Source organism: Sander lucioperca, chromosome 8 (assembly GCF_008315115.2).
Source record: "Sander lucioperca isolate FBNREF2018 chromosome 8, SLUC_FBN_1.2, whole genome shotgun sequence".
Classification (NCBI taxonomy): domain Eukaryota; kingdom Metazoa; phylum Chordata; class Actinopteri; order Perciformes; family Percidae; genus Sander; species Sander lucioperca.
In genome coordinates this window covers 26,357,177-26,408,750 of record NC_050180.1, presented here as the reverse complement: position 1 = coordinate 26,408,750, position 51,574 = coordinate 26,357,177, and the positions used below count along the sequence as shown (strand labels likewise).

Below are 51,574 nucleotides of genomic sequence, written 5' to 3'. Positions count from 1 at the left end.
CTTTTCCTCTTCATGCCTGTTTTTACTCTCTCTGCCTTGTCCTCTCTGCCTTGTCTTTCTTTCTCTTCCTCTCCTCCTTTTTCTGTTCTTCTCCTGCTCTTCTTTATGAAACAACGTGATGTCCTCTTCATTTAATTTGTCTTGGTTAACGTTATCCTCACCTAGCACCACTTAACAGCTAGCTGCTGCCTTCTGCTGTAGCGGCATGTTCAACGCTATGGACGTTGTTGTTCCTGTCTGTATCCCCAAATAGTAGCCATAAAAAAGTTTGTCATCTTTTGCAGCGTTTGGCAAATACTTATTGGCGTCTTTTCGCTTTTTTCTTTTATTTGAGCCGCTTGGGTAACTTTGTTTCATTTTCGCGTTTAGACTCGTCTTGCTTCATCTCTGTTTGTGTACTTCCCCAGTTCTCCTGTCACTATGTGTTTATCTTTCGCCGTGCTGTGTGCACTGTTACGGACTAGTCCATTTCATTGTGAAAGTTGGGGGTGTATTACGGTCTAGTCCATTTCACTGTGAAAGTAGGGGGTGTATTACAGACTACAGACTAGTCCATTTCATATGTGTAGGGACAGATAACCATGAACTGGACAATTTAACTACTACTTCAATGTTTCAATGTATTTCCTAAGAGTATTAATACAATTTACTGTGATTTTTGAAGCATTCATGAAGATAAGGGGATTTTTTATTTTTTTTTTAGGTTGGTTGGGGGCCCCCCTACTACAACCGCTGGTAGGGGGCCCCAAGCAGCCGCCTACCTATGCCTCTATGTTAAGTCCGCCACTGTTTCTCAAACAGTATTGTTGAAGCTGGAGCAGGCTGTTCTGATTAATAACAAGGTCCTGTTTATTTGTGATTGTCACCAGAGAGAATAAATTGATATCATCATAAAGAGATCCTGTGTCACGGTGGGATTAATACAATAAACACAACACAGAAGTCCACCAGTTAAACACACATTGTTCATTACATCCAGGCACCGTCATACACCACTGACTAAACCTGTTTGAGTCGTGACTCGCTCGGATCTTTCACCCGTGTCTTTAAATTAACTCATGAGTCGCGAGTCTCTATTATCATTAACTCGGATCAGTTGAGTCCTACTACAATTCAGTCTAAAATAATAACAGCGCCACACACAAACCTCTTGCAACATTAGCTACTACTAGTCCTAGCCATCTTAGCAGCCAAAGGCTTTATAACTTACAATTTCGTAGGCAACCACAACTCCACAAGTCAACTCAAGCGACTGAGTGAGCAGAGACAGTCCGAGACAGGTTATAGGAACTTCCCGACCCGCAGACTCAGGGCCGGAAACATTACAAGCTGGTAGACCATGGGACTCATGAGTCCTCGAGGCAGTCAGTCAGTCGTGCGAATCAGCCAGCTACATTGTCATCAGTGGATCTGTAGAGCGAGTGAAGTCTCTCCTTGAGTCAGGGTGAAAAGCAACTCCACAACAAAAGCCATCCTTTCACTTCTGAAATAACATACAATGTTCTGCACGTAGCCTAGGCCTACTGTAGGTTTGGTGTATAAATGTAGTATATTAAAATGCAATTAGGTCGAGAAGACAGTCCGAAACATTGCAAGCTTGCCTTGCAGAACATGGGACTCATGAGTCATCATGACTCATGAGTCATTGAGTGAGTCAGCCAGTCACACGAACCAGCCGACTACGTTGTCATGAGTGGATCTGTAGCAGACGAGCAAGTAAAGTCTCTCCTCAAGTCAGGGTGAAAAGCAAATCCACAACAAAGGCCATTCTTTCATTTCTGAAATAACATGCTTCTAGGTTATAGGTTTGGTGTATAGATGTAGCATATCAAAATTAGGTTGATCGATTAAAAAAAAAAAAAAAATGTATTCACTGCGGCATTTTTTCCGTTTTGCTTAGGCTACACTAAGTTAAGACAATAAATAGTCTGGCTCAAAATGCTTTCTTTCCTGTGACTAAATGGCTCTCCTGTGAGCAGCTGCATGAGGTGGCGAGTAGGACTGAGTTTTCTTGGTGATTTAGCAACACTGACTCAAGTGACTCAAGTGACTCGCACAACCCGGATCAGTTTAGTGAGTGACTCAGAATAACTCAAAGCCTTAAAAGGAATGGAGTTTGCCAGGCCTACCACTGACCATGACTTTAACACCCTGTTAAATATCAAGTCTCTACCTGCGTCATTGCATGAACTGTCAATCATGATTAAGACCACTCCCCTTTCTAAGGTATATAAGTGACTCTCTTTTCCCTCCAAACCAAACCACACCAGACAGAACAAAGATTATTGATGTGAGTATAATGGACGTTTTCACATTGCATTGTCATCATTATCATTGAAAGAAAGATTTGCCTAAAAAATGTATAAATGTTGTTTATGCTAGATTGCAGAGTTTATTCTGTTGAGTAAAGATAAAAATAAGTGCAGATTGTGGATGCATTAATGATGTAAATCAGGTTAAGTTTAACCTAATTTGTTATTATTGAGTGTGTAATGCTATTCAGATCTGTGACATTTTCTTTCAGTGACAGTCATCAGCTTGTTCTTCTCCTCTGTGTCAGCCAATCACCACCTCAGTGTAACGGGCGTGCATTGTCTTTAACAGTCTTATATCAGGCTCGATGCACGTCCATTAACCCTTGTATGTTCTGCGTTGTGTTCTATGTTGTGCTGAGTGAAGGAAGGACCCGGACCACGACCAGCTGCTGGTTGCTCTTTTAATGAAGGCAGAACAGTGGCTTTATCTGTACAAATCAACAGGAAAAACACATAAGGCTCTGTAACATGCAGTCTTCTCCACATAGCACACAGGTCTCAAGTTCCTCCTCTCAGCTAGTCTGGCGCGGACTGCACATACATACATGACTGATAAAACTTTTAGTATCAACAGCAAAAATACTTTTAAATAAAAATGTGAAAATGAATTAAATTAATTATAAAATTCCCCATGTATTTAACATGAATTTCTTTGACATGCTTAATACAAATCAGTGTAAACAATATGCCAGATGAATTATAATGAACATTATGCACATACCTGTACGAATCAACAGGAAAAACACATAAGGCTCTGTAACATGCAGTCTTCTCCACATAGCACACAGGTCTCAAGCTCCTGTTAGCAGATAAACATACAGAAAACCCTGTAGACTAGCATGTGGAAACATGTCTACTTTAAAGCTTGCAAAAAGTCTGTTTACAAGGTTTATATTCAATTGACACATTAACTCCATGTTCACAACCTAGAACTTAACATTTATACATGCATAAAACATGGTTTGCATTGTTCAAAAACCGAAATAAATGTTTAAAAATGACGGGCAAAATAATACATTACCTCCTCTCAGCTAGTCTGGCGCGGACTGAGAGAAGCACCTGAATGACGGCACAAGGCCTGCGACCTCTTAAAGTGACAGTACAGGTATTAACACCTTGGTCTGAATACACCATTCAGGCATAAATATAGGCAATAAAACACATCTTAAACTTATAGAAAACAATATTCATCAGGATTTGGTGAAATTTCAACCGTAAAAGTAATAATATAATTTCAGCCCCGTTACATTCACCCCTTCTGAAATTCACCAACATCCTGATAACGAAGTCTCAGGACTACAAGGAGCATACAATATGTCTACTACTGACACAATCTGGCACAAATGAAACAAAAGACCTAGTCCACAGTCAACTTAGAAGTTACCTCACATACAAGGTTCAGGGAAGAAAGAGGTTGATCAGGTCTCTGAATCCCCACAGCTCAATGCGACGCCTGATACGCCACACAACACTTGGCCCAAAAAAAAAACTTGTTCCACAGACATTTACACGTATCAATGCTCATAACTCTGTCCTAAAAAAAATAATATAACATATACTACAATAACATGACCAACATATATCAAGGCTTATCTCTGCAAAACAAAGAGAGATTGTGAATGGCCCCCAAACAAAATGTTTGAACCCCTCAAAAATGGTTTCTGAACCATGGATTCTATCAGTCTGTTCACTGATTTCACTACTCTCCCTGCACGCGTTCTAACATGACCATCAGCTGCAGTGTTTGTGTGCGGGTCAGTGTGAACCAAGGTGTCAGCATGTGGTGAGTGTGAAAAATCTGATCGTGGTGCAGGTGAGATGGATGGACAGTCAGCAATGGCAGCGACTGGACCGTGCACTGGACTAGATTGGTCCAGCTCTTCTGAATCAGCCGACTCAGAGTCAGGCGGGACTTCAGGTGACAAAACTGCAAGACTCTCACCATCTCGGGAATTTGACAGATTCTGTACACTGTCATCTTGAGTCAACAACACAGACACTGAGGCGGTATCATCACCAGAGTCACAGTCTTCCCGATCAGACTCCTCGCTGGTCAAAGACTGATCATTTGTATGGGCATCCTGGCTCTCATCCATCCCAGAGAGTGGCAAAAAGTTGACCTCCAACAAAAGATTCCTGTGCACAACTCTTGTGTGTCCCTCTGCATCCTGTATTTTGTAGACATGGATATTGGGATTTGCACCAGCAACTGTGTACACCCCATCCTCCCATTTGTCGGCCAACTTCCTCTTCCCTCGTTCTCCTTTATTCGCTACCAAAACACGATCTCCCACAGAGAGGTAGGTACCCTTGACACGTCTGTTATATTGCCGGGCCTGGTGCTGTTGCTCAGTGGAAGAATGTTTCTGGGCGATCTCCATAGCACTTTTGAGGCAGAAAAGCAGGGATTTGGCATATGAGTCATAGTCAACAACTCCTGGGTCGTTCAAAACCTGCTTAAACAGAATATCCACCGGCAATCTAGGTACGCGCCCAAACATCAAGAAGAAGGGCGCATAACCCGTAGTCTCATGAACGGTGGCGTTATAGGCAAACGTGAGGGTCTGGATTTGTTGTGGCCACTGGTGTTTTTCCTTAAGGGGAAGGGTACGGAGCATGCTGCCCAAAGTGCGATTGAATCGCTCTGTTCCTCCATTGCCCATGGGGTGGTAGGCTGTTGTGTGAGATTTTGCAACACCAGCCAGACGAAGGAGCTCTGCAATCAAATTGCTCTCGAAATTGGTGCCCTGATCGGAATGCATCCTCTCAGGGAAACCGTAAACACAGAACACATTGTCCCAGAGCTTTTTGGCAACTTGCTTTGCCGTCTGATTAGCACAAGGGAATGCATGGGCAAGTTTGGTGAAATGGTCAGTAACCACTAGGACATCCACAGAACGCTGCTTGCCGTCCTCTGCCGACCAAAAATCCATGCACACTAACTCCATCGGGGCAGAGCTCTTGATGCTTTCCAGGGGAGCACGAGCAGCAGGTTCCGGCGACTTCCCAAACACACATCTCTGACAGCATCTGACATGCGTCCTCACATCCCTCTCCATATCAGGCCAGTAAAATCGCTGCCTTGCCAGTGAGAGAGTACGGTCCTGACCTTGATGACCTGCCAGATCGTGAATGCCCAACAATGTCTTTTCCTTTAGACTCAGAGGCAACACATATTGAGATCTTTTCTGCTTGGACACGGGATCTCTCGTCACCCGATACAACATCCCGTCATGGACTTCCAACATGTCCCATTGCTTGAACAATCTGAGGACCTTCGAGTCAGCACCATGCCTTTCATGCCTAGATGGTCGCTTCCTGGCTGCAACGAAAGGCAACACCTTAGAGATGCTGGGGTCTTGCTCTTGACTCAACTGCAGCTCCTGAGCGGAGAATATGGGCGCAACATCCTGACCACTCGACAGCTGTCGGACGTGTTGTGCCAGACAAAGTGCCCTGGATTCCGCTGCATTAATCCAGTCACAGTGTGCCTGACAAAGAGCTCTGATCTCGGCGGAATCACACGCCACCTTGGATGTTGGATGGTCCTCTGATCTGTAGCTTTGAGACTGGCAGCTGACCCTGAAAGCATCCTGCACTGAATCCTCCTCTATCCCATCAGCTTCCAGAATCAGGGTGGGATATGGTTCCCTCAACAGTCTCTGACAAATGGGCTTTGCGAAAAGGTCGCGACTCAAGGCGTCAGCCACCACATTTCTTTTCCCGGGCAGGTGTTTGAGATCAAAGGAGTAAGACGCAAGCTTAGAGACCCAGCGGATTTCACATGCGTCAAGCTTCGGCTTTGTTAGCAGGTAAGTTAGTGGATTATTATCTGTCCAAACGGTGAAGCTACGGCCTTTTAGCCAGTGGCTGAACTTTTCACATACACTCCACTTCAAAGCCATGAACTCCAGTCTGTGAGCTGGATATTTCCGTTGTGACGCACTGAGGGTCTTGCTTGCAAAAGCAACTGGTCTGGCCTTGGACTCTCCTCGTGGCACTTGAGAGAGCACCGCACCAAGTCCGTCCAATGATGCATCAACTGACAGGATAAATGGCTCGTCAAAGTTTGGATGGGCCAGCACAACACATTCCAACAGCATGGTCTTTAACTGGTCAAAAGCGGTTCCACATTCCGCCGACCAGTCTGCAGGGGTAAGCTGACGATAGGCACCTAGAGGCTTCTTATCTTTAGCTGTCCGTCCCCGTCTCTTCTGACCAGCCGTAAGTGCGAACAAGGGCTTCGCAATGGAGGAACAGTTTGGGATGAAATGCTGGTAGTAAAATACCATGCCAAGGAATGATTTGATTCTCCGGAGAGAAGGCGTGCACTCATCGTCCTCCATGAGGTCTCGTACTGTCATCTTGGTGATAACCTCCACCTTGGCAGGATCAACGGCCACACCCTCACCAGTAATGACATGTCCAAGGAATCCGACTTGTTTTCGAAGCAGATGACACTTCTTCGGGGCCAGTTTCAAGTTGTTCTCTCGCAACCGCTGGAACACTGTGCGAAGTCTGGACAAGGCCTCATCCTCTGATGATGCAAAAACAAGAAGATCGTCAAGATAACACAGGAGTTTCGTAAAGTTCATGTCCCCAAAGATCCCAATCATCATCCTCATGAAGGACGCTGGACTGTTACACAGTCCCTGTGGCATGCGATTATATTCATGCAGTCCAAGGGGGGTTGTGAAAGCTGTCTACTTCTTGTCGTCTTCGTGCATTGGGATGTTGAAAAAGCCAGAAGTGAGGTCCATCGTGCTAAAGAGGCAATTTCCACCAAGAGCAGCCAGACAGTCAGACTGGTGCGGCAAGGGATGGGCGTCCTTCAAGGTTCGGGCATTCAGCCACCTGAAATCAGTGCAAATCCGCAACCCACCATCTTTCTTCCACACCATCACCAGTGGCGAAGCATACTCGCTTGAGGACTTCCTGATAATCCCCTTTTCCTCCATATCAGTGAGAACCTGCCTCAACTTCTGATAGTGGGCAGGAGGGACTCTCCTGTATGGCAAGCGAAAAGGGCGATCATCAGTGAGATGAATGCGGTGCGTGTATCCCTTGACTTCACCACAGTCCAATGAGTGCTTGGAGAAGATGTCTTGATATTCAATTAGTAGCTGTGTGAGCCTAGACTTACAGTCTTCACTGACCTGACATGTGTCTATGTCAACGTCACTTAAGCCCAACTCCAACAAGCTTTTAGCCAACTGATCAGCAAAATAGGCATTGGGCGAGGTGTCAGGTTGCTGCTGCAGTGTGTCATGTACTTGTTTCTCCGTATGAAATTGCTGTATCTCAATGTCAGGTTGTTTGCTGTCTGCATCTGGTTGTTTCTCTGAAGCCACATGTAGACCCTGAGAAGCAGCTAGATCCTCGATTGCCAAGCATGGAAACACATCAGCCAATTTGCAATTTCTCTTCAGTGTGATAGCTTTGTCAGATGGGTTCACAACTGTCATTGGCACCCATCTATCACCCCAGAGAGGTGTGACAAGACGGCCCACTAGAACACCTCGTGGCATGGCTTTGGAGTTGGTTGGCTCTAACAACGGTGCTTCCAGGTGACATCGGCACGCTAGCAGGGAGTCTACCCCAAACTAAGTGTTCATGCCTGGGTAGGAGTGTCACTGCTTGGGTGAGCTTGACAGTGCCTATTTTGTCAGGAACCTCACTTCCTCTCCAACGCTCGACATTGGTGAACATCGACAAGAACTGTTCAATATCGGGGTCAGACTGATGCTCAGGTCTGGATGCCATGTTCCAATAGTCATTATCACCCTTCAGAACATGAATCACGTGTTTGATGATATTTGAGCCCAAGATGAGATCATCATGCTGACCAGGCACAACCAAGGTAGGTACGACACAGCGAACACCGTAGAGCTGCATTTCCAAGTCATAAAAACCCTCAGGTCGAGTCTGCAGACCACCACAGCCAATCAAAACGATATTTTCTTCAGGGTGTTGCTTCTCAGGCAAAACACCAACAGAGCTGAGTTTCTCTACCGCATGTTCGCTGATGCTACATGCCATAGAGCCAGAGTCCAACATGCCTTTGAGCTGCACACTGTGATTGACAAGGACAGTAGCATAAAACAACTCACTGAAAGCTTCGATCTTCTGTGTGGCCTGAATTACTATTCGGGTCCCCTTAGGTGCTTCGGCGCAGCAGTCCTCATATAAACGAGCTGGGTCGTGTATATCAGAGAGGGATTCATCCACAATACCCACACCGCCCCTCCCAAGGTGTGGGTTTTCTAGTTTAACCGTTGGTTCTGTCCACCAGCGCTGTTGGCAGGTTGAAAGCGGCGCTGGTTGGTCTGATCAGGGCAGTCCCTCTTCCAGTGACCAGGCAAAAAGCACTTTAAACACCTGTTCTCTCGCCTGCATTGAGACAATGTGGAATGATCAGAAGCCCCACAAACCCTGCATACCTTTTGAGAAGAGCGAGGCACTGTGGCTTGAGCCCTGGGGTTAGCTGGCACTTGTGTATGCTGTGTAACCAATCGGTCTAACAAGTTCACCAAACTCCTCATGCAGACATTGTCAACACTCACAGTAGTCATGGGTACCGGAGATGGCACCGACGGTACAGTGGTGTTTAGGACTGGTGTATTATCAGCTATAGGCACATGACACTGGGAATGGACTTTGTGCTCTACTGTGCTCGGCTTAAGTGGCCTAACAGTGGCAGCTTGGGTTTTCCGTCCCTGCATGTGCTCATCAAGCCTCTCTTGGATCTCACTTGCCGACCATTTCTCCACAGACTTGAACTTGAAAACACTTGCCAAAGACTGGTCTGGGCAGTGCTTGATAAACATCATACTGACTTCATGGCCTGGGTCATCAATGCTTCGGCCTTGCCTTTTCAGATATTCATCTGCTACATCAACTGTTTTATTTAGCCTTATCCAATATTCCATAGCATCTTCACCTGGCATGGGCAATGTATTGTAAAAATCTGCCAAAGGCATGCTTGAGTATGTCAGTTCGCTAAAGTGTTGTTTCAGAATATCAAAAATCACATGGGGATTCGCAGTGTGGTTAAGAGATGTGTTGTTACGCAGCTTTATCCTCACCACATCCCCTGCTTTGCCCATAAGCTTTGCCAGGACTTCTTGTGAATGCTCATGGACTGGAATAGCTCGCTTCTTTAAGTACAGTGTCATAAGATTTTCCCACTCATGAACTGTGAATTTGTCTGAGCTATCACCCCTGAATATAGGAGGCTCTTTTGCATCTGACTGCATGACAACCTTGACGTTAGGCAATGTCATTTCTGAGGGTTGTACAGAAGTACTGCTGTTGTGTGTGCACCTGTCAGATTGCAGCTTAGCTGTAATGGACTCCCCTAGCTTCTCAGCTAACTGTGTAATGAGTGAGCCTAAGTCTGGATTCTGCTCAACTTGGCTTGGCATGGTATGATCTACATGACGTGTAGAGGTAAGCTGTGGGGTGTGTAATGCTGTGACACTAAGCCCTGGTGTCCTGGACTCTAAGGGTCGAAAGAACAAACCCCTCCCCACACCAAACTGGTCCTCGATAGAGTCACGCTCATCATTGTTACCTTCACCCTCAACAAAATATGTGTAACCCTCTGCCATATTTCAGTCACTCCATACACAGAAATATGAGAGAGAAAAAAAAAAAACAATAAAATTAAATCTCAATTGTTAAATAGGAAGAGCACCAAAAAAACAGATCTGGATAATCACATCAATCAGCAATCAATTTCTCAGTAAATCACTCTCTTAGGTGCTGTTATATTGATGAAGACAAAAAAAATAAACATCAGGTTTCAGTCCAAAGGAATACCTGACCACGGTAAAAGGTGAGTGAATGCAGCTTCCCACGGCAAACGAGCTGACGTCGTTCTTCAGACCAATCCTTGAAAGGTCACGGCACCATTGTAACGGGCGTGCATTGTCTTTAACAGTCTTATATCAGGCTCGATGCACGTCCATTAACCCTAGTATGTTCTGCGTTGTGTTCTATGTTGTGCTGAGTGAAGGAAGGACCCGGACCACGACCAGCTGCTGGTTGCTCTTTTAATGAAGGCAGAACAGTGGCTTTATCTGTACAAATCAACAGGAAAAACACATAAGGCTCTGTAACATGCAGTCTTCTCCACATAGCACACAGGTCTCAAGTTCCTCCTCTCAGCTAGTCTGGCGCGGACTGCACATACATACATGACTGATAAAACTTTTAGTATCAACAGCAAAAATACTTTTAAATAAAAATGTGAAAATGAATTAAATTAATTATAAAATTCCCCATGTATTTAACATGAATTTCTTTGACATGCTTAATACAAATCAGTGTAAACAATATGCCAGATGAATTATAATGAACATTATGCACATACCTGTACGAATCAACAGGAAAAACACATAAGGCTCTGTAACATGCAGTCTTCTCCACATAGCACACAGGTCTCAAGCTCCTGTTAGCAGATAAACATACAGAAAACCCTGTAGACTAGCATGTGGAAACATGTCTACTTTAAAGCTTGCAAAAAGTCTGTTTACAAGGTTTATATTCAATTGACACATTAACTCCATGTTCACAACCTAGAACTTAACATTTATACATGCATAAAACATGGTTTGCATTGTTCAAAAACCGAAATAAATGTTTAAAAATGACGGGCAAAATAATACATTACCTCCTCTCAGCTAGTCTGGCGCGGACTGAGAGAAGCACCTGAATGACGGCACAAGGCCTGCGACCTCTTAAAGTGACAGTACAGGTATTAATACCTTGGTCTGAATACACCATTCAGGCATAAATATAGGCAATAAAACACATCTTAAACTTATAGAAAACAATATTCATCAGGATTTGGTGAAATTTCAACCGTAAAAGTAATAATATAATTTCAGCCCCGTTACATCAGCAAAGGTAATCATATTTCAATTTATTATCAAAATTCCATCTATTTTTACTTCTAATAATAACTAATTCTGTCTTTATCGTGAAGACATTTTGGGGGGAGGGAATGAGTCCCAAGTGCAGGAGTTATAGTTCCTCAGGGTCTTTATCTCAAGGGAGGGGACAAAGTAGCAGGAGATTGGACAGAGAATCGGCGCAGCGGGGGCGGTATTACATTCACTTTACCGCACCATTGTGATAAAAAATGAGAGCTGAGCCAGAAGGCAAAGCAGTCATTCATTGTCTGCCATTTCCTTGTCTGCAATTTGTTGACTTTGTTTAACTTCTTTCCACAGATTGTGTCAGTCTTTCCGTTTGCTTTGTTGCTCTGTTTGTCCAGGGGACTGTTGACTGCATATGTTATTAGTAAATCAAGATGAGTTTAACCTAATTTGTTATTATTGGGTGTTTAATAGTATTCAGATCTATGACATTTTCTTTCAGTGACAGTCATCAGCTTGTTCTTCTCCTCTGTGTCAGCCAATCACCACCTCAGCAAAGGTAATCATATTTCAATTTATTATCACAATTTCATCTAATTTTACTTTCAATAATAACTAATCCTGTCTTTATCAAGAGGAGATTATATATTTTGATAAAACTTGGTGTATTTAATTATAGACATTTTAAATATTAGATAATCTATCAAATATTAAACCATATCTTCATTATATAATACACATATAACTAGAAGAATACTTTATTTTGATAAATGGCTCATTAATGATCAATTGCAAACATTCATTGTCTGACATTATTTCCTTGTATGCAGTATGATGACTTTGTTTAACTTCTTTCCACAGATGACATCAGTCTTTCCGTTTGCTTTGTTGCTCTGTTTGTCCAGCGGACTGTTGACTGCATATGTAAGTACACTCTTAAGAAATAAATCACTAAAATAACAGATAAAGTTCTGGAAGGTCACCCTGGACTTTGTCCTGTAATGAAAAAAGGAAATTTGGTGTGTAGCTACAGTAAAATACATTTTCTTTTATTATAAACAGTTTTTAAAAAACTGTTAACAATCTTCACTTCTGAGTAAATGTTGGCCCTGTTCAGCAGATGTTATTGCACATATAGATACAAATGCTCGTATGATGATACTAATTACTCATTAAAACTGCTGCTGGTAAGTCTCAGCTTTACATTTGTGTTAATAAAAGTTGCACTCGTAAATGTGCATTCAAAATTGTGAGCTGATAAAACCTGTGCAACAGGGACCATATTCATATAACATCTAAAGCTAAATGTAGCTCTTAATTGGCTAAGTTAGATGGTGATTAAACAGTAGAAAATCAGTCCAGTCTCCCCAACCATGAAGGTCATTGGCTGTCAAAGTATTGTGTAACTTATAATAATTTGACATTTTTGTGATCACAGTGTTGTGAAGAAAATAAAACGTCCTGCCCAGGTCAGAACAGTATCTCTGACTTGTTGGGTTGCTCTGATTGTAGTCTTGCATTGCCAGCTCTATCTCCACAGCGCTGCGGAGGAACAATCCCATAAATGAACAGTTGTTGATATAGACTAGACTGATTGTTTTTGACGTGTTTGTTCATACAGGGTCAAGCTTCCTGTCCTCCTGATTGGACTCAGTTTGGCTCTCGCTGTTTCGCTTTCTACAGCGAGACAAAGACCTGGATTGATGCAGAGGTACAGCAGTTCTTTCTATCATAACACATGTATTCTTAATACCATTGTACTCTAATACTTTACTGCAGTAAAACTACTAATACCACACTGTAAAAATACTCTGTTAGAGTAAAAGTCCTGCATTGAAAGTATGTCAGTATCACCAAGAAAATGTAGCTAGTTAAAGTATTAATACCAGTAACTAAGTAGCCTGCATTTACTTTTAGTGTAATATAGTATTACAGTGTGGTATTAGTAGTTTTACTGAAGGAAATGATCTGAATACTTCTTACACCACTGATTAAAAGTATAAAAATGTTACCTCTGACTGTAAAACTTCCCTGAGATCTGTTAAAGGAGAATTCCGGCCAATTTTTACGTTAATCTTGATCGCTGTAATTATGCGAATACTGACGATAGAAAAAAATTCAGCCGAATCGGTGCTAGCAAACATGAGTTGCTGAAGCTACGGCTACGAGCTTCCACTGAGCTAAAACTGCAGTTGTCGGGGCATGTTTTAGAGTGCCTTTGTGCCTTTTGAGACACAAAATGCAATTAAAATGTCAACATGAACAGGGCCATTACGTGACAACAAGATGCGTTTTCAACTCAGACATTGTTTAAATTCACCTACCCTGTCTCGATCCTGCTGGTAGCTTGCTCCGTTTTTAGCTCAGTGCTTGTAGACGTAGCTGCAACAACTCAAGTTTGCCAGCACTGATTCGGATCGGGTTTTTTTTTTTTTTTTTACATGAAAATTGCCCGGAATGCTCCTCTAACAGATCTCAGTATAATGTGATTATGTTTTTGTTTCTTTCTAAATGTTTTAAACTGATTATATTGTCTCCATTAGACCTTCTGCCAGACCGCTGGTGGGCATCTGGCTTCCATCCACTCAGATGAGGAAAATACATTCCTCAAAGACTATATCAACCAAGTGACTGGTACATACACACAGGCCTGGATTGGAGGCAGTGACGCAGTGCAGGTGAGACTTTTATCATCACACAGGAAGTGATGTCACTCGTCTCTCAGCCTGTTCTCATGAAGCATTCATACATATAGCTGGAAAAGTAAATCACTGTAATCCCTATGTATTCCACGTAGTTATTACTGTCAGCAGCAAATTGACTGCTCCTGTATGAGAGCGTGAAGATCCTCAGAGGGAGGAGGTCGGGGGGATGTTTGGCTCCTAAAAACACAGGACTTTCAAGAGGGGAGCAGAGTTCATGTCCTGGAAGAAGTTAAGAAGAAAACAAAAGACTTTCACCCAGTTAACAGGTGTTAATGTCCTGAAGAAGTTAAGTAGAAAACAAAAGACTTTCACCAGGAAACAGGTGTCCATGTCCTGAAGAAGTTAAGGAGAAAACACAAGACTTTTACCCAGGAAACAGGTGTTCATGTCCTGAAGAAGTTAAGGAGAAAACACAAGACTTTCACCCAGGAAACAGGTGTTCATGTCCTGGAGAAGTTAAGGAGAAAACACAAGACTTTCACGCAGGAAACAGGTGTCCATGTCCTGATGACGTTAAGGAGAAAACACAAGACTTTCACCCAGGAAAGAGGTGTCCATGTCCTGAAGAAGTTAAGGAGAAAACACAAGACTTTTTCTAATCTTAACTAGTCATTTTTGATTTTCTAAACTTTACTGTCGTCACTGCATGACGCTCACTTTTTGTCTGCTAAACAACTATAACTCTGAAATGACCGTCACTTCACGGTGATCTGTACCCGGCTCACAGTCACCTTTTCTCTGCTAAATTTAACTATAAAGACCGTTAAACTTAACTGTCATGTGACCGGTAGAAAACAAGGAGGATCCTCTTGTAGCCTGAATGAGTATTACAACAAAAAAAACTCTTGATTTCACTTTGACTTTAAAACAATCTTTCTCCACCAGGTGTTTACATGGATGTGGACTGATGGATCCAACTTTGACTACACAAGCTGGGCTGCGGGGGAGCCTGACGATGCCGGTGGAAAGGAGAAATGTCTTGAGATGAACTGGAATGGTAAAACAAAACATTTAAAACATCTTTTTGTATGTTGCACTTTTAAATATAAAAGTTAAATGGTTGGAAACTCTCTCTACAGATAACTGGAACGACTTGACTTGTAACAACCCACTTTCTTTCGTGTGCTCCAAGAACAGCGTGTAACTCTAAGGCGCCATCATGATGCCTCTACAGCTCATCTCTAATCTCTATCATTGATTCTCTTTCGGTTTCAGTTTGTTCGGCAGGCAGAAAAATATGAACAGCGCCCATTCATCTGATAAAATATTAACACACTAATTAGATTTCTCTCTGAGTTATTGTTCAGATGGATATAACTCGTGTGTACGCTAAATTCCCTTGAGCAGACGTTAGCTTAGCTTAGCATAAAGACTGGAAACAGGGGGAAACAGCTAGCTTAGCTTAACATAAAGACTGGAAACAGGGGAAAACAGCTAGCTTAGCTTAGCATAAAGACTGGAAACAGCTAGACTGACTCCGTCCAAAGGTAAACCTACCAGACATGAGTAGTGATGATCTTTTTATCCAAAATGTCCAGATAGAAAATAAAAGTGTATATTTTGTCTGACCTTTCTGTGATACAAGAGGAGAATGCAACTGTAATAACACTTCATAATAACTATTAATAATTCATATAGTCCACTGGTTTAATGAACTGGTTACTTTTTATTCTTAAAACTGATGTGTTGTATTCTTTATTCAGCTGATTTCCTTTATTATATAATCAACTAAGCATTCAAAAATAAAAGACATATTGTCACAAAAACAGTGTCCGATCCTGACTTATTGAATAGTATCAAATTATTATATTCTTGGCAGTATTTAATTCCGTTAATAGGTTAAAATACTACAGAAAATCCAAAATCCGAATGAACTCATTGATGAATAGATTAACTAATAAGATAACGTTTATTTTAAAGTGTAAGACCACATGAATGTCCTACGGGATAATAAAGTTTACTTTGAGTTTTTAAAGAATGTATGAGACACACAGCTTAATGCCTGATTAGATATATGTATGATCATCTTGCAACACCAGGGGCTGGAACTCAGAACCTTTGACAACGTTAGCAGGTGCTGATCTCAGGGAGCTATCATCTGATGACACAAATGGCCTCACAACATTTAGTAAACAAGGGGCAGGACTGCATGAAGATGCTGAATTTTAAACTTGTTAAAAATGAATCTCTTACTAGAAAATTGAGAGAATTTGTGTACTGTGTTTAGACAACATATAGATGCCTGTAATGTATTTTCACAAAGATCAATTAGTGACAAACTGATGTTTAAAGATGCTCTGTTTTGCATTGACTGCAATAGCGTAGATGAGGACACAATTCTCGCCACTGTCGCACCAAATGCTTGCTCGTGGGAAATTTAAATTGATTGGTCTTTGTAAATTATAATGTAATCTAGACCTACTCTATCTGTAAAGTGTACTGAGGTAACTATCACTTTTTAAAAAATTACCCTTCTCAGATAACATTCATTTTTTAAAGATAACATTCTGAAATGTTGCACACTAAATCAGAATCAGAAAGGGTTTTATTGCCAAGTACGATTTTTAACACATACAAGGAATTTGTTTTGGTGTTGGTGCACGTCACACATTCTCTAGATTAAATCTACAGTCACCTCAGAATTTTGTGTTTTTTTCATGAACATCAAAGATTTAGTTTCTAAGAAGTTGCAGTATTTGTTTACACTACTGTATGCAGTAACACTTTTCAATGCACTGTGGGCTCATCTTTTTATATTTCTAAACTTCTAATGAACGTTTTCAACTGTTAACCATGAATATGACTGCTTGCAGTTACTGTAAGGTAACTTAACTCTTACGTACAATGAAAATATTTTCAGCAGATCTTCATCGCTGGCATAAAAGAATTGAATAAATAGAACATAGTTAAGTAAACAGAACACAGACAAAGGCAACTAGACCAATATGAATACATGCAAAATATCTACATAATATCTTAAATAGTAACACATGTTTAAAAACCTTTAAAACAGTGGTTAATGTAAGTCAGCAGCATGAAACGGATTGCACAACAGGCAGTGCCTACAGCTCTGGGGAAAGAAGCTGTTTTTCAGCTCATTTGTTTTATATTTTATAGCTCTGTCCCTTCTCTCAGAAGGGAGGGGTGAGAGCAGGCATTGTCCAGAGTGGGATGGGTCCTTTATTATACAGCTGACTTTGTTTTTCAGTCGGCCAGTGTAGATGTCCTGCAGATGGTGGTAGTGAGGTTCCGATGACCCGCTGTAGATGTCGCTGATCCTCCTTAGTGCAGCTTCCGTACTACATATAAACAGAAAATCCACCTCTTTTTGTATTCATGACATGTTGACATAATAATTATTATAATTAGATGTGCAAGGTTAGAGACCAATTCTAGCACTTGGTCAGATAGATGTGTGACACAAAACTGGCTCTCATGACACTATTATGACAGTGTAATGGATAGATTCTTAGACCTCAAGTAAAGTGATACCATTTTGATGTCATTAAGATATCATGAAGGATAAGATGTGTCTCAGGTGTCATTGCACACCAAATCATTGTCAAGACAATGGGAGTTCATGTTTTGCTGACATTACATTACATTTGCCACAAAAAGCTACTGCTGCAGTATTGTGCAATACAACCTTTACCCAGAAAGAAAATTGAATATTTTTTTGTTTTGTAACGTCATGAGCAAGGTCAACTAACACTCACACTCAGAAATTAAACAACAAAGCAGTTTAATACATCAACATTGACATGTACATCACAAGGCATTTTCGTCCACATCTGACAGTCAGCAGGAAAATAATAAAATGGAGATTTTGCAAGGAGATTCAGCAAAATTATATGAATAGATTTGATAAGTGAACACTGATTACTTCTGTACCTTTTTGATTTCATGCACCAGTCGACCGAAAATGCCGTCGTGATGCAGAATTCCCAACCAATAAAACCATTCAATCATCTTGAGGTGGATTTTGAGGGACTCCATTGTCCCATTTCCTCTGAACCGCCATATTTGTTTTTTGAAAGTCTGCCACGCCCTCTCAATATTGTGAGTGTGGGCTCCGTTATCTGTGTTTACAAAGTTCTGTTTATGACAGACACTAAAAATGGTACCACTTAAGTTCAAAGAATGTATTTGTATATACCTATTATTCATATATACCTATTTTAATTTAACTGTTTCTGTACAATGTTTTTTAAGTGAAAAACTGTTGATGTTAATTCATTAAACTGCTTTCTTGTTTAATTCCTGAGTGTGAGTGTTGAGCTTGGTCATCGTGTTACAAAACAAGCCTTAACAAAGATTTTTACATCACATGATAATGTGTTAGGAAGGTAATTTGGTGTGCAATGGCACTTCTTAAGACATGTCTTATCCTTCATGATATATTAATGACAAATCAAAATGGTACCACTTCACTTGAGGTCAAAATATGTATTCGTTACACTGTCATAATGGTGTCATGACAGCAAGTATTATCTGTGATGGTTATGGACATTTCAGTTTCCTGTTTTGGACATTTGTTACCTGTTTGTACATTTCTGTTGCCTTGTTTGTAAATTTTTGTATGTATATTTCTGTTGTGTATATTTCTGTTTAGTTATGTCCCTGTTTTTTTCTGTAGGTTCTGTTCCCCGTCTTGTAAATGTATTTTGTGTATTATGATCTGTGTATATTTTGTTGTGTATTTTTCGGTTTTGCACTTCCCTGTGTATGTTCTGCTTCCTGTTTTATTTTGATAGTCTGTTTTCTGTCTTGTCTTGTCTAGTTTTACTTTCTGTGTTTTCCCGCCTTTGTTGATTGTCCTGCTCCGCCCTGATGTGTTTCACCTGCTGTATCACCTGTTCCTCATTTGTTCATTACCTCATGTATTTAACCCCTGTGTTCCCTTTGTCTCTTGTTAGATCATTTTGTATCCATTTGTATCTCCTCCCGGTCAGTTCGTGTTTTTCCTGTGCCTGTCGCCTGTCTCTGCTCCCTGTATTCCCTGTTCTTGTTTTTGCACGTTGGACCTTTTTTGCCTGTTGACTTCAGGACTTCCTTTGTTGTTTGCTTCCCTCATTTTTTGTCCAATTAAACCTCTGAGTTAACCATCTCCTGCCTGCCTACCTCTCTCTCTGCATTTGGGTCCTTTTCCCCTGCTCACCATCCCATTATCCATGATATCTTAATGACAAATCAAAATGGTACCACTTTACTTGAGGTCTAAGAATCTATCCATTACACTGTCATAATAGTGTCATGACATCCCGTTTTGATTAATGTCAAGTTGTCATTACAAAGTCATCCCAAACAAATTTAATGCCAACTTGTCATGACCAAGACAACTTCTGGTAATGTCACTTTGATTAATGTCAACTTGTTTTAATCAAGACATCCCAAACACTGTCAACTTGTCATGACAAAAATGGAATGATGAACACAACTTAAGTTTCAGTTTCGTGAAAGTTTGGAAGAGAGCGCGGGTGTTGGAAGATAATATAGGATAATGTTGCTGTACTTATTTCTAAGTTCCTAGAATTTTGTGCGTGCAGCTACCAGTAAGTAATACTGATGTTTGTTCGTTTTACCTCATAATAATTGTTCAGATGGATATAACCAGAGATGGGAAGTAACGAAGTACAAATACTTACTGTACTCAAGTAGATTTTTCAGCTATTTTTACTTTACTATATTTTTTTGTGGCGACTTTTTACTTTTACTCCGTACATTTTAACATGAATATCGGTACTTTCTCCTCCTTACATTTTACAAAATTGGCTCGTTACTTTAGTTTTGTACAAGAGGTCGTCATGTCGGAGAATAGCACAGACACAGGCCTCACCGCGAGCGGGCGCGCGCGACACACGGAGCAAAAAGAAAAAGAGACTAGCTGTCCGGAGGATAATCAGTTGAGATCCTGTGTGTGTGTCCTTAAGAACTGTAAGTCGTATAACTTATGTTGTCAGTTCATTTAAGCCTGTTGTTGTATTGGTCTACAGTTCTTGCAAATTTAAAATAAGTTAGCAGGTGATCAGTCAACTGGCTTCATGACATCAAATAGACAATGTGCAGGACTGCTTCAAAATGTTGATGTTGAAACACTGTCACTAATTTCACTTTGTCTTGACTTTTATTAAGTCGAGCCAGGTCAATGGACTTGCAAAGCACATGCAGGATTGTAATATATATATATATATATATATATATATATATATATATATATATATATATACATAATAAAACTGTTAATGAAAAAAATTTATGAAATGCTAGCAAGTGATTAGAATGTCTTTGTCTAGACCAGTGGTTGAATGTTACTACTTCAGTTCAAATGTTGAGGTACTTGTACTTTACTTGAGTCTTTTCTTTTCATGCCACTTTTGCTTCTACTCCGCTACATTTCAGAGAGAAATATTGTACTTTTTACTCCACTACATTCATCTGTTACAGCTTTAGTTACTAGTTACTTTAGACATTAAGATTTCTGCCACAAAACACATGTAGTTTATAAAATCTGATGTTTAATTCTAAAGTAAACTAGCCAACAATATAACGGCTACAAGTCCAGCTGAGATGATTAGACCATTAAACACACAACTGGTTGAATCCTTTAAACTTTCTACAATGGGAGGATTCTTCTTTACTTTTAATACTTTAAGTAGATTTTCATGATGATACTTCCACTTTTAATAATAATAATAATAATAATAATAATAATAATAATACATTTAATTTATAATGCACTTTTCATCAAAGATCTCAAAGTGCAACAGGTTAAAAACAGAAAAAATAAAATAAAAAATAAGCAGTTTAAAATACAACAAAGAAAAGAAACAAAAAAGAAAAAATTCTAAAGGGGACCAAAAGCTTTGCTAAAAAGAAATGTCTTAAGACCTTTTTTAAAACAGTCAGTGGATTGAGGTGCCCTCAAGGTGTCAAGGAGGGCGTCCCACAGACAGAAGGCCCTATCTCCCATTGTCCTGAGTCTGGTTCTGGGTAAGTGGAGGAGGTTGGAGTGAGTGGAGCGGAGGGAGCGTGTTGTGTTTTGTGGGTTGATAAGTTCTTTGAGGTAGGGGGGGCCATGTCCATGGATGCATTGGTGTGTGAGGAGGGAAACCTTGTACTCAATCCTGGTGGAGACGGGAAGCCAGTGGAGTGAGTGGAGAATGGGGGTAATGTGCTCATGTTTCCGCACTCTCATCAGGATCCTAGCTGCAGAGTTTTGGATGTACTGAAGCCTCTGCAGACTCTTTCTAGGAATCCCAATGAGCAGTGCGTTACAGTAGTCCAGTCTGACTTTTACTTAAGTAACCTTTTTAATGCAAGACTTTTACTTGTAACAGATTATGTTTAAAGTGTGGTATTAGTACTTTTACTTAAGTAAAGTATCTGAATACTTCCGTCACAGAGTTCTAGACAACATATAGATGCCTGTAATTTATTTAATTAAGCCTACCCAGGTTGACTTAATAACATGACTTTATTAAACTGGTCTGATTGTTAATATGAACAGGTGTGTTAATGCAGACACACATTTAAAACATGCAGGGCAGTTGTCCACATCTTAATACCTGAATAGATATATGTTTGATCATCTTGTAACACCAGGAGCTCGAACTCAGAACCTTTGACACCGTTGGCAGGTGCTGATCTCAGGGAGCTATTATCTGGGTGATGACACAAATGGCCTCACAACATTTAGTAGACAAGGGGCAGGACTGCATGAAGATGTTACATTACATGTCATTTAGCTGACGCTTTCATGCAAAGCGACTTATAATTGCTAATATATCAGAGGTCGCACGCCTCTGGAGGAACTAGGGGTTAAGTGTCTTGCTCCGGGACACATTGGTTGATGTATCGCAGTGGGAATCGAACAGTGTCTCCCACACCAAAGGCATGTGTCACATCCACTGCGCCATCACCACCCCATGTTGAATTTAAACTGCTGTTAAAAATGTATCTCTTACTAGAAAATTGAGAGAATTTGTGTACTGTGTTTAGACAACATAGAGATGCCTGTAATGTATTTTCACAAAGATCAATTAGTGACAAACTGATGTTTAAAGATGCTCTATTTTGCATTGACTGCAATAGCTTGGACACGATTCATAATTCTTTTTAAAATTCACTTTTTTAAGATAACATTCTGAAATTGTGCACACAAAATCTGTAAAATCTATTCTATATTTCTAGTACTGGAACACATTTTTATCTGCAGCAATAAAGTGTCAACTCTCAGACAGCTTGAGGCAATTGAACTGTCCAATCAAAAGTATCAGAATAGCATCTAACTTTACTAAATGGCTGTGGCTGGAAATGGCAAAAGAAGACATGAAAAACATGCAATGCAACAACATTAATATTATTCAACATATGGCCTAGCCTTTTACAGAAAATATTCACGTCTAACTCCCAATGTAACCATGAACATTTTCACAGTTAAACTGTAATTTAATCAGACATTTTCTTTTGCAGTAACTGTAACACATTACATTTATCTTTATTAACTCCGTTACATGTAACTAGTTATTCCCCAACACTGTTTAAAAGCCAACAGACAGACGGTGATGTGTTAGCTCAGGGTCTCCAGCAGAGGGCAGACATCTTGTTTTATAGATCCAGCTGCTGAACCTCTGGATCTGATGATGTTTCTGCCTCTCAGTCAAGGGTGTAGGTTTGGTTTACACATTGATGGGCGGACACATTATTACTGGGGGGTCTGGGGTTCGTCGCTCATAAATTATTGTCTGTCAAATTCTTCATTTCCTGCATTCTGGAGAACTTTGATGCAACAATTTATGGTGCAAATGTCTTTATTTATGTGAGGGAAAGTATTTTTCTCTTTTATTGTTCAAAACCTTCATATATCGTGTTTCAGGATGTTTTTTTAGGAATCATCTCCATCTCAACAGCTAATCTGTTAGATAATGAGACCTTGTTAAAGCCAGAAGCTCCATTGTTTAAATCTACATTAATCTATCTTTATTTTTCACTTTCTGTTGTGTTCTTTAATTTCACACACTTCTATTTTGACGTACATGTTTCGCGCAATGGGTATTTTACCTCTTTTCGGGAGTGGGTTTTTCACATTTTTTGAGGGAGACAAATCTACGTCTTCTAAATATTGGGGAGGGGACATACCCCTGCTTCCCCCCTGAAATCTACACCTATGATCATCTCATTGGATCAACTCTGTCACACTGCTCACAGCTGGAGACCTCTGATAATGAATAAAGCTATATCATCATTATTTATTCATCTTTTTCATGCTTAACTAAACAGAACACAAAGGCAACTAGAAAAATTATGAATTAAGGCAAAATATATACAAGTTATCTTAAATAGTAAAACCATTAAAACAGTGGTTAATGTAAGTTAGCAGCATGAAAAGATTGTGCAAAACAGTGATTCAAGTTCTTTCAGTCTTTGGAAGTGTGTGTGTGTGTGTGTGTGTGTGTGTGTGTGTGGGGGGGGAGGGGGGGGACCGGCTGAAGTCTATCATCACTTCCTTGGTCTTAGTTATTAAGGTCTAGGTTGTTATGCTGACACCACTGAGCCAGAATTTGTACCTCCTCTCTGTATGCTGTTTCGTCGTTGTCTGTTTTGAGTCCAACTATGGTGGTGTCGTCCGCATATTTGATGTGGGGTTGGACACAGGGGCATAGCCATAATTTAAAAGGTGCCCTGCCACAAGTATTTCATTCCTTTGTGGTAATGTCTGAAGTTCTACCATGGAAAAAATGCCTTAGTTACCTTATTTCAACCCATTCTAGCATGGTATAGAAAGCCTGCAGGAAGACTCTGTGCCAGTTCTCATTAATATTCAACGAGCTAAGCTGCTTGACTGGCTATCAGCATCCTTTACCCAGCGCAACTGAATACTGAATAGTAATGAGCTTAGGCAACACCACGTCAGACTGACCAGATTTTGTAATTGGCCTGATTTCTCCGCTGATTTCTTTTCAGTGGCTAGAGCTGACAGAGGAGGTAGCAGTTAATTTTCACATTCACCACATAACACAAACACATATGGACCTAACATATTTCAAAAAATACAAGTAAAAACAGTTTTGTGTGGCAGGGCACCTTTAAGAAGTGAGGGGGACAGATTGTTCAGGTGGAGGATTTTTAATGAAAGATCCTTATCCATTTGTCTCTCCAAATCACGGATTCCAACTAGCCTACATTCATTTATGATTGATTGAGACACCCACATTTTCAATAAACCGTTTCATACTGTTTTACTGCCACGGTTTTAGCCGTATAGCCTAAATTTGGTGACCTCAGGCACATTCGAGTGCCACTATTCCATCATATACACTGATCTTAATTATTGCATATTTAAATGAGTTTTCCTCCCTATATTTTTGTATATATTTGTATTATACATTATTTTATTATTGCCTTTGTCTCTATGAGTCTATCAACCATCGGACGCATCCTGAGTAACGTGCACACACCTATTTATGGTGCATTCCAATCAACTCAGACCTGTTGTGACATGGTATCTTTCTTTGTGCAATTCTCTACAGCTTTGTCTTCATCAGAATCCATTGGAGTCACTGTACTAGCAAAACTGCTTCCTTTCATTCTGCTCTTTGACTGCGGTTTAAACTTGTTGGAAGTATTTAAGCCAACAACCTGTAGGCTTACACCATCAACAATTCCAAAGATTGGGTCTGCCAAGACTCTCACGTCTCTCAAGAAATGCAGTCATGTTTGTGAAATTAGCTCTGTCATTTGAGGCTTCCTAAATGTCATGAGATTTGGCTCTCCCTCGTTCCCTGAGCTTGACGAGCTACTTGGAAATAACCATTTAAATGTTAGTTGGTATCTAACTCTTGCGTGAACTGAAGTTCTTCCATCACATTACAACATCCACACAGGAATAATGCATAAGCTTGGAGGGCTTTGACATCCTCAGACTTGATTGTTGTCCAAGAGAAGAAGCTTTTTCTATATATGCAGTAGCAATTATTTACTCGTTACCAAAATACATCTTTAAGAAGACCCTTAGCCACAATGTAGCAATGTTCAGGAGCCATGTGTTGGCAGCTACATGGTCTCAGTGCACTTTACAATTAAAGGAACACTGAAATATCAGAGAGCAACAAAACAATTGAGCAGCATTTCATCAGTAATAATAAACAAATACAGAACCAGCATCATAAGAGAATAAGACACAGAAAGAATGGTGTGTTATGGTTGGCTATAGTGTAATGAGTAGAGGTGGGTTTTCAATCCCACTATGTGTGTGGTATGTGTGTGTGTGTGTGTGTGTTTAATATCAGTTGATATTAGCTTTTTTAACTTGTAGTGGAAGGCCGTTCCAAAGGTTAGGGGCATGGTAGGACAAGGCTCTTTAACAACCTGATTTTTTGTTTACTAGGGGAATGACCGAGAGACCAGCATCAAAAGAGCGGAGAGTGAGAGCCAGATTGCCGGTGTAAATGGTTTAATAAGCTTAGATAAATAAGGTGGTTAGGTGGTATCATGTTTTTGACATGTTTTTTTTTGCCTATGTGCAGTTCTGAACATCATTTCAGAACGATTCATGGGAATCACTCCAACAGCTGGGTTATATAAATGATTGGAAGAGCATGAGGAGTATAAGTGACCTTATATGGAGTTGTTGTTTCCGGGATGTCGAATGAGAAGTGTTTGCCTGTTTTGTGGCTATGTGTAAAAGAAATAAATGCTGAAGGAAAGTCAGTAATGTTTCTGAAGAAAAATTACTTAGGGTCTTTCGATTGAATAAGGATCTATTATTGCACCAAGAGGTGGCAAGTTAATTGGCTAGTCGCTGGTCTGTTCGGGCCAGTGATATTGTTTGTGCCAATCAAAGTGGCAAGTCAGTCATTTGTAATGTGATGCTAACATTAGTTGCAAATCTATCTAATGTTGATTAGCAATGGTTACACAAGACTGCCAGCACCTCCTCCCTAACCCTGATCTACCTGCCCTGGGGGGGATGTCATGTTGGACACTGGACTGTCAATCATGACTAAGACCACTCCCCTTTCTAAGGTATATAAGGACCTGTGACTCTCTTTTCCCTCCAAACCAAACCAGGCAGAACAAAGAGTATTAATGTGAGTATAATGGATATTTCAACTTGTGGTGTTATCATTACCAATCAATGTTTGATATATTTGGTTTATACTAGATTGTAGAAAACTAAGTATAGATTGTAGTAATAATAATAACAGTATTCAGATCTGTGACATTTTCTTTCAGTGACAGTCATCAGCTTGTTCTTCTCTGTGTCAGCCAATCACCACCTCAGCAAAGTATTTATATTTCAATTTATTATCACAATTTCATCTAATTTTACTTTTAATAATAACTAATCCTGTCTTTATCAAGAAGACATTATATATTTTGATAAAACTTGGTGTATTTAATCATAGACATCTTAAATATTAGATAATCCATCAAATATTAAACCATATCTTTATTATATAATACACGTACTAGCAGAATACTTTTATTTAATAAATGGCTCATTAATGACCAATTGCAAACATTCATTGTCTGCCATTATTTCCTTGTATGCAGTATGTTGACTTTGTTCTTCTTCTCTTGGGGTTATCTTCTTTCCACAGATGACGTCAGTCTTTCCGTTGGCTGTGTTGCTCTGTTTGTCCAGCGGACTGTTGGCTGCATATGTAAGTACACTCTTCAGAAATAAATCACTAAAATAACAAAAAAAGATCTGGTAGCTCATTACCCAGACTTTGTCCTGTAATTTAAAAAATATATTTGGGGTGTAGCTATAGTAAAAAATACATGTTATGTTATTATAAACAGTTTACAATCTTTACTTTGAGTAAATGCCGGCCCTGTTCATCAGATGTTATTGCACATATAGATACAAATGCTCATATAATGATGCTATTTACTCATGGTTTTTCTTACTTCCTGGTTGTGCTGTTTGCAGAGCATTAAAGTCAAGGTGCTGCCTTCATGGGAATGGGTCGTCAGAGTATCATCTTATATGAACTCCGTACTACAGCGTTATAAATCGGTCTTATCTTGAACTTTAAAGTCGTCATTAAACATTAACTTAATTTATTTTGCATTATAATAAGGCTATGAACATAGCCATGGAACATTTTCCATTCAATTATATGATAATAGGGCCTGATCATTAATATTCAGGGCAATTAGGCTACAGCTTACAAACCCCAATTCCAATGAAGTTGGGATGTTGTGTAAAATGTAAATAAAAACAGAATACAATGATTTGCAAATCTGTTAAAACCTATATTCAAATGAATACAATATAAAGACAAGATATTTATTGTGCAAATATTCACTTAAATTTGATGCCTGCAACACATTCCAAAAAAGCTGGGACAGGGGCAAGAAAAGACTGGTCAGTTGATGAATGCTCAAAAAACATTTTCTTTGAAACAGTCCACAGGTGAACAGGTTAACAAGCAAGGATGGGGCGAGGTCCGCCAGTTTGTGAACAACTGCGTGAGCAAATAGTCTAACAGTTTAAGAACAACGTTTCTCAACGTACAATTGCAAGGAATTTAGGGATTTCATCATCTACAGACCATAATATCATCAAAAGATTCAGAGAATCTGGAGAAATCTCTGCACATCAGCGGCAAGGCAGAAAACCAACACTGAATGCCTGTGACCTTCGATCCCTCAGGCACTGCCTTAAAAACCAACATCATTATGTAAAGGTTATTACCACGTGGGCTCAGGAGCACTTCGGTAAATCGTTGTCAGTTAACACAGTTTGTCGCTACATCTACAAGTTAAAACTCTACCATGCAAAGGGAAGCCATATATCAACTACACCCAGAAATGCCACCGGTTTTCCAAACGCTTATTGAGTGTTGTTAAAAAGGAAAGATGATGTAACAGTGGTAAACATGCCCCTGTCCAATTCAAAATGAGTGAATATTTGCAAAAAAACAATAAAGTTTATCAGTTTAAACATTAAATATCTGGTCTTTGTAGTGTATGCAATTGAATGTAGAGTATTTGTAAATCAATGTATTCAGTTTTTATTTACTTTTAACACAATTTCCCAACTTCATTGGTATTGGGGTTTGTATTTGATGTGGTGAGGGACCTGGACAATGGATGTTGGGGGCGCTGGCCCAAAACAGGTTGAGAACCACTGACGTAAAATCGTCGATATACACTAGTCTGATTGTTGTTGGCTTGTTTGTTCATACAGGATGCACCTTCCTGCCCTACTGGTTGGACTCAGTTTGGCTCTCGCTGTTTCAGTTTCAACATCGGACCAAAGAGTTGGCCCGATGCAGAGGTACAGCAGTCGTAGCTATCAGAAGATATGTATGCTTAATAACAGTGTACTAATACTTAACTGCAGTAAATGTTAAATCCACATCATGTGAAAAAATACAATTACAGTAAAAGTCCTGCATTGAATATGTTCCTTCAGTAAAAGTATGTGAGAGTATCATCAGGAAATGTAGCTAGTTAAAGTTCTAATACCAGCAATGGAATGTAACTAAGTACATTTACTCCAGTACTGTACTTCAGTACCAAATGTTGAGGTACTTGTACTTTACTTGAGTTTTTTCTTTTCATGTCACTTTCTACTTCTACTCCGCTACATTTCAGAGAGAAATATTCTACTTTTTACTCCAATACATTCATCTTACAGCTTTAGTTACTAGATTTCTGCACACAAAACACATATAGTTTATGAACTATGATGTTTTATTCTAAAGTAAACCAGCCAACAATATAACAGCTACAAGTTCAGCTGACATGATTAGACCATTAAACACACAACTGTTTGGATCCTTTACACTTTCTACAATGTTTTAATACTTTAACTACATTTCCCTGATGATACTTACAGACTTTTAGTGAAGTAACATTTTTACTGCAGGAATTTAGTATCTTTTACAGTGTGGTGTTAGTAGTTTTACTGCAGTACAGGATGTGAATACTTCTTCCACACCACTGATTAAAAGTATAAAAATGTCTCCTGTGACTGTAAGACTGCCCTGAGATCTGATAATAATGTGATTATGTTTTTGTTTCTTTCTAAACATTTTAAACTGATGATATTGTCTCCATTAGACCTTCTGCCAGACTGCTGGTGGGCATCTGGCTTCCATCCACTCAAATGAGGAACATATATTTATCAGGAACTACATTAAGGGAGTGTCCGGTTCATACAGGCATTCCTGGATCGGAGGCACTGACGCAGTGCAGGTGAGACTTTTATCATCACACAGGAAGTGATGTCACTCGTCTTTCAGCCTGTTCTCATGAAGCATTCGTACATATAGCTGTGAAAGGTAAATCACTGTAATCTGTATGTATTCCACGTATTTATTACTGTCAGCAGCGCATTGACTGCTGCTGTATAAGAGCGTGAAAATCATCGTAGGGAGTAGGTCAGGGGGATGTTTGGCTCCTAAAAACACAGGGCTTTCAAGAGGGGAGCAGAGTTCATGTCCTGAAGAAGTTAAGGAGAAAACACAAGACTTTCACCCAGGAAGCGGGTGTTCATGTCCTTGAGTGTTTTAACCCTAGCCATAATCTTTTTTCTAACCTTAACCCTTTTTCTCAGCTAAACTCAGCTGTAACGGCCTCTGAAAGGACGTAACCTCACGGTGCTCTGTACCCGGCTCACAGTCACCTTTTCTCTTTCTGCTAAATTTGACTATAAAGACCGTTAAACTTAACTTTCATGTGACCGGCAGGCGGTCGCCTAATTTCATACGATACCATACGAACCCGTTCATGACAATGCGTTGCGTCTCTCAAGTTGTTGTAGAAAACAAGGAGGATCCTCTTGTGGCCTGAATGAGTATTACAACAACAACAACTCTTGATTTCACTTTGACTTTGAAACCATCTTTCTCCTCCAGGAGGGTACGTGGTTGTGGTCTGATGGATCCAAAATGACCTACAAAAGCTGGAATGCGGGGGAGCCTAACAACGCTGGTGGAGCGGAGAACTGTCTTGAAATGAACTGGGGTGGAGGTAAAAAAAAACATTTAAAACATCTTGTCGTATGTTGCACTTTTAAATATAAATGTTAAATGTAATCAACATTTTGTCAACATAATTGGTTGTAAACTCTCTCTACAGAAAACTGGAACGATGGGGCTTGTACCAACCAGCTTCCTTTCGTGTGCTCCAAGAACCTGTATGTGTAACCCTAACGTGCCATCATGATGCCTCTACAGCTCATCTATAATCTCTATCATTGATTCTCTTTCAGTTTGTTTAGCAGACAGAAACAGCTCTCTGCTGACAGATGACTCACTTTCACTTGTTTATTATCTGAAGAGTTAGGGAACAGTTCACATTTGGGTTTAAAATTAGACAGAAACTGGCTCACTGAGCTGGACAAACACAAATCAGTAATTGGACTTTTAATCTAAGTTGTAAACTCTGTCTACAGAAAACTGGAAAGACGCACGTTGTACCTACCAGGCTTCTTTCGTGTGCTTCAAGAACACTTTCTTCAATGTGGGGCAGCCTGACAATGCCGGTGGAGCGGAGAACTGTCTTGAGATTAACTTTGAAGGTAAATAATATATTTAAAACATCTTGTCGTATGTTGCAGTCTCAATCTAAAGATTGAAATTAAATGTAAATCATTGGTTGTAAATGCTCTCTACAGCAAACTGGAACGACTGGGCTTGTACCAACCAGGCTTCTTTAGTGTGCTCCAAGAACCTGTGTGTGTAACTCTAACCCACCATCATGATGCCTCTACAGCTCATCTATAATCTCTATCATTGATTCTCTTTCAGTTTGTACAGCAGACAGAAACAGCTCTCTGCTGACAGATGACTCACTTTCACTTGTTTATTATTTGAAGAGTTAGGGAACAGTTCACATTTGGGTTTAAAATTAGACAGAAACTGGCTCACTGAGCTGGACAAAAACAAATCAGTAATTGGACTTTTAATCTACAGTAAATAACTAACACACTAATTAGATTTCTCTCTGAGAGTTATTGTTCAGATCAATACAACTCTCATGTGTGAACGCTAAATATGAAGTTCCTTCAAGCAGACGTAAAGACTGGAAACAGGGGGAAACAGCTAGCTTAGCTTAGCATAAAGGCTGGAAACAGGGGGAAACAGCTAGCTTAGCTTAGCATAAAGACTGGAAACAGGGGGAAACAGCTAGCTTAGCTTAGCATAAAGACTGGAAACAGGGGGAAACAGCTAGCTTAGCTTAGCATAAAGACTGGAAACAGGGGTAAACAGCTAATTTAGCTTAGCATAAAGACTGGAAACAGGGGGAAACAGCTAGCTTAGCTTAGCATAAAGACTGGAAACAGCTAGCCTGACTCCGTCCAAAGGTAAACCTACCAGACATGAGTGGTGATGATCTTTTTATCCAAAATGTCCAGATAGAAAATAAAAGTGTATATTTTGTCGGACCTTTCTGTGATACAAGAGGAGAATGCAACTGTAATAACACTTCATAATAACTATTAATAATTCATATAGTCCACTGGTTTAATGAACTGGTTACTTTTTATTCTTAAAACTGATGTGTTGTGTTCTTTATTCAGCTGATTTCCTTTACTATATAATCAACTAAGCATTCAAAAATAAAAGACATATTGTCACAAAAACAGTGTCTGGTCCTGCTGTTGTTTTCTAAAAGGGACAAATCATTAATATTTACCCTGGGGGCTAGTAGTGCTGTCAGTTAAACGCGTTTTTAACGTTATTAACGGCGTTAATGCAAACCCATTTTAACGGCGTCAATTTTTTTATCGCAAGATTAACGTTCTTTTTGGCCTAGCAAACTTTGTAGTTTTTTTTCACATGCTGTTGCAGCAACTATTAACGTTAGAAAGACTACAACACCACACCGGATCTAGCTAGACCGGAAACTAAACAACAGGCATGCCGCACACACTTGTTTGGGCTTGGAGCCGACCAAAGAGTAGTAGGCTAATGTTACGTTTTGAGTGGATGGCGAGCGTGAGATGCCGAAATGGATGCCAATACGATTCTGAATGGAAAGTTTACATTTAAAAAGTTTCAAGGGGGACAGTAGTTTCACGCATACACAGCCTGTGTGACACGGAGAAAGCAGCCCAATGGGAACTGATGCAGAGTGCAAACGCTGTCTCATTAACCGGTGATCACTGGACGTCAGTGAGTAATCCAAATTATTTAGAAGTTACTGCACACTATATTGACTACATATATCAGCATATGGTTTTAGGACTGTGTTGTTTGTATCGTTTATTGACTGATTTTGTCATTTGGGACATTGTCTACCTCCTTTTCTGTCCAGGAGAATTGTTACATTCCTTATTAGAAAAATGTAAAGGTTAAATGTCCTGCTGTGGCAACCGGTTTTTGGACCATTTAGTTTGTACTGTATAAGCAAAGTGTTAGTGTTACATCTCAGTTAGGTTAGGTACTTGGAGGAATTGTGCAATAATGACAGATTCACACGTTTCTTTTGTTTACAGTAAATAAAAAAAATATAATAGTACAAATCTTAAAGTCAAGTTCAAAAGTAACTTTCTTTGCATTAATTTGATTCCCAATTAAGATACACTGGTAGGAATTGCTTTCCATTGTCAATATTTACTTAAAAACAGTTCTGAAATGCAAAATAATACAATTTTATTCCTGTGATAAAACATGCGATTAATCGTGATTAACTATAGAAATTTGGCGATTAATTGCGATTAAAAAAATTAATCGTTTGACAGCCCTGATCTAAAGACAAGAGCTGATCTCAGTGAGGTATTGGCCAGGTGATGAGACAACTGGCTTCATGACATCAAATAGACAATGTGCAGGACTGCTTCAAAATGTTGATGTTGAAATACTGTCACTAATTTCACTTTGTCTAGTAAGGTCTGTTATTGATTTTATTAAGTCGTCAATGGAATTGTAAAGCAAATGCTGGATTGTAATATATATATACATATATATATATATATATATATATATATATATATATATATATATATATATATATATATATATATATATATATATATAAACATATCTTTGTCTAGACCAGTGGTAGAATGTAACTACTTCAGTTCAAATGTTGAGGTACTTGTACTTTACTTGAGTTTTTTCTTTTCATGCCACTTTCTACTTCTACTCCGCTACATTTCAGAGAGAAATATTGTACTTTAGTTACTCCACTACATTCATCTGTTACAGCTTTAGTTACTAGTTACTTTACACATTAAGATTTCTGCACACAAATCACATGTAGTTTATAAAATCTGATGTTTTATTCTAAAGTAAACTAGCCAACAATATAACAGCTACAAGTCCAGCTGAGATGATCAGACCATTAAACACACAACTGTTTGGATCCTTTGCACTTTCTACAATGGGAGGATTCTTCTTTACTTTTAATACGTTAAGTAGATTTTCATGATGATACTTCCACTTTTACTTAAGTAACATTTTTAATGCAGGAATTTTACTTGTAACATATTATGTTTAAAGTGTGGTATTAGTACTTTTACTTAAGTAAAGTATCTGAATACTTCCGTCACAGAGTTCTAGACAACATATAGATGCCTGTAATTTATTTAATTAAGTCTACCTGGGTTGACTTAATAACATGACTTTATTAAACTGGTCTGATTGTTAATATGAACAGGTGTGTTAATGCATAGATACATTTAAAACATGCAGGGCAGTCGTCCACATCTTAATACCTGAATGGATATATGTTTGATCATCTTGCAACACCAGGAGCTCGAACTCAGAACCTTTGACACTGTTGGCAGGTGCTGATCTCAGGGAGCTATTATCTGGGTGATAACACAAATGGCCTCACAACATTTAGTAAACAAGGGGCAGGACTGCATGAAGATGTTACATTACATGTCATTTAGCTGATGCTTTTATCCAAAGCGACTTACAATTGCTAATATATCAGAGGTTGCACGCCTCTGGAGGAACTAGGGGTTAAGTGTCTTGCTCCGGGACACATTGGTTGATGTATCACAGTGGGAATCGAACAGTGTCTCCCACACCAAAGGCATGTGTCACATCCACTGCGCCATTACCACCCCATGTTGAATTTAAACTGCTGTTAAAAATGTATCTCTTACTAGAAAATTGAGAGAATTTGTGTACTGTGTTTAGACAACATAGAGATGCCTGTAATGTATTTTCACAAAGATAAATTAGTGACAAACTGATGTTTAAAGATGCTCTATTTTGCATTGACTGCAATAGCTTGCACACGATTCATAATTCTTTTTAAAATTCACTTTTTTAAGATAACATTCTGAAATTGTGCACACAAAATCTGTAAAATGTATTCTATATTTCTAGTACTGGAACACATTTTTATCTGCAACTCTCAGACAGCTTGAGGCAATTGAACTGTCTCGAACTGAATAGCAATTAACTTTACTGAACGGCTGTGGCTGGAAATGGCAAAAGAAGACATGAAAAACATGCAATGCAAGAAAATTAATATTATTCAACATATGGCCTAGCCTTTTACAGAAAATATTCACGTCTAACTCCCAATCATGAACATTTTCACAGTTAACTGTAATTTAATCAGACATTTTCTTTTGCAGTAAGTGTAACAGATTACATTTACCTTTATTAACTCCGTTACATGTAACTAGTTCCTCCCCAACACTGTTTAAAAGCCAACAGACAGACGGTGATGTGTTAGCTCAGGGTCTCCAGCAGAGGGCAGACATGTTGTTTTATAGATCCAGCTGCTGAACCTCTGGATCTGATGATGTTTCTGCCTCTCAGTCAGGGGTGGAGGTTTGGTTTCAACATTGATGGGGGGACACATTATAATTGGGGGGTCTGGGGGTCGTCCTTCACAAAATATTGTCTGCCAAACTCTTCATTTCTTGCATTCTGGTGAATTTTGATGCAACAATTTATAGTGCAATTGTATTTATTTATGTAAAGGAAATAATAATAATAATAATAATAATAATAATAATAATAATAATTATTATTATTATTATTATTATTATTATTATTATTATTATTATTATTATTATTATAAAGGAAATGATTATTCTAATTTATTTTTCAAAACTTTCTTCACATTCAAAACATCACACGTGTTTCAGGATCTGTTATTTTTTAGGAATCATCTCCATCTCAACAGCTAATCTGTTAGATAATGAGACCTTGTTAAAGCCAGAAGCTCCAAAGTTTAAATCTACATTAATCTATCTTTATTTTTCATGTCCTGTTGTGTTCTTTAATTTCACACAGTTCTATTTTGACGTACATGTTTTGCGCCCCCTCAATGGGTGTTTTACCTCTTTTCAGGAGTGGGTTTTTCATATTTTTTGAGGAAGACAAATCTACGTCTTCTAAAAATTGGGAGGAGGGACATACCCCTGCATCCCCCAGAAAATACACATTATCTACACCTTGTGGGGCAGTCTTTACAGCTCCCGGAAAGAAGCTATTTTTCAGCCCATTTGTTTTACATGTTATTGCTCTGTACCGACTCTCGGAGGGGAAGGGTGAGAACAGGCAGTGTCCAGGGTGGGATGGGTTCTTTCATAACACAGCTGGCTTTCTTTTTAAGTTGGCCTGTGTAGATGTCCTGCAGAGAGTGGGATGTTCAGTACACCCTGACCGGCTGAAATCTATCATCACCTCCTTGGTCTTAGTTATTAAGGTCTAGGTTGTTATGCTGACACCACTGAGCCAGATGTTGTACCTCCTGTCTGTAGGCTGTTTCGTCGTTGTCTGTTATGAGGACAACTATGGTGGTGTAGTCCACAAATTTGATAATGGTATTGGACACAGCTGCGTAGCTGTAATTTAAGAAGTGAGGGGGACAGATTGTTCAGGAGGAGGATTTTTTTTTAAGATTATTTTTATGGGCATTGTTAGGCCTTTATTATTATATATACAGTTTAGACAGAGAAGGGTGAGAGAAAGGGGGAATGACATGCAGCAAAGGGCCCAGGTCGGAGTCAAACCCGGGGCCGCTGCGTTGAGGACTGAGCCTCTGCATATGGGCGCGCGCTCTACCACGTGAATTACACAGGCGCCCAGGAGCAGGATTTTTAATGAAAGTTCCTTATCCATTTGTCTCTCCAAATCACAGATTCCAACTAGCCTACATTTCATTTGTGAAAACACATACATTTTCAGTAAACCGTTCCATACTGTTTTACTGCATCTTGCCCAATAGGAGAAATGTTAACATTTAACTAGTGTAGGCAAGTCTGGGGGCATGCCTGCCCGGATAAAGTTTTGGCCATAATAGTAAAAATTTGGTGGTCTCAGGCACATTCTAATACCACTGTTCCTACATATACACTGATCTTTATTATTGCATGTTTAAATGAGTTTTCCTCCCTATATTTTTGTATATATTTTTATTATATATTTCTTTTATTATTGCCTATATCTATATGAGTCTATCAATCAACTGATGCAACCTGAGTAACGTGCACACACGCCTACTTATGGTATGTTCAAATCAACTCAGACCTGTGTCAAGTGTGGGGGACAAAGGGCACTGACATGTTAAGTGTGGGCGACATGTCCACCGTGTAGCCCGTGTCCACTACACCCTTGATTGGAGGCATGAATTCAGGAGCAGTGGTGTGTGAAAAGGTTGTAGAGGAGGGTGCAGAGGATGCATCCCTGCAGCGTTCTTGTCTTCAGGATCAGAGTTAAGGATGTGTGGCTGCCTATCCTGAAGTGTTGTGGCCTGATGCTCAGAAAGTCAGATGTCCAGAAGCATAGTGAACTGCTCAAGCCCAAGTAGCTCAGTTTTTGGATCAGTTTGTATGGGAGTATTTATTTATCTTTCAAAACACTTGGCAATGATGGGGTAAGAGCAACTGGTCTAAAAACAAACACATCGTGAAAGACACAAAGAGATTTTTAGTTATTCAAAAGAAAATATCAACAGAAAACTGCACTTTTTAATGCTTTTTATATTCAATTAAATGTGCAATTTGTTCAGGAGAAGAAAGTTGGAAATTATTTCCTTTTACTTGTTTTAAATTCAACAAGCAATTTGGTGTATTTTAGCAGAATACTGAAAGCAGGAGAACTGCAGAACACTTTAATATCTGTTTTTTGCAAGTTACATCGTTATTGTGATATTCAACAACTTTATCACATATTCAATTTGTGTCTATTTGCTGTTGTTTTGTGTCTTTATGGTAATTGTTGGGCTCTTTTGCATCTTTATGTTACTTCTGTGTCTTTATGTTCTTTTTTGCGTGTTTTTGAGGTCATTCTCAGGGGTTTTCAACTATTTCCAATGTGTTTGGGTTAGGATATCCCATCCTCGGAAATATTTGAGGCTCTGCATACCCCTTTGGCCTCATTTTCAACGTGCAGAGTAAAAACACTTAGGGTTATGGATGGGGAGATGGGGTTAAAAAATGTACGTTTCAGTGACAAATGGGACAAGAATAGGTCACGAACCCCGGTCTCCTGGGGGAAAGTCCTGTGTTGTTTGACCCATCCACCCAAAAACCCTCAAAGTGCTTCTTTTATTTGTGTGTGTAGAATCCACCTTCCTTCACCTCAGTTGGCAAACCACTCTAACCAGTCATGTGTTCAGCAGGGACACATATACGAGTTTTGTCTGGCCAACACGGATATGATATTGGATATGATATCCGTGTTTGCGTGTTTAAACATGCCAACACAGATATTATATCCGAACACGCCAACACGGATATGATATCCGTGTTGGTGTGTTTGAACATCAAAGCTGCCAAATAAAACTCACATTGAGGACAAGTTGGTATTGTTACAATTACAGACTGTAAGTGTGTCCTGGCAAAGTTGTTATGTCTTTGTTTTCTTGTTTTTAGCTCTATGTCTAATTCTGTGCATGCACGGAATTAGACAAAAACAAGTAGCACAGGTTTGTCAGATTTTCGAGTCTTTTTCAGGTTCAGTTAGCTCAAATGTCCCACTTGTTTGTGTTGTATCTGCAGGTGGCTGACGCAGGAAGGAGGGTCCGGTTAACCAAGAGGTCTGCGCCAGGCGGGATGCAGGTAAGTATTAGTTTTCCTCTGTACGAACATATTGCTATTATTCCAGCTTCGAGGATTGGCCGATATGCAGTACTCTATTGTGGACGTATGTGTAAAATCGTTTGGACTAATTACAAATATAACTACATGCTCTCTGTGTAGAACTTGGTGGTCTCCAACTGCAGGTCTAGCGCGTCCTGGATGAGATCTGCCATCTCTACTGTTAAAACAGCAGCACACAGCTCAAGCCTTGGGATTGTAGAGTCTAGAGACTGGGCTGCTAGTTTTGCCTTGCCCGTGACGAATCTTACCTCGACTTGCCCATCTTCTTTAACTGCTTTCAGGTACGCCACAGCACCAATGGCCTTGGTTGATGCATCCGAGTACACACACAATTCTGTGTGCACTGCTTTTGTGAGTGAGGTTGTCGTGTATATACGCAGAACATGAAGCTGTTTTAGGTCTTGGAACGAATCTCTCCAGGATTCCCATCTGCTTAATTTATCTGCCGGTATATCCCAGTCTAAAAGTTCAGATGTATGTTCTTTGAGGAGAGCTCTTCCCTGGATCGTGACGGGCACTAGCAGAGCCAGCGGAACAAAAACACTGTTAACAGCGTAGAGGATTCCACGTGGTGTAAAAGGTTTGATCATGGTCCACACAGACTAGGTTGTGATCTCCCAGAGCAGACCTAGGCTTCTCTATGTGGGTGCTGTTTTTCTCAGCACTCGCTCAGATCTAAGGCTTTAATCACTGGGGCACAATCTTCGGGCAGAAAGGCCTTCATGACTGCAAGACAGTTTGAGGCAAAGTTGTGTAGATTCAGCGAAGGAGGCCTGAACAGTGTCTACGATTGGTTCAATTCCACATTGTTTGTTTAATTTGGATCCCCATTAGCTTCAGCATAAGCTAAAAGCTATTCTTCCTGGGGCCCTGCAATCTTTCTTGTGAAAAAACAATTTACAACATCACATTAAACACAATACACACACAGACATTATTTCACATTACACAAAATTTCACAAAATGCAACTCATTTAAATTTTACAACTAATGCAATTGATCAAAAGAAAAAGATATTACGCTACTCCGAATGAATCTATTTTAAGGAATAAGAGATAACAAAAAGTTACTTAGTGAAGTGCTGGACCAAACCACCGAGCAGTAAAAAAAAAAAGCCTGAAGTACTTGTTTAACGGTGGTGTTGCCCCTAGTCCCAACAGAATTTATTGTCAATCATAACTCCCAAAAGTTTAGCCTCTTCTCCTTGCTCTACAGAAGTTTGATTTATACTGACTTCAAGTTTCGGTTTGGAACTTAACAAAAAATTAGTTCAAACCACTAAACTGGTAGTTTTAGATACATTCAAAGTAAGTTTGTTACTACTGATCCAGTCCACAACTGACTGTAACTCTCTCTGTAGTTTTGTATTTAAATCACCAATCTCAGTTTCTGATAAATATATAGTGGAATCATCAGCAAACATTGAAATGCTTGCTTTATCTAAAACAGATGGTAGACCATTAGTAAAAATTGTGTAAAGGAGCGGCCCAAGACAACTTCCTTGAGGCACGCCATGTTGCACAAGCCCTACCTTTGAAATCTTCCATTAAAGTAAACTAATTGTCTTCTGTCAGTCAAATAACTTTTCATCCATAATAATGTAGTTCTTGAAAAAACATAATATTCCAATTCTTTTAACGGTAACCCATGATCAATTATATCAAATGCTGCAGTGAAATCAAGCATTACAACGCCTATTATTTCATCAATCATCTGAGTCAGGGCAGTGGCTGTTAAGTGTTTTCCTCTGTATGCATGTTGAAAATTTGTAATTAAATTGTTATTTAAAAAAATAAGACTGAATCTGTTAGTAAACAATTCTTTCCATTATTTTACCTAGAATTGGTAATAAACTTATTGGTCTACTGTTCCATCATTGTCCGGATATGACAGGCCGGTGAGATAACCATCCTCTTTAGTGCCTTGGATCTCCATAAGCAAATCCCCAAGTTCACGTAATTTGGAGTGATCCTTAGTTGAAATGGTAGGAAAACTGTTCAACCGCTGAAACACTGATTTCAGGGGCAGCATTCATGTAGTCGCTCCCATGCTTTCTGTAAAGCCAGATTGAGGTTGTTGACATGCACTGAACGTATGCGTTTTACCTGTTCGGGAGATTCCTTTCCCAGATATTTAGTCATTAGATCCAATTCTAGCGTTGCTGTGAGGTGAACTTTGCCAGCTGCAATGGTGAATCAGGAGTATCATGCATGATAATGGTTAGGCTTATCATCGAACTGAATTGACGAGATCTCCATCCATCTTCGTCCGCTTATCCGGTCTCGGGTCGCGGGGGTAGCAGCTCCAGCAGGGGACCCCAAACTTCCCTTTCCCGAGCCACATTAACCAGCTCCGACTGGGGGATCCCGAGGTGTTCCCAGGCCAGGTTGGAGTTATAATCCCTCCACCTAGTCCTGGGTCTTCCCAGAGGCCTCCTCCCAACTGGACATGCCTGGAACACCTCCCTAGGGAGGCGTCCAGGGGGCATCCTTACCAGATGCCCGAACCACCTCAACAGGCTCCTTTCGACGCGAAGGAGCAGCGGCTCTACTCCGAGCTCCTCACGGATGACTGAGCTTCTCACCCTATCTCTAAGGGAGACACCAGCCACCCTCCTGAGGAAACCCATTTCGGCCGCTTGTACCCTGGATCTCGTTCTTTCGGTCATGACCCAGCCTTCATGACCATAGGTGAGGGTAGGAACGAAAACTGACCGGTAGATCGAGAGCTTTGCCTTCTGGCTCAGCTCTCTTTTCGTCACAACTGTGCGATAAATTGAATGTAATACCGCACCCGCTGCGCCGATTCTCCGACCAATCTCCCGCTCCATTGTCCCCTCACTCGCGAACAAGACTCCAAGGTACTTGAACTCCTTCACTTGGGGTAAGGACTCATTCCCTACCTGGAGAAGGCACTCCATCGGTTTCCTGCTGAGAACCATGGCCTCCGATTTAGAGGTGCTGATCCTCATCCCAGCCGCTTCACACTCGGCTGCGAACTGATCCAGTGAGTGCTGAAGGTCACAAGCCGATGATGCCATCAGGACCACATCATCTGCAAAAAGCAGCGATGAGATCCTCAGCCACCGAACTGCAACCCCTCTCCACCCCGACTACGCCTCGATATCCTGTCCATAAATACTACAAACAGGATTGGTGACAAAGCGCAGCCCTGGCGGAGGCCAACTCTCATCTGAAACGAGTCCGACTTACTGCCGAGAACCCGGACACAGTTCTCGCTTTGGTCGTACAGAGATTGGATGGCCCTGAAAAGGGACCCCCTCACCCCATACTCCCGCAGCACCTCCCACAGTATCTCCCGGGGGACACGGTCATACGCCTTCTCCAGATCCACAAAGCACACGTAGACCGGTTGGGCATACTCCCAGGCTCCCTCCACGATCCTTGCGAGAGTAAAGATCTGGTCCGTTGTTCCACGACCAGGACGGAATCCACATTGTTCCTCTTCAACTATTGACCGAACCCTCCTTTCCAGCACCTTGGAGTAGACTTTACCAGGGAGACTGAGAAGTGTGATACCCCTATAATTGGCACACACCTTCTGGTCCCCCTTTTTGAAAAGGGGAACCACCACCCCGGTCTGCCACTCCTTAGGCACCGTCCCAGACTTCCACGCAATGTTGAAGAGGCGTGTCAACCAAGACAACCCCTCCACACCCAGAGCTTTAAGCATTTCTGGACGGATCTCATCAATCCCTGGGGCTTTGCCACTGTGGAGTTGTTTAACTACCTCAGCAACTTCCACCAGGGAAATTGACGACAATCCCCCATCATCCTCCAGCTCTGCCTCTACCATAGAGGGCGTATTAGTCGGATTTAGGAGTTCCTCAAAGTGCTCCTTCCACCGCCCTATTACCTCCTCAGTTGAGGTCAACAGCGTCCCATCCTTACTGTACACAGCTTGGATGGTTCCCCGCTTCCCCCTCCTGAGGTGGCGAACGGTTTTCCAGAAGCACCTTGGTGCCGACCGAAAGTCCTTCTCCATGTCTTCTCCGAACTTCTCCCACGCCCGCTGCTTTGACTCTTTCACGGCAGAGGCTGCAGCCCTTCGGGCCCTTCGGTACCTTGCAACTGCCTCCGGAGTCCTCTGGTATAACATATCCCGGAAAGACTCCTTCTTCAGTCGGATGGCTTCCCTGACCACCGGTGTCCACCACGGTGTTCGTGGGTTACCGCCCCCTGAGGCACCTAAGACCCTAAGACCACAGCTCCTCGCCGCAGCTTCAGCAATGGAGACTTTGAACATTGTCCACTCGGGTTCAATGCCCCCAGCCTCCACAGGGATGCACGAAAAGCTCCGCTGGAGGTGTGAGTTGAAAGTTTGTCGGACAGGGGCCTCCTCTAGACGTTCCCAATTTACCCGCACTACCCGTTTGGGCTTACCAGGTCTGTCCAGAGTCTTCCCCCACCCCCTGACCCAACTCACCACCAGATGGTGATCGGTTGACAGCTCTGCCCCTCTCTTCACCCGAGTGTCCAAAACATACGGCCTCAGATCAGATGAAACAATCATAAAATCGATCATTGACCTTTGGCCTAGGGTGCTCTGGTACCAAGTACACTTATGAGCATCCCTATGTTCGAACATGGTGTTTGTTATAGACAATCCATGACTAGCAAAGAAGTCCAACAACAAACAACCACTCTGGTTTAGATCAGGGAGGCCGTTCCTCCCAATCACGCCTCTCCATGTGTCTCCATCATTGCCCATGTGCGCGTTGAAGTCTCCCAGCAGAACTATGGAGTCCCCCACTGGAGCCCCATACAGGACTCCACTCAAGGTCTCCAAGAAGGCCAAATACTCCGAACTCTTGTTTGGTGCATATGCACAAACAACAGTCAGAGCTTTCCCCCCCACAACCCGCAGGCGTAGGGAGGCGACCCTCTCGTCCACCGGGGTAAACTCCAACGTAGCGGCGCTCAGCCGGGGGCTTGTGAGTATCCCCACACCCGCCCGGCGCCTCACACTCTGGGCAACTCCGGAGAAGAAAAGAGTCCAACCCCTATCCAGGAGTATGGTTCCAGAACCGAGACTGTGCATAGAGGTAAGCCCCACCAGATCTAACCGGTAGCGCTCCACCTCCCACACCAGTTCCGGCTCCTTCCCCCACAGAGAGGTGACATTCCACGTCCCCAGAGCCAGCGTCTGCTGCCCGGGTCTGGTCCGTCGAGGCCCCTGACCTTCACTGCCTCCCATGTGGCAGCGCACCCGACCCCAGCGGTTCCTCCCACAGGTGGTGGGCCCATGGGATGGAGAGATGGATGCCACGTAGCTTTTTCGGGTTTCCTCGGTCACTCATAGGGTTTTTGAACGATTCTTTGTCTGGCCCCTCACCTGAGACCACTTTGCCTTGGGAGACCCTACCAGGAGCACAAAGCTCCAGACAACACAGCCCTCAGATTCATAGGGACACACAAACCTCTCCACCACGATAAGGTGATGGTTCCCGGAGAGGTCTGTTCGTACTAAATACTGTGCTAAATGGTCTTAATTCTTTTAGCTACTATGAGCCAGTTACAGACCACCACAAACTCCCAGTCATTTCGGCAGACATTACAAAAAGTGAAGTTAAGTTGCGGCACCAAAACGACTAGTTTTTGTCAGTCGACGTGAGAGGACGCTGGCGCTGTTTATTCGCCGCTTCTCCGTCTGCTATTCTGTTGTGTTCCTGTTTGTTTGTTTTCACTGTACCCCTACCTCTGGACAGCCTCTGTACCTCTGGACAGCCTCTCAGCTGGTTCCCGAAGCCACCTGGGCTCCTCGACCGGACTGTCGCTTTGTCGGTTAGCCTCTAGTTAGCTGCCCCCGTTCACCTAACGCGTGGCGGCTAATCCTAGCTGCTACGGCGGCTAACCCGATTGCCGACCTCCCTCTCACAGGCAACCTCCAGCAGATGCGAGCCGTGACCGAGACTGGACTTTCTTCTCCTCCTGTCATGCCGTGGATCATTTTGGCAATCACATCAGTCATCCACCTCTGTGCCCCTAGTCCACAGCTAACCACTATCACGGAGCTCCCTCCGCTCGGCATCATGTTCAAATATTCAACTCTGCAACTGGTCGAACTCGTCAACTACTCCATTCCATCCTGCATCCCGGTCATCAAACAGCTCGGACTTCTACGTCGACCCCGTTACAGCCACAGAAGCTCTCGCCGCAAGTTTGATTTCTTCCACCACGGACAATCCATTCCATCCATCTGGTCACCTGCAACCTCTGAACGCACCGTCAGGCTGCACAGAAAACCCGGACTGGATTACAGTGCGTTCCGCACTTCACATACACTTAATCATACTCTCCAATCATTTGCAAATTCGCTCACTGTCCCCCCTCAACTGCAATACCACCACACCTCACCGACCACACGCACTGCTAACCAGGACAACCTCAGATCTCTCCAGCCTGCCCCCATCCCACCACCCTCTCACCATGCCAACTTTGCCCTCCTCAACACCCGATCGCTCAACAATAAAGCCCCTGCCCTCCATGAACTAATCCTCGACAACACTCTGGACTTCCTTCTGCTCACCGAACCCTGGCAACAACCCAACGACTTCTTCTCCCTCAACCAAGCATCCCCCCTTGGCTACAACTACATCTGCAAACCCCACCCCTCCCGCCGTGGAGGTGGCCTCGCTGTTATCGTCAATCAGAACTTTCGGATCACAGAACTCACCTTCCCCTCAGTATCATCGTTTGAATATCTTACCTTCAAAGCTCTTTCCTCCATGACAGTCATCCTCATTTACCGGCCACCTAAACCAAATCCCTCCTTCCTCTCTGATTTTACTGAACTCCTCACACTACCCTCATCTCTCTCTCCACGTCTGCTGCTACTCGGTGACTTAAACATCCACATGCACTCCCCCACCTGCAAGCTTCCAAGCCTCCTTTCTAATCAGGCTATCAAATTGCTGTTGAAAGGCGTCTCTAAAGCTCACCCTTCTTCCCCTGACCTCAGGCAGCCTATCACTCTCGGTATTCTACATCAACTAGTGTCGACAGTCAGGATAGGGTTTTTTTCCCCTTACATAGACACACTTCTGGAGTCCGTTTTCCTGTTAGCTTTCTACGCATTTCTCAGATGTGGTGAATTTGCTACTCCTTTTAAATCCTTCAACCCCGATAGTGATATTACTTTCTCTGATCTGGCCTTTCACGCTAATCATTACTGCTTACATCTTAAGCATTCTAAACGCGGAGGAGCTTGCTCAGTTATTGTCGCCCGTACAGATACACTATTTTGCCCATTTAAATCATGTTGAACTATCTTACAGTAAGGCCTTCTACTAACTCCCTCGCACCTCTGTTCATTATTTCGGGGGGTTGTCCCTTGTCTAAAGGGTGGTTTAGGCAACATCTGAAAGCAGTTCTCCTCAAATCTGGCATTTCACCGCAGCATTATTCAGGGCATTCATTCAGGATAGGGGCTGCAACCATGGCGGCCAATGAAGGAATGTCTCGGACCTCGCTGCAAAGGCTGGGTCAGTGGTCTTCTTCGGCTTACTCTTCATACATTCTTCCTGACGTCAACGTCGTCCTCACCAATCAACGATCCCTAAAGCCGTAATCCGTTAAGCTTGGTATAACCTGTGGCGGTGTTTTTATTGGGCCACGGGTGGCATGTCTCACATCCACGGAGCAATCCCGTTCATGTCGAACTAGAGATATAAGTGTAATGGTACAAAGAAGATGGTTTATGTTTACGGCTACATTGCCGTAAACGGCAGAGATGCCTTGTTTTCTTTCATGTTTACCGGCCGAGTTGCCGTAACAGCATATAACCGGTGGTGGTGTAATTCTTCAGTTAGCGTTCACTTCGACGGGAATTTCCTGTTCATATAGTACTTAAAATAGATAGCCTAATCAATAGATTTAATTAAAAACAAATACGGGAGCTATGTTTCATTCTATGTACCAGGCTGAGTTGCGTACCGGTGGAGATGCCACGTATGCCGGCCCGATTTGCCATACCGGCAGAGATGCTGTGTTTGCCGGCCTGAGTTTCCGCACCGGCAGGAATGCCGAGTATGCCGGCCTGAGTCACCGATGACCGAAATACGGGCAGTAATTCGCATGCTGTTTCGGGTACGGATCACTGCATTTGCTTTTCTGTTTCAGATCCGTGCCACACGGAGGTAAGCTACATATTTCATAAATTAAAATCGTATTTAATTTCCGTGTGTACTATTTCCTTCATGTTCCAATTTCAGTCATGTTTTGGGGGTTACATCATGGTTCCCTACCCGTATATTAAATGTATTAATATATCAAATGTATTAATATAATGATGGAGTTCAATCTCCAATACACTGTTCAGATTATGCTCTTGTACATTAAAACATTTTGCATTCTGCAAACTGTCTCTCCTGATTGAATTGCATTTAACCCCGACTTTCTAGCTCTCTCTCAAACTGACTTTCGAAACTGGTCACTTCATGGTTTGAAAACTTTTTCGGATATGTTTGATGAAGACTCTGAGTCCGTTAAATCCTTTACTGCTATTTGTGCAGAATAACAAATTCCTAGAACAGACTTTTTTAAATACTTGCAGGTTCGTCACATCATTGAATCTTTACATAAAAGGGATGATTTAGACTCTATCCCACTGAGCTGGAACAATGTATTATCTCTGCTACTTCCCTTAAGGGGAAGATATCTACACTTGTATAGAATTATGTCTGAAACTTCACAGAACTCTTTTTCTTCTTTGAGAACTAGAGCTTAAAAAGTTCAGTGAAAAATAATTGCTAACTCTGTGCACAGAATTGACCTCACCTTTGACTACAAACATTAAAGTTAAGGAAACTAATTATAAATTCCTGTATAAATACTCTATAACTCCAGTGAAGCTTAATACATTTGATGATACAAATTCTCCTATGTGTAGAAAATGTGGAACTGAATCAGGAACATTTATGCATTTATTTTGGCATTGTAAAGCTGTTTAATCCTTTTGGGAGAAGATTCATAAAGCAATTCAAGATGAAGTAAACGGCATTCAAGACTGCAAAATTTCCTTAGTACTGAATTATATAAAGACTGTAAAATGACAAATTCACATTGAATAATGGATAACCCACAGACTGTGGTAGCGTAGGATTATTATTATTATTATTATTATTATTATTATTATTATTATTATTATTTCTGTTTTGTCCATATTGTTTTGTGTGGCTGTGTTTTGGAGTATGTCTGTGATATTTATATTGTGTTAAATTGTGAATAAAAAAAAAAAGAATGTCTTTGTCTAGACCAGTGGTGGAATATAACTACTTCAGTCCAGATGTTGAGGTACTTGTACTTTACTTGAGTCTTTTCTTTTCATGCCACTTTCTACTTCTACTCTGCTACATTTCAGAGAGAAATATTGTACTTTTTACTCCACTACATTCATCTGTTACAGCTTTAGTTACTAGTTACTTTACACATTAAGATTTCTGCACACAAAACATGTGTAGTTTATAAAATCTGATGTTTTATTATAAATGAAACTAGCCAACAATATAACAACTACAAGTCCAGCTGAGATGATTAGACCATTAAACACACAACTGGTTGGATCCTTTACACTTTCTACAATGGGAGGATTCTTTTTTACTTTTAATACTTTAAGTAGATTTTCATGACGATACTTCCACTTTTACTTAAGTAACATTTTTAATGCAGGACTTTTACTTGTAACAGAGTATGTTTATAGTGTGGTATTAGTACTTTTACTTAAGTAAAGTATCTGAATACTTCCTTCACCGAGTTCTAGACAACATATAGATGCCTTTAATTTATTTAATGAAGTCTACACAGGTTGAGTGTCTACAGCTCTGGGGAAAGAAGCTGATTTTCAGCTCATTTGTTTTACATTTTATTGCTTTGTACCTTCTCTCGGAAGGGAGGGGTGAGAGCAGGCATTGTCCAGAGTGGGATGGGTCCTTTATTGTACAGCTGGCTTTCTTTTTCAGTTGGCCAGTGTAGATGTCCTGCAGATGGTGGTAGTGAGGTCCCGATGACCCGCTGCAGATGCCGCTGATCCTCCTTAGTGCAGCTTCCGTACCACACTGTGCAGGAGTAGGTTAGTGTGGTGGAAATCTGAACGGAAACACTTTGAAATAAAGAGGAATAAGAATACATGCGAGTATGGAGCGAAAGTCCAGCGCAGTGAACACAGCACAGCAACAGAAGTTTCAACTGACATTCAGTATACAAACCCAGTTTATATATCATAACAGTCTGTATGGTTTGATTCTACAATGAATAGATAACTTGTTCACAGTAAATGGCATCAGTTATACTTATCAAAGTTATCCCCCTTATATGTTGAAAAATATACGTTTCATACATCTGAGGCCCATCAGGCCATATGCAAAGGTCAATAATATGTCTTGCTGGCAGATTGAACTAATCCTGTGTCATAAGTCACCGTTTATACTAAACGGGACTTTCCCTATTACTTATCCTATCATTGAACTGCCACGTTTAGCACAAGTTCACCTAAAGTACAGCCACTGCCACGTCGCAAGTTCATTCAGAGTACAACCACGTACACACAGACACAAATTCAAAAGTTATATCTGCACATAAGTTTCATTGAGTAAATGCATTAGTTAATATTCCATTACAGTTAGGAGGCTCTCTATGGTGGCACCATAAAAGTTCACCAGCAGCTGCGGTGTGTTGCAATCTCTGTCTCCCCCTGGCGGCTTGTTGGAAAAATGTGTATGTGTGACGTAGTGGGGCAGGTGTGTTCTGGGTAGTGAAAACAAAGTATAGCGTAGGAATCAGTCTGAGTCTACGGTGCGAATGTAGTGGTAACGTAGTCCACGCTCCAGCCGACTGTTAGCAAGCAAAGTGCCTTTTTATGCCCGTGAATGTGTACCACTATGAGTAATAAAGCCAGAGTTCATTGCTGCAACCAACCGACTCCTCACTGTTTTGTGCTTCGGCTCTATTAACCCGGACCACTAGACGCAAGTTACCTGTCACGAGCCAAGTTATTAGGTTGAGACCAGCTCGCTTCCAACTACGGTTCGGAGCGTGGAACCTGTAAAGGAAACAGGTGGAAGGTGTTTAAGCTTCCTAAGGAAGTTAAGACTTTGCTGGGCCTTCTTCACCTGGCAGAAATGTTAGCAGACCATGTGAGGTCTACCGTGATGCAGAGACGGGGACTTGAGTCTGAGACTCGGACTCGAGTCGCACTTAAGTCGCACAAACAGCTGACTTCAGACTTGACTCGGACTCGACCCAAAAGACTTCAGACTTGACTTGCGTCTCGACCCAAAAGACTTCAGACTCGAGCTTCGAGACTCGTCAACAACCTGTTTTCATGCAATTATTGCTTTTTAAATCTAAATTTATGTTGTTTTTTTTTTTAAATTTATTAATGTATTTCTATTTTCTTTTATTGGTGCATATACGTTGGGGAAACGTATGACGAGCTGCATGTCCCCTGCCCTTTGCCATAATGTGCAACGTAACACATGCGTTATGCCTTATGTGCGCGCACTCACATAAAAAAAAAATATATTGACATGGCGACACCAAGTGCCTTTTGTCATTAGTTTTGCTTTCAATAACTTGGTAAACAGTGGCAGCAAGCCAACAGCTACATGCAAGGTGTGTGGCACCGAGTGTGGCATCTCCAAACGCATCCAGATAGGTCAGTCACTGGATAATGTGAAAGAAACTGTCACTGCCCGATGTGAGTCGAGTGCAGATGTGAGTCGCGCATGCTCAGATTTAAACTGTTTACGGCATAACGTGTCATACTGAAATTTGTAAAATCTATAAAATAATAAACGTTTCTCTTTACATACAATAACAGAAGATGGTAATCATTTCAAAAACGTTGTAGCTATCTATGACTGTTTGGTTGCTAACGTTAGCTCAAAATGCCATTCAAGTGACGGCCTTTGTTGTGTTTGATTGCTAACTTTTAGCTAGCAGTCATTTCAAAAACGTTTTAGCTATCTATGACTGTTTGATTGCTAACGTTAGCTCAAAACGCCATTAAGTGACAGCCTTTATTGTGTTTGACTGCTAACTTGTAGCCAGCAGCAGCAGCAGTCATTTCAAAAACGTTTTAGCTATCTATGATTGTTTGATTGCTAACGTTAGCTCATAGACTGTGTGTTAGCTCAAAAAGCAGTTAGCATCTTGTAGGCGACTTGTCGCAAAGTGACGCATGCGCGACTCACATCTGCACTTGACTCACATCGGGCAGTGACAGAGACGTTACATTTAGCATATATCGCCACAGGTAACAAGCTAACCATCGCTAAGTGTTGTGCTAATGCTGGGAACAGGCTCATTGTATCTTTATAGTTAGTAGTTGCTGAGGCTCAGACATAAATGGCGCACAGGATTTGGGACGCAGGGATCCATCTCCCCAGGAACAAACGCTGTGTCGGGGGGGCAAACTCATGTGATGCATAATTGATCCCGTGGATGATTTGGAAGCTATTAAGTGAACAAGGTGTACCCGGTCCACCAAACACTGGGCCGTCTTGACTGTCTTAATTCTGCACATATTTCTATTACTGTAGTCCTATTTACTATTTCATTATTTCATCCATGCGTGGAGACGCTGGCCTCACTAACCTCTCCTCCTCTGAGTCAGGTCTCCCTCGCGCTGGACTCAGTTTCACTGAGTGTACTAACACTTAGAAAATAAATAAATGGCATTACATCAGTGAGTTCAAACAGCTTATTGTGCGTAATTTGGACTGACACTGAGATGCATGTTCTGTAACTGGTGTGGCGCTGCCACTATTCTCTTGATTTCCACTTCTACATTAGACATTGTTTTTAGTGAAAGAGACGTTACATTTAGCATATATCACCACAGGTAACAAGCTAACCATCACAAAGTGTTGTGCTAATGCTGGGAACAGGCACATTGTATCTTTATAGTTGTATCCATATGATGTGACAGACTTAGGTTAATATTTCACCAGGTCAGAGGGCTAGAGGGATGTGTTAAGTAGACCCCATAAAGGTATCCCACTACTGATTTTAATACTGTACTGTATGGATGGTAGCTACAGGACATGCTTTGAATTCATAAGATTTAACAATGCAGTGTTAGGGACAGATCAGATGGCAAAAGACTTGAGACTTGACTTGGACTTCCAAAAAATGACTTGCTGCCGTGATGTAGTCTCGCATTGCCAGAGGCAAAAAAGAAAGCATTTTTAGTGGACGCTAACTGACGCTCAACATTTGCCTCATAGGGTTACATTGCAGCCCCCGTTTCTGCTGCGATTGTTGCTGCAGTTGGCCAGCAGGGGGCGCTGTGAGCTCACACTCACACACAAACAACAGGAAACGCTGGATGGATCAGCTGTGGTGACGACAGGTTAGAGAAAAGTAACACATCCATGAGTAACGTTACAACTCGGAGCTGAATTTTATTTTCTGTTTTCCGTTAAAGCACCGCGATGGCCGGCACCGCGCTGAAGAGACTCATGGCCGAGTATAAACGTGAGTGAACGTGACACCTTCAGCCTTAAGCCAACGGGACAACTTATAACGTTAGCACGCTAAGCTAAGAGTCCCGCGAGCGCCTGTTGTCCAACTGCACCAAACTCCATTCAATAATCCGCTGATTTAGTGGTTC

General features: G+C 41.1%; 3 protein-coding genes across 8 annotated transcripts in view; all 3 read left to right on the top strand.

Annotated features, from left to right (window-relative positions):
* The first annotated feature begins 11,634 nt into the window (after positions 1–11,634).
* LOC116062630 (galactose-specific lectin nattectin-like) lies at positions 11,635–30,844 on the top strand. Of its 4 annotated transcripts, XM_036004002.1 has the most exons (9): positions 25,872–25,991; positions 26,137–26,189; positions 26,505–26,567; positions 28,103–28,192; positions 28,981–29,115; positions 29,778–29,892; positions 30,001–30,058; positions 30,317–30,442; positions 30,539–30,844. In XM_036004002.1, the coding sequence occupies exons 3-8, from the start codon at positions 26,505–26,507 to the stop codon at positions 30,396–30,398; spliced, it is 543 nt and encodes a 180-aa protein (XP_035859895.1). In that variant the 5' UTR covers positions 25,872–25,991; positions 26,137–26,189; the 3' UTR covers positions 30,399–30,442; positions 30,539–30,844. The 4 variants fall into 4 exon arrangements, with proteins under 4 accessions (XP_035859894.1, XP_035859895.1, XP_035859896.1 ...); XM_036004001.1 differs by lacking the exons at positions 25,872–25,991; positions 26,137–26,189 and adding an exon at positions 11,635–11,756; XM_036004003.1 differs by lacking the exon at positions 26,137–26,189.
* On the top strand, positions 12,014–30,844 carry LOC116062631 (ladderlectin-like). 3 transcript variants are annotated; one of them, XM_031317337.2, is made up of 6 exons: positions 12,014–12,121; positions 12,819–12,908; positions 13,741–13,875; positions 14,788–14,899; positions 14,982–15,062; positions 30,671–30,844. In XM_031317337.2, exons 1-5 carry the CDS (start codon positions 12,029–12,031, stop codon positions 15,044–15,046), a joined length of 495 nt encoding a protein of 164 aa, XP_031173197.1. In that variant the 5' UTR covers positions 12,014–12,028; the 3' UTR covers positions 15,047–15,062; positions 30,671–30,844. The 3 variants fall into 3 exon arrangements, with proteins under 3 accessions (XP_031173197.1, XP_035859901.1, XP_035859899.1); XM_036004008.1 differs by lacking the exon at positions 30,671–30,844 and adding an exon at positions 30,130–30,266 and having other exon boundaries at positions 14,982–15,059; XM_036004006.1 differs by lacking the exon at positions 30,671–30,844 and adding an exon at positions 15,114–15,137 and having other exon boundaries at positions 14,982–15,059.
* Positions 30,845–51,250: 20,406 nt separating this feature from the next.
* The window catches only part of ube2g2 (ubiquitin-conjugating enzyme E2G 2 (UBC7 homolog, yeast)), a 23,320-nt gene continuing 22,996 nt past the window's right edge, over positions 51,251–51,574 (top strand). Inside the window, exon 1 of the mRNA XM_031317344.2 lies at positions 51,251–51,438. Coding sequence (XP_031173204.1) covers positions 51,396–51,438 — 43 coding nt within the window. The 5' untranslated portion in view covers positions 51,251–51,395. The remainder of the gene's footprint in view (positions 51,439–51,574) is intronic.

What these genes read in the sequence shown, in the direction of transcription:
- LOC116062630 (XM_036004001.1), top strand. Translation starts at nt 26,505, where the DNA reads ATGACGTCAGTCTTTCCGTTGGCTGTGTTGCTCTGTTTGTCCAGCGGA. An exon ending in GCGGACTGTTGGCTGCATAT is followed by an intron (nt 26,568 to 28,102) that starts GTAAGTACACTC and finishes TTGTTCATACAG; the next exon opens with GATGCACCTTCCTGCCCTAC. An exon ending in GAGGCACTGACGCAGTGCAG is followed by an intron (nt 29,116 to 29,777) that starts GTGAGACTTTTA and finishes TTTCTCCTCCAG; the next exon opens with GAGGGTACGTGGTTGTGGTC.
- LOC116062631 (XM_031317337.2), top strand. Translation starts at nt 12,029, where the DNA reads ATGATGACTTTGTTTAACTTCTTTCCACAGATGACATCAGTCTTTCCG. An exon ending in GCGGACTGTTGACTGCATAT is followed by an intron (nt 12,122 to 12,818) that starts GTAAGTACACTC and finishes TTGTTCATACAG; the next exon opens with GGTCAAGCTTCCTGTCCTCC. An exon ending in TCTTGAGATGAACTGGAATG is followed by an intron (nt 14,900 to 14,981) that starts GTAAAACAAAAC and finishes CTCTCTCTACAG; the next exon opens with ATAACTGGAACGACTTGACT.